The 72,089-nt window shown below is 47.1% G+C and overlaps 1 protein-coding gene and 1 long non-coding RNA gene across 2 annotated transcripts; both read right to left on the bottom strand.

Moving 5' to 3' along the window:
- Window positions 1-19,490: 19,490 nt before the first annotated feature.
- Window positions 19,491-22,429, bottom strand: LOC144806560 (uncharacterized). The gene is made up of 4 exons (XM_078672897.1): window positions 21,994-22,429; window positions 21,823-21,909; window positions 20,814-21,738; window positions 19,491-20,561 (listed from the first exon to the last, which is right to left on the bottom strand). Exons 1-4 carry the CDS (start codon window positions 22,427-22,429, stop codon window positions 19,727-19,729), a joined length of 2,283 nt encoding a protein of 760 aa, XP_078529023.1. The 3' UTR covers window positions 19,491-19,726.
- Window positions 22,430-26,044: 3,615 nt separating this feature from the next.
- On the bottom strand, window positions 26,045-60,208 carry LOC144806559 (uncharacterized). Its single transcript, XR_013605833.1, has 3 exons — window positions 60,153-60,208; window positions 44,469-44,538; window positions 26,045-26,513 (listed from the first exon to the last, which is right to left on the bottom strand). It is a non-coding gene; the product is annotated as an uncharacterized LOC144806559 (long non-coding RNA).
- Window positions 60,209-72,089: the final 11,881 nt, after the last annotated feature.

The raw sequence follows: 72,089 nt of genomic DNA, 5'->3' as shown, positions 1-72,089 counted from the left end.
ATGCTGTCTTTAAGTATTGTGTAAGATTTATGTGTGATGGTTATTATTTGAGCTGATGCAACACTAACACTAAATAGGTACGTGCACCGGTTATCATTCAACTAACATTATTAGCAAACTTAATTTGGAGGGAATTGGGAAAAATGGCCTCATGTTTTATTGTTAAGAAAATCCACTGGTTCAGTAATTCACAGAGTTTGCAAATGCTAAACCCCTTTTGGAAATGTACTAAGCACATATAACAATTCAGAATTTGGAAGGGGTATGTTAATAGTTTCCCTTCTGAATATTTAATACATTGTTAAGGTATGTATTGAGCTTTGAAACCATATGTGCGCTGAAAAACAGTAACAGGAGGGAGTAACCCAAGGGGACATGTGTGAATCTGAAAGTAAAATGGGGTGCATTAAAAAATGCCTTTATTTAAAAGCTATCACAGACAAAGTAGTGTGCTGACTCTACAAGCAACCACTTTTTACCAAATGGATTATTAGTACACAAACCTCAGTATTTCCTATATTGCTGAAATTTAGTCTCTAATATTCTTGTAATGTCGTGTAAATATTTGTTCCAGTTAGTTCCCATTTCAATATTGTCATGAAATGTACCTATTCTTTTTGTCAAACATATTGAAATATCTTTATCACAATTTTTGGGGCATTCTCAAAAGTGTTTTCACTCTCTAACTTGAAGTTTCCTGAGAAAAATACTGACGCCAGTTCCTGGTTTCTCCTAGATCATTTGCTTTCTCACTAAAACAAGCACAATATTGATTTGAGAGCGGTGGTTATTGTAGTCATACGCACTGGGGTTAGTTTAGAAAAGATCAATATAGAACTTCCTTAATCTTTAAAAATAATACTTGGAAAAGTTTATGTTCAATAATTTCAGATAATTTACTGATAAAGATATCAGATAAAGATCTCCTAATTTCTTATAGCTTGTAGTATCAAATATCTGCTAGAATTACGGTAACAGACTTCTCTTCTAGATAAATCCAGGTATGAGAAGTTATTAAATGCGATTATCAACTTTCTGTTATTTTAACACATTTTCTCAGTGCACAGAGTATTTTCCCTACATAGATCACATTTCATGCAATGGTCTGTGCTTGAACGTACAATGAAGGGGTAAAAATGCATTTTTACCACAATCAAGAAACCCTTGGGTCTCTGATGATTACTGTTGCAAATAAAGACATAGCTAAGATGACATATCCCTTTAAAAGGACGTTTGCCCTCACCCACCATAGTTGGCATGCTTACTTATTGGGAATCTCCTTGACCACTGCGCCTCTCACCAGGCCTGGTCACCCCCTTGCTCCTCCTGCCGCCTCCTGCTCCTGCCTGCTCCTGCCTGCCAGCCTTGCCAGCCTTGCCGCCTTTTTTCGCCACAGACGCCCCCCATACCACCCGAGCGGCCCAGCCTCAGCAGAGCCGCCCGCTCGCCAGTTTCCCGCTGCAGCTCGCCACAGGCCCCGCCCACCAACGGCCCATTGGCCGAGCCGCTCCCGCCGCCCAGCTGACCCGCCCTCTCGTCCCCCTTCTTAAGGGGACAGCAAGGAGTGCTCGGGAGTGACCACTGCGCCTCTCACCAGGCCTGGTCACCCCCTTGCTCCTCCTGCCGCCTCCTGCTCCTGCCTGCTCCTGCCTGCCAGCCTTGCCAGCCTTGCCACCTTTTTTCGCCGCAGACGCCCCCCTGACCCTCCCCGAGCAGCGGCCCAGCCTCAGCAGAGCCGCCCGCTCGCCAGTTTCCCGCCGCAGCTCGCCACAGGCCCCGCCCACCACCGGCCCATTGGCCGAGCCGCTCCCGCCGCCCAGCTGACCCGCCCTCTCGTCCCCCTTCTTATGACACCCCCTGACCGACCGCGCAGCGGACGCGCGCAGCGGGGGCACCGAATGAGCGCCGAAGGTGCGCCAAAGGTAAGCCCGTCTGCGCCCGTCCGCGCCTGGACCACGACCAGCGCTAGGACCCCTGGCCCCCGCAGACCCCAGCCCACCCGCCGGATGTACGACGCCGCCACCCTCACCGCACTCAACGCAGGCCGAATCCCAGGATGCTACCGAGCCACCCCGAGACGCACCCATGGACCCTTCTGCTGCAACGTCTGCAAGGTCACCTGCATCCGGACCAGCACTACTCCTGCACCAACCAAGACCAAGACGAGCAACAGCAGCAGCCACCTGAAATGCATCCTGCTCAACACCCGCTCCATCCACAGACACGCCATCGAGCTCTGGAACCTGCTTGACACAACTTCACCGGACATCGCCTTCCTCACGGAAACCTGGATGAACGCATCTTCAGCGCCCGACATCGCTATCGCCATTCCAGATGGCTACAAGATCATTCGAAGGGACCGCATCAACCAGACCGGAGGAGGCATCGCCATCATCCACAGGAACACTATCCGCATCACGACCAACACCGACGACGCCCTCGCACCCGCCGAGCACCTGCACTTCCAGGTCCACATCAACCCCAAGACCACCCTCAGAGGCACCCTCATCTACAGACCCCCGGGACCACGCACACAATTCAGCGAAGACATCGCCGACTTCATCAGCCCGCACGCCCTCCCCACCGCTGACTACATCCTCCTCGGGGACCTCAACTTCCACCTGGAGAACAACAACGACCGCAACACCACCACCCTGCTGGCCAACCTCGCCAACCTGGGACTCAAGCAGCTGGTGACCACCCCCACCCACTACGCCGGACACACACTCGACCCCGTCTTCTCATCCTGCAAGGACATCGCCTTCAGCCACGCCAGTGGACTCCACTGGACATACCACAGCTGCGTCCACTTCAGCTTCAGAAGGACCACGATCTACCACCACCAGCAACAGGTTGCACGCAGAAGCTGGAACAAGATCACAGCCGACCAGCTCGCGACTTCCCTGAGCAAGAACCCACCCACCAGCGCAACGAACCCAAGCCAGGCGGCCACCAACCTCGCGAAGTGGATCAGCAACTGCGCAGACGACCTCGCCCCTCTGAAGACCCCGCCTAGCAGACCCGGTAGCAAGAAAGCCCCATGGTTCAACGACCAACTCAAGAGCTCCAAGAAGAACTGCCGAGCCCTCGAGAGAACATGGCGCAGAGACCCAACACCGGACAACATGACTGCCCTCAAGCGCGCCACCCGAAAACACCACCAACTCATCCACGCCACCAAGTAAACCGCATTCAAGGAACGACTGGACAACAACGCACAGCAAGGAACTCTTCAACATCGTTAAAGAGCTCTCCAGCCCCAACGCCGGAAACAACGACATCACCCCTTCGCAAGACCGCTGCAACTCCCTCGCCTCCTAATTCCACAACAAGATCGCGGACATACACAACAGCTTCAGCACGCAACCGACACACGCCACGACCGAACCACCGCCCCCCACCACCACCCTCCGCGCCTGGACCCCGATCAGCACCGAAGACATCGTCCGCATGATGAACTCCATCCACTCCGGATCTCCTACCGACCCCTGCCCTCACCACGTCTTCAACAAGGCCGACGCTGTCATCGCACCCCACCTGCGGGACATCATCAACACCTCCTTCCACACCGCTACCTTCCCGGAGAGCTGGAAGCACGCCAAACTCAGCGCTCTACTAAAGAAACCATCAGCCGACCCCACCGACCTCAAGAACTACCGCCCCATCTCGCTGCTACCGTTTCCTGCTAAAGTCATTGAGAAGACAGTCAACAAGCAGCTGGCCGCCTTCCTCGAGACGAACGGATACCTCGACCTCTCGCAGTCCGGCTTCCGGGCCAACCACAGCACCGAGACCGCCCTGATCGCAGCCACCGATGACATCCGAGCACTGCTTGACAACGGAGAAACAGCAGCCCTCATCCTCCTAGACCTCTCCGCGGCCTTCGACACGGTCTGCCATCGTACACTAGTGCAGCGACTCAGCAGCGTCGGAATCCAGGAGAAGGCACTGGAGTGGATCATCTCCTTCCTCGCCGGAAGGACACAGAGAGTCCGCCTCCCCCCGTTCAGATCTGAAGCCACCAAAGTCATCTGCGGTGTTCCTCAAGGCTCCTCGCTCAGTCCAACCCTCTTCAACGTCTACATGAGCCCCCTTGCAGACATCGCACGCCAGCACAACCTCAACATCATCTCCTACGCCGACGACACCCAGCTGATTCTCTCCCTCACCAACGACCCCGCCACCGCCAGAGCCAACCTTCACGAAGGGATGAAGGAGGTATCCGAATGGATGAAGAACAGCCGCCTGAAACTGAACTCGGAGAAGACGGAAGTCCTCATCCTGGGATCCTCACCCTCCGCCTGGGACGACTCCTGGTGGCCCCCCGCCCTAGGCAGCGCACCCAAACCAACAGACCACGCACGCAACCTGGGCTTCATCCTGGACTCCTCCCTCTCCATGACCAGATGAGTCAACGCCGTCTCCTCGTCATGCTTCAACATCCTGCGCATGCTACGTAAGATCTTCCGGTGGATCCCCACCGAGACCAGGAAGACGGTCACCCTGGCCCTCGTCACCAGCCGTCTGGACTACGGCAACTCCCTCTATGCCGGAACCACCGCCAAACTCCAGATGAGACTCCAGCGGATCCAGAACGCCTCAGCTCGCCTCATCCTGGACATCCCCCGTCGCAGCCACATCTCTGGACACCTGAGAGACCTGCACTGGCTCCCGGTCAACAAGAGAATCACCTTCCGACTCCTCACCCACGCACACAAAGCCCTACACAACCAAGGCCCAGGATACCTCAACAGCCGCCTCAACTTCTACGCTCCCAAACGCCAGCTTCGATCGACCGGCCACGCCCTCGCCGCCGTCCCCCGCATCCGAAGAGCCACCACAGGGGGACGGTCCTTCTCCTACCTCGCCGCCAAGACATGGAACTCCCTCCCGACCCACCTCCGCCTGACCCAGGACCACCTCGCCCTCAGGAAGCAACTCAAGACCTGGCTGTTCGAGCAGTAGCGGTCCCCCCTCCCCCAGCGCCTTGAGACCCTCTGGGTGAGTAGTGCGCTATATAAATGCTTTGATTGATTGATTGATTAATTGCACCATGAAACAACCCCCTTACTAAGAAGGAGGAGTTCAGGCATATTTTGTTATAGAGAATATATACTAGATATCACAATAATGAGCTCAGGGTAGTGGGGGCAGCAGAGTGAAAGTTCAAAGTTAAAGGGTATGTGGTTTCCATTATTTGTATGCCCCTGGGCCAGGATAAAAAAACAGGACACTGTGGGAGAAATATATATGCAATGTTAGAGTCAATAAGAGGTCAACATGTTTCAGCCTATTAACCCTCCAAAGAGGTGTTTGCGGCATTCTTCAGGACTTAATCAAAAGTTCTGCCGCTCAATGTACTCAATCAATAACAAGCATTGTCATAGCCAATACGTCTCGCCTTTGGGACATTATAAGTGTTTAGCCATGCAGATTCAGTAACAATGTGAAATAATTTCTATTAAAAAAAAGACTATAAACTAACTAAGCTAGACGTGACTTTATAACTGGTTAATCAAACATTTCTGGATGTTTAGTATATAACAACTCCTTTTTTATATAGTGTGTCATATAAAATTGATGTTTCTGGAGGTTTAGTATATATAAACAACTCCTTTTTCCTATGGTGTGTCATATAAAATTGATGCTCTAAATTTTGGTAAGAGTACACAATGTCAAAAAATGCAATACTGCTTTTATATCAATTTACTTTTGAAAGCCTGAAGTGAAAGACAATTCTAAGTGGCATTTGGTTATGAGTAGGCGCTAATGAGTATTTCCGGATGACAATGTAATTAGCTTTTTCTGTACAAGTTGTGTTAAAAGTATGGGTAGGGAAAATGGCTATTTTGGCCAAAGGCTCCCCTTTCTATATGCATGCTAGTTTTAATTTGTAAACAGAATCACATTTTGTTATGTGGTACACTGTAATGTTAGATGAATATGTTTTAGCCTTCTGATAAGCAAGGGATTGAATTGTATGAATTGTATGGTCTTATGAGCACTGTTAATAATAAAAAAAGATTTAGTGGAGTGTTTATTGCCCTCTATGTCACTCTACTTCTAAGCACCTAATACAACTTGTACAGTGGTTACTGTCATCTGCTCACCTACATTATGCTTGATATAAATAGTGCACAATTAGGCGTTTGTGTCTGCCTACAACTTGGACCTGATACAAATAGCAGTACCTTCAAGGTGGATGGTACAATTCAACAAGAGTCTAAGATACTTCAGCACAGATGACTTTGCATCAACATTACGGGGCATCAGTCTTGATGGCAAGCCAACTTAAAACTTATCAGTATTGTATACATTATTATCAGAGACTATACTTGCCTCTTGGATACAACTTTACAATGGAATTTTATTAATTTTTGTACAGTTGTGTGTATACAATAAAACAACCTACCCACCATAATTAATCTATCTATTCATCTTTTTGGGTTATGGAGTAGCATGCTACTTGCCGAAAAGCGCTTCAACACTTCATCAGGGGTAGCAAGCGCTATATAAATGCAAACCCTTCCCTCTTCTATCCCTCCACTATCTTTTTCAACCGAACTAACAGACCAACATGTCCAGTTCTCAAATTAATTTTATATTTCCCTATACCAATTCATCACTAACCATTTTTGGATCCTGGAGTAGCGTGCTACTCGCCGAAAATGCGCTTCAATTTTCGTCAGGGTTAGTAAGCGGTATATAAAATCAAATACATTACAATTGCTATTTACATCGGGCTGCACTGACACGAGGATAGAAGTAGAGTGGGGCTTAGAGTTGATCTGCCCAGAATGAAGCGTACTACAGAAAGTCTGTGAACAATCTATATGTTGTGCGCCTGGCAGAGAAAAACACAGCAAACAATATCTATCGAAGAGTCTATTGGCTGAGTCAAGGCTTGTATTTTTAATACAATTCATGTTCGCAAGCACAAGGATAGGAAAAAAGCTTTCTAAATATACAAAAGAAAATTGGATGATTTTGAAAAATGCTTCGGGCCCACATCCATCTCCCATGTAGCAGGAAGGATACACAGTGAATGCGATATCCTTTGTGCAAATGTGCGCCTCTACAGGAGTTACATTTGAATTATCAAAAACATACCTCCTCCCAAAAAAGAAAATGTTACTAGGCTAACTGGAAAGTAAATGTAAAGGAATAAATGGGCACTGTATCAATACTGAAGGCATTTTGGACACACCGGGGTTAAATGTTTCAGAAGGCAACAATTCGATGAACCCGGCTACCAAAGCACAGGAATGCGGCAGGAGCCTCCAGCTCTGGGTCGGATTCCTGGAATGATACACGTGCCGCAGGGAATAGATGCAATGGGGAACGTAGCGTTCTCGTAAACTACCTTGACATATATGGTGCAAAAATCTAGGCACTTTCATTATTTTGTTTTAAAACGCATAGATATAGAAGACAGACCCCACGCTCCAGACCTCAAAAGAATGGATTATTAGGAATTCTGAAATTTTTTGTGCAAGGAGGGATTTAAAATTAATTATGTCGCCTGCAAAAGGTCAGAGGGCATGGCGTGGATGATTTGGTTCCCATAACTCCTTGCAAGAAGGAGCTCGTGAATTTGAGTCTCCACAGAACTGCCATGGGATCTCTGGCTATTCAGTTCATCTCTACAATACATTTCTCCTTGGTTAATGCTTAGAAACCGGCAGACGAGGTCAATTTTTCAGGGGTTTGTCGCACTTCAATCTGCCACAGCTTCCAGGCACAGGGTGATAAAAATCGGTCAGCAGGTTTTACAGCTTTTTGTTAAACATTGAAAAGGTCCCAAAGCAAGAGATGGAAAGGCAGAAAAGGGGAAGGTGATAAACAGAGACGGCAAGGATAAATAAGCACACGCACAGGCATGTGTTCAGAGTTTAAAGCCCTTACTAAAAGCCTCACAGAGCAACGCATGCGGCCTGGCTCAGGCAAAACCTAAAAATGGTGTACGAACCAATATAAGTATAAAGAAGGGTTTTGATATACAAAACCATCCAGTGATCATATTAATCTTCATACAGTGGTGAATTCACTGGTGGTACCTAAAAGAATACATACATAGGAAATATAAGAATGGTCTGAAAAAATCTAGGTCAGATATTTGAACAACTGTGCTAGCATTACATTTCAAAGCTATTCAGTCCAAGACATACAAACCCGTACAAACGGGACACAACCATATACTGTATAGTCAATGTCTGTTATTCTTAGTATGGGTGGAAAATAAAATAATTTATAGACAACAAGATTCACTACAATAATAATATACTGTAGAAAGGTTAATCCGCTGAAGTCGGGAAATGTGCCTCAACTCACCGTGGCATGCGGCTCAGGGTGACTTTCCGCCAGAATATAGGAAGGTGAGCATTGTAAGAAAATAAGTCTTCTGGAAGGCTGTAACAGTTCTAGGCATTTCAGAACAAGTGTAAAGAAAAAGTGTGCCCATGTAGATTAAAAACTGTCCATATACTCATAGACGGTGTCTGCAATAGTGACCGAGATATTTTCGTGTGGCTGTGAAGTCCCTAATACGTTCTCCAAGCATGTATTCAGATGTCACTAAGGTTTATCGAGACAAGCAGGCAGCGTAATGGTGTTTAACACTAGGGGGAGACACGCCAAGACCGTGGAGGCAGTCGTGTGTCTGCCTTGAAGTTTGTGTATCAATGTTTTTGATGGCTCTTGCCTCATAACAGGCTTGTGTTGCGGCAGCACAGGGTGAACAAAGGCAGAACCTAGTTCAGTAACTTCCAAAAGAAACATGTGGTGTTATGGGGAAAAAAAGACACTTAGAGCTAGTTGGCCTAACACACAAGTACAGCGTGCTTAGATTTCAGAAGCAACTGCCCCATTAAAATATGCAGCGGTAAGGCACATGATAACACTGCCTAGTTTAAACATAGATGCAGCATTCTTCAAGTTGGAAACTGCGGACGTGTTTGATGTGCACGGCAATAACAAAGCTGCGATGCAGTGGAGGAAATTAGCTTAAAATAGTTGACCTCTGCATGGGGGCAGCGTGCTTTGTTTTCAAGACACAACACCTGCCACATGTGCACTGAGAACTTTCCTACGACATGAGAGTGTGCTTTGACACTTTCATATCTTTAACATGAATGTAGCATTCTTTACGTTTTCATAACAAGAAAGAAAAGAAAAGACGACCTTAATGCACAAATGATTCAAGTTAAACAAAAACGTAGGTTCAGGGACTCATTCCTGTATACAAAGAACACGCTGCCTCGGTGCAGAAAAAAATTACAGATATAACAAACATAAGGTCAGAGACCCATAACAGTATACGGGGAGCCAGCAATTCGTTATACCACAGCAGATGGAGGACGGTGGTATAGAGTAATTGCTGTTGCTTGAATAGAGGATGCGGGGCTAGCTAAAGCCAAATTTGGTGTGTGGCTACTCACTCAGGTTGTATAATCACATCACTCTGATGCAGTCACGTGACCATGAATACTTGGGAAAAGTAGTCGCATGCGGCAGCATGAATCTGAATGAACGCGCACTAAATGGTGACAGCTTTCGTGCCTCAGTCACACACAGCCGCTTCTTCACGTGGAATAGAATCACTAAAGATTGGCCTCCATCGAAGTTAAATGCAAACACCACAATGTACTGGCATGTGTTATTAGAGGGTCAGTGCCGTATACCCAAGGGCGAAGACCCATTAGGAAAATCAGCACACCCAAAAACCAGATTGCCCGTAGTAGAAATGAGTGATGGGTGTGTAAACCATGTCCCTTGTACTACACATGTATCCTGTTGCAAGGTGTCAGCCCCATATGTCTAAGGGTATAGAGAGGTCAGTGCACCTGAATCAGAGTGCCCAATCTTATATGGATAAGTGTAGGATGTTTGGACCATGTCCAACGGACAGTCTTTTACAGGTATCTGGTAGAGGTAATCTTCTGAGCTTATTAGAGTACAATAAAAAAAAGAGATATATATGAAAATATAGAAAAGAACAGGCAGTGTCCCTCGCACATATTCTAAGGCACCTGGCTATCAGGAGCCATAGTTCTGTATGGTTAGCCAAACGTATTCTCTTGTATATTAGGTGACCGATGGCACTTCACCACACACCCTGAAAAATCGCGCACGTGGAAAAGGTCAAGTCTAATGGGGCCCCCTCCGTCAGAGAAAGGACAATTACCCTGTTCCTACTGCAACCAATGAAGATTTGGGACTATTCGACATAGACAAGGGAAAATTGTGTTCAGGCCCGTTCTATCCCAATCACTGCTTTTGTTCCCATGGTTTGTCTGCGCCAATTGGGATTTAAGTTATATGTGTGTATCAACGATATTTTGGCGAGGTGAAGATCAATCTATCACTACCTTCGGGAAATCGATTTGCAAGAACTAGCCCCCACATGCATCATTCATAGATTTTGCGATTCTTAATTTGCGAAAATTACCGAATCGCAAATAAAGAATCGCAAAATGCTATGCATCATTTTTTTCACTATTTATTTGCGATTCGGTAAAAATCGCAATTTTTACCGAATCGCAAATATTATGCGAATTCCTAAGTGCATTTTCGCAAATCCCATTGATTCCTATGGGCCAGGAGTCAATGGGAAGGCATTTACAAATTGCGAATTTGAAAATGCAATTCGCAATTTGTTAATGCATTCCAAGGGTGCAGGGGGGGGTCCAAAGGACCCCCCGCACCCCTGAAATGTATTTGAAAGTGCATGTTTCACACACACATGTCCTAAGGACATGTGTGTCTGTAACATGACAGTTTAAAAAATGCAATTTTTTGCTTTTTTACAGATTTTCGCAAATTAACACGAGGGTCAACCTCGTGTTAATTTGCACTTCCTATTTCAAAATTCGCATTTTTTTAGAAATTGATGCATTGCATTTTTAAGAAATGCAAAAAAAAGCGAATTTTGAAACATTGTTTCATGCATCGCAAAAACGTATTTAGGAAGCGCAAACGGCCGAATTTACCGATTCACACCGTTTGCACTTCCTAAATAGGTTGATGCATGTGCCTATAAGAGTGTGGCATGCCAATGACTGCTTCCACAACAACTTCAAGAAAATATTGTACTACCTTATAGTCCCTATTAACGGCTATAAACAGAATTTTCATAAAGTAAACAATTGGTTTATTAAGGAATTCAGACATCTCAGAAATCAGTCTGGGTGGAGAGAGGTACAAGAGGGCCCAGGCTCGGGCTAAGAAAGAATGGGAGGAAGATGGCAGGAACTCAAATTGGCTTGCTCTCTTAAGAACTCCACCAGGTTGTGGGCACTTGTAAAGTGGAGGGGAGAGAGGTCTCTGCTTCACCTCTGCCAAATAACATTTCTCCCCAGATCTAGGTTGATCATTTCTCCAATCTTTATTCAGTAACTCATTTTAATGAGCCGGACACTGTGCTGGGGACTGTGTAAACAGAAAACTCTATAGCTGTACCTGGCCATTTCCTTGACCTGGCTGACATCCTCAGCTCTGGATGCAATAACCAGAGGTAGAGCTTCAGGATTAGACAGCATTCCAGCTTATATCCTTCTGCTAGAAAGAGATAAATTGTCTTGGTATAACCTTTTCTTAACTAATGCCATTATCAGTGGTGCCCCACTGCCTGACTCTTGGAAGGGAGCGGATGTCGTCCCAATATATAAGAAGGGGGATAGCTTCCATCCAGCCAATTACAGCTGATCAGCTTGATCAACTGTGCGAAGAGCATTTCTGCCCAATTGGTCTTGAGCAAGATTGAGGAATGGACTGCAGCTAAAGCCATTGTATCCCCCTTTCAGACAGGCTTTACGAAGAAGATATCCACGAGTCATCAGGTTTCCGTTTCCTTTTACTATATTGAAAGATCGTTGTGGTCGGCAGGAAAACTTGTATGTTGCCATCATCAACCTTAACTCTGCTTTTGACCTGGTTCCACCAAGCAGGCTATGGAAGGTTTTGGGTGATATGGGCCAGCCCAGGAGGCTCTTGGGCCTCTTGAGCAGTCTACACAAGGGTAATTATGCCCTGGCTCGCTGGAGAACCCAGGGCCAGGTGACTGAACGATTAACTATCAATTAAGGTGTTCACAAGGGCTGGGCACAGGCACCCACCCAATTTTTGTTCTATGTTAATGTTGTTCATTATCTGCCCTCTTTCTCAATTGATGCACCATGCCTGGTTGGCACAAAACAAACAAGTTACCTTCGGTAACGATGTATCTGTAAGACATATATTAGTTATAGATTACTTAGCTTAGAATTACCCGCGTCAGACTGGATCCGAATAAATTTTTACTTAGCAGTACCCCTGCGTGTCGGTAGGTGGCATCAGTCGACTCCGCGTCCGTCATTTGCGTCATGGTCGCCGGGATGACGCAGCGGTGTCTACTTAGACTCCGCTCCTGCGCGCTAACGTCAGTTCTGATACAACGTTCCATGCCAGAAGCACAGAGCCATGCAAAACACTGACCCCTGGTGCACAAAACTAGAGCACTGTAAGGGAGTCCCTATCCCTTTAAGTCAGTGTGCAGAATGGGGAGGATGGGTGGGGAGGTAAGGAATCTATAACTAATATATGTCTCTTACAGATACATCGTTGCTGAAGGTAAGTAACTTGTTCATCTGAAAGAGACTATTAGTTATACATTCCTTACCTTAGAATAGATACCCCAGTAATACCAATCCCAGAGGAGGGTCTGCAAAATAAGCTCCCACCAGGAAGTCCTGGAGAACCGAACGCCCAAAAAAGCCATCTCTCTGGACTTGGCTGTCCAGGCAGTAATGCTTAGTTAACGTGTGCAGGGATGCCCACGTGGCTGTGTGACAGATGTCAACCAGCGGAACTCCACGTCCCAAAGCAGTAGTGGCTGCCGTTGGTCTGGTAGAGTGGGTGCACAGTCCTACTGGAGGTTCCTTTTTAGCCAAAGAATAACATATCTTAATGCATAGGAAGACCCATCGAAAGACGGTACCTTTGTGCCCTCCCTGACCTTGATTGGTGCCCACTTAATCCTCAAAGAGTTGATCATCCACCCCGAAGTCTTTAGTGCGGTCAAGGTAGAAAGACAGTACACGTTTTGGGTCCAGACAGTGGAATCTACCCTCCTCTTTAGAAGGGTGCAGAGGTGGGAAGAAGGTGGGCAATGTGATGGTCTGACCTATGTGGAAAGAGGTAATCACTTTGGGCAGAAAAGAGAGCTTAGTTCGGAGGACAACTTTGTCCGGATGGACTGCAAGAAAGGGAGGTCTGGAAGATAAGCCTGAAGCTCACTCACCCTGCGAGCAGAGGTGATGGCAAGCAAAAAAGCAGTCTTCAAAGGAGGCGAAGAGGACAATTATGTAGGGGCTCAAAGGGAGCACACATTAGATAAGTGAGGACAAGATTCAAGTTCCACTGGGGCATTTCGAAAGGAGAAGGAGGAAAGAGATGAGTAATGCACTTCAGAAATCTGTTAACAATAGGATCGATGGCCATGCTCAAGAGCTTGGGGTACCAGACTCTTCGTGCCCAGTCCGGAGTGACAAGAATGACTTGGGACCGGTCGCGTTTGATCTTGTTCAGCAATTTTGGCAGAAGTGGTACAGACGGAAAGGCGTACGGGAGGCCGCAACTCCTCTTGTGACAAAAAGCGTTGCCGAGCGAGAGCCACCTTGGAAACTCCAACACGCAGAACTGCTGACATTGCGTGTTCTCTTCAGTGGCGAATAGATCTAACCAAGGCTCTCCACACTGCTGAAAGAGACCTTGCATCACCTTCGAGTGAAGACGCCATTCGTTATCCATCATGCACCGGTGGCTGGGTTAGTCCCCCCTGGCGTTCAGGGGACCCTCTAGGTGTTGAAGCACCAGAGATATGCCCTGATGTTCCAGCCATGTCCAAAGGCGAAGAGCCTCTTGACATAGGGTCCACGACCCCACCCTGCCCTGTTTGTTGCAGTACTACATGGCGGTGGTGTTGTCCGTGAACACCTGCACCACTCTTCCTTTGACAGAAGGAAGGAATGGGTTCAGTGCAAGACAAATCACCCGGAGCACCAGAAGGTTGATGTGGTGCCTGGACTCCGCCGGAGACCAGAGGCCTCTGATCTCTGCCTTTCCCATATGGCCGCTCTATCCCAGGAGTGACGCATCCGTCACAACTGTGAACTCAGGTTGGGGAAGGGAGAGGGATCTGCCGTTGACCCAATCCTGGTTCGTGGACCACCACTGCAAGTCCCCTCCGAAATCTGAACGCCATCGGAAAGATTCTCCTGGTGCTGTGCCCACTGGAACTTCAGGTCCCACTGCAGAGCACGTATATGCCATCTGGCATGACCCACCAGCAGGATGCAGGAGGCCTTGAGGCCCAGCAGCCTCAGGTTCATTCTCACCGAAAACCGGGATGGAGGCTGAAACATCGGTATCATGCCCAAATATCCTGGACTTGCTGCTAGGTAGGATAGATCAAAACTGTGCTGTGTCCAGAACCGCTCAGATGAAATGGAGCATATGGGAGGAATCAGGTGCGACTTCAGCGCATTAACTGTGAACCCCAGCGAATGCAGGAAGTCCGTCGTAGTATGGAGGTGGGAGACGACAGCCTGGGCGAGCCCGCCTTCAACAGCCAGTCGTCGAGATAGGGGAAGACTGGAACCCCTGATCTACGCAGATGAGCTGTGATCATCGCCAACACCCGAGGGGGGAGAGGGGGACTGGTAAGGCCAAAGGGGAGCGTGGTAAACTGAAAATGTGTGTGGCCTACTGTGAACCGTAGGTAATGCCAGTGGGCAGGCAAGACGGGGATGTGAAAGTAAGTGTCCTGCAAGTCCAACGTTACCATAAAATCTCCCGGGTCGAGGGCAGACAAGACCTGAGCCAAGGTTAACATCTTGAACTTCTCCTTCCGGAGGAAGCGGTTGATGTCCCGGAGGACTAAGATAGGACGCAGGCCTTTGTCCTTCTTGGGTACCAAGAAGTAGTGGGAGTAGCAACCACAACCTACTTCTGGCACAGGGACGTGTTCAATAGCTCCCTTGGCAAAGAGATTTGTAACTTCCTGGCAGAGAGGGCGAAATGATCCTACAACATGGGATGGAGTGTTGGTGACATGGAGGGAGGGGTCTTGAAGGGGAGGGAGTAGCCCTTTCGGACTATTTGCAAAACCCACCTGTCCGACGTGATGTTGAGCCAGTGGGGGACGTGATGGCGGATCCTGCCACCCACTGGCAACTGGTGGCCCTGGAATGTCGGACTAGGAAGGTTTAGAGGCTGCTATGGGGGGCTTTGGTGGACTGGCCCGCCCGCTGGCCCCCAGACCCATGACGCAGGGTCCCACATTCCCAACCATGCAGAGGCTGGGTAGCTTGCACTACCCTGTGGCTCTGGGTGGAGCGCTGTGGGGCACCCCTTCTGTAGCCATGAAAGGCAGACTGCATGGGGTTTGAAGTTGCCGCGAGGCCCAAGGATCTGGCTGTAGCCCTAGAGTTCTCGAAACACCCGAACGCCTTGTCACCAAACAGGCGACGGCCATCAGAGGGCATGTCCAAAAGGTTAGATTGGACATCACCAGAGAAGCCAGACGTTCTTAGCCAGGAGTAGCGCCCCAGGGCTACCGACGTGGAAACCGTTCTACCCAGCGAGTCGGCGGTATCCAGCCTACACCGGCAGGTGAACTGCGTCTCGACCCTCAGCAACAGCGAGGGTGAGCACAGCCCGGGCCTCCTCCATGCACTGCGGCAGCACCTGAGCAACCGTATCCCACACTGTGTGTGTGTGTGTGTGTGTGTGTATAACGGCCCAAGAGACATACAGTGTTCACCGACCGCAGTCCTAAGCTGGCAGAAGACAACATCTTCTTCCCAAGATGGTCCAGCTTCTTGAATTCCCTACCTGGCAGAGCAGTAGGGAATGCACCCATTGAGGATGATGCTTTGACCACCAAGCTCTAAGGGGTAGGGTGTTAGGAGAGGAATAACGGGTTGGCCAGGGCCGGGTGGTGGCGTCAGGTAATCATCCTGTCCACAGAAGCTGCTGGGCTTGGACCAAGTTCCCAGAAGGATGTCAGTGAGGGGCTCATTTAAAGGCAGCAGGGGCTCCGAAGAGGCTGCTGCTGGCTGAAGTACCTCAATCAGAAGGCTAGTCCTGACAGCCACCGTAGGAAGCTCGAGGCCCAAGGCCTCAGCCGCCCTACTCAACACCACAGCGTAGGAGGCTCCCTCCCCATAGCCACGGTAGAGGGAGAAAGCATACCAAGGTCTGGGGAGGTATCCAGACCACTGGCATCACCCAACTCCTCTTGCCAGTCCGGCTCCTCAAGTTGGTCAATAGACCCCTCCCAGTCCTCCGCCACTCAGGGCGGTAGGGAACACCACGGATGAACAGAGGTACAAACGTCCGGCACTGTGTCTAAGTCGGGGTGAGGATGGGGTTGACGCCAGTTAGGGGCACAACCGGCGTGTGGGGCGTCGCCACTGGAATCGGCGCCAGGGAAGGTACTATGAGGCGACGAGCACCAATCCGATCCAGGTCTCGATCCTTCGGGACCCTGCAGCGCCAGGGCCAGAGCCGATGGTATCAAAGGCCTACAGCCCCCAGCCGAGTCTGTGGGGCCGAAGGCACGCCTGCGGAGTCGGGCTGCCCAAAGATGCTGTGCAGTGCTTTGTTAAATTGACAAACCTGGGCATGAGGCCACTCTGAGAAAGGTAGGGAAGCGTGGAGCCGCCGCGGAGAGCGACGACGCTCCTGGTCCCACGTCGTGTTGGCCGACAGACAGAGAGAAGGCAAAGATCGACGATGCATATTTGCCTTCTTTTTGTGCATCAACTTACTTGAGGAGTGCGAAGACTTCGAAGAGGAATGGTGATGACTCAGTGACTAGTCTTGAGACCTTCTCGATGGGGACTTCGTGCTACGCGGAGCGGACTGCCGGGCCTCTAAATGCTTTTGGGACCGTTTCAGCAAAAACTTCAGGTTCATCGCTGGGCAGTCAGAGCACGACTTTGCATCGTGAACGCGCTCCAGGCACCAAAGGCACACGAGATGCGGAGCGGTGACCGACTTCAACTTGTGACAGTTGTCACAGGTCTTGAAGCCAGTCCGACGATGGGACATCCCTCGTGCTACCAGAACTCGAAGACTAAAAAAAAAGAGGTTGACAAAAGTCGAAAAAGGGTTTAGTAAAAAACTGATTCAAAGGCACGCCCTCTCCGGATCTGGGTTGGCTGGCGCGGAAAATGACGGACGTCAACGCGCAAGTGTGGCGTCTATGTAGACACCGGAATGTCATCCCAGCGACTACGACGCTGGACATGGAGTCGACCGACCCCACCTACTGGAGCGCAGGTGTACTGCTAAGAAAACATTTCTCTGAATCCAGTCGGAAGCCTGGGGGAAATTCTAAGGTAAGGAATCTATAACTAATATTCTCTTTCAGATACAAGCATCCTGGGACCGGTTTCGGGGTAAAGCTCCTCATCGGCCGGGCTAGCTTGAATCCAGTAGCAAAGTAAGCAAGGGACCCATGTCTGGGCGTACCCTGCCAACTCAGGGCAAACAAAGCAAACACAAGGAGATGATGGACGAACAGATTAAACTTTTCAGATACTCACCCCCAGTCACAGATCTGGGTTGAATCCATCATCGTTCTTAAGCCCACTTCTCCAGCCCAGTTCAGGCCCAGCCATATAAAAATCAGTCTTGACCCTGTGTCTCATGGCAACAGTCCAGACCGAACTGCCAAGTCAGGTCTCAACTGGACCATAAACAAGCATCCTGGGATTTAACCTAGACTGGCTGAGGAGGGATGTTAATCCGAAACCGGTCCCAGGATGCTGGTTTCCGGTCCATGCGAGACCTGGCTTGGCAGACTGATTTGCATATGGCCTGGTCTGAACTGGGGTGGCGAAGTGAGCTAAAGAACGATGACGGACTCAACCCAGATCTGTGACTGGGGGTGAGTGTCTGAAAAGTTTGAGCGCTCCGTCCATCATCTTGTGTTTGCTGGTAAAACGTATTTCAAAAAGCAACCAAGTCTGCTCTAAAGTACGTGCAACTAAAGAAAAAGCAACAGAAATGAAATCACAAAGGAAACCTTTACATTCTTTCAAATGAGGTTGCATAAACACAGATAAATGAAAAAAGGGCAAGATCAACCACCTGCAAAGAAAGAGAAACCAAAAATGTTTGAAGCAAATTTGTACAAACCAAGTATAAATATAGGTGCATCGAAGTTCATTGCAGTTAGGGAAAAAACCCAGAATGGTGACAAGGGGAAGATGAATTTCAAATACAACGTCTGCCTTATGGTAACCCAACGTGATTAGGAAAACGTCAGAGTAAAAGGGCGTAAGGAAAGTCCGAATTCATACCAAAATCACCCTCAGCAAAAAAGGGAAATAAACACTGAAACCTATGCACTATGCAACACTGGTAGTGCCAAAGAATGGAAAAAATTGAACAGTTTGCAAAATATCCACGAAGGAGGGTGAAAACATATCAACTGAGAGAAAAAAAATGAAACCTCGTCAATTCACATTCTTAGAAAAGGTATTTAAAAACACCAAAAAAAGGAATACAGTGTCAACAGGACTACAGTGGACGCAAAAGAACTTATGATGTAAAAAGGATGACATAGGAATGTATGGACTCGAAATCACAACAGACCCCTCCCCCCCAAAACAACAAAAACTTTTGGCTGAATTCAACCAGTCGATCACGAGCTACCAGTAGCTCCCAGACACCACTGGATTATCTCACAGCTTTTAGTTAGTTTTTAAATAAGAACAAGGTCATATTTTCCTTTTAAAGTTAAGGGAAGGCTGTGTTTCTTTTATATTATTATCATCGGGCTGCAGCTAGCAGAGTCTGATAATGTAAATGTTATTTTTTTTTTTATCACGCGCACGATTACCAAAAAGGCATCTTGGCCCACTAGTCATTTGAAACCTGACTGACCCTTTCTGCTCGCCCTAAAACTACTCCCCCAACACTGCAACCTACCCTCAAAACACTACATGGCTACACTGTCTGCTTCTGCCATAACACTGCCCTCTATCCTGCCACCCCCACCCAAACTGACCCCTACCCTCAAAACACTACATGGCTATCCTGAGATCTCCTTTAGTGAGATCTCTTTTCTGAGTAAAACATTTCTGGCTTTCCCCTCCTGTATATGGCTTTAGTCCGGTGTGAATTCTCTCATGTGAAGTGACATTGTATTCAAGACTAAAACTTATCTGACATTCAGAACACACATAAGGCTTTTTCCCCTCGTGTGAGTTCGCTTATGTCAAGTGAGAAGTAATTTGTAACCAAAACTTTGCATGCATTTCTAGCACTCATAAGGTTTTTCCCCAGAGTGGGATCTCTGATGAAGCATAACACTGTCTTTCAGATTCAAGCTTTTAAGGCATAAGGATTTTCTCCACTGTGGAGTTTCTCATGGTGAGATAGTGTTTTTCTTTGCAGCTTTTCTGGCATTCAGAGAACTCATAAGGTATTTCATCAGTATGGAGTCGCTTTTGGTTAGTGAGGCTGTGCCAATCAAATAGGAATTTCTGGCATTCACCGCATTGGTGATGTTTTTTCCCTGTGTGCGTCTGCTCATGTAGAGTGAGATTGAGTTTAAAATTGATGCTTTTCTGGCATTCGGAGCACTGAATTATTTTGATGGTGTGTTTTCTTATGGCGCTTCTAACTATCTCTACCTCTGAATCTTTTCTGAAATTTTAGAGCACTGATCATTTATTTATACAGTGTGGATTCTCACATGTTCAGTGAGATGAGATTTACGGAAGAAACATTTTTGACAATCGGAGCACTGATAAGGTTTTTCCCCAGTGTGGATTCTTACATGCTGAGCGAGAGTCCTTCTTTCACTGAAACATTTGTGACATTCAGAGCACTGATAAGGTTTTTCCCCAGTGTGGGTTCTTATATGATGAGTGAGACGGCTTTTTTCAATGAAACATTTCTGGCATTCAGAGCACTGATAAGGTTTTTCCCCCGTGTGGGTTCTTATATGATGAATGAGACTGTTTTTTGTACTGAAACATTTGTGGCATTCAGAGCACTGATAAGGTTTTTCCCCAGTGTGGGTTCTTATATGATGAATGAAACTGCTTTTTACACTGAAACATTTCTGGCATTCAGAGCACCGATAAGGTTTTACCCTAGTGTGGAATCTGACATGTGCAGTTAGAAGTGATTTAAGTTTGAAATCTTTTGAGCATTCAGAGCACTGATAAGGTTTTTCCCCAGTGTGGGTTCTTATATGCTGAGTGAGACTGATTTTGTCTCTGAAAAATTTCTGACATTCAGAGCATGGAAAAGGTTTTTCCCCAGTGTGGGTTATTGTATGTTGAGAAAGACTTCTTTTGTCTCGGAAATATTTCTGGCATTCAGAGCACTGATAAGGTTTTTCCCCAGTGTGGGTTTTTATATGCAGCGTGAGACAGCCTTTTTGACTGAAACATTTCTGGCATTCAGAGCACTGATAAGCTTTTTCCCCAGTGTGGGTTCTTGTATGCCGAGTGAGACAGCCTTTTTGACTGAAACATTTCTGGCATTCAGAGCACTGATAACGTTTTCCCCAAGCGTGGATCTTTGTATGCTGTGTGAGACTACTTTTTATACTGAAACATTTCTGGCACTCAGAGCACTGATAAGGTTGTTCCACAGAATGGGTTATTGCATGTCGAGAAAGACTTTGTTTGCTACACAACGTTTTCTGGCGTTCAGAGCATTAATAAGGTTTTTCCCCAGTGTGGAATCTCAAATGTGCAGTTAGAAGTGATTTACGGTGGAAATGTTTTGGGCATTCAGAGCACTGATAAGGATTTTCCCCAGAGTGGATTCTTGAATGTTCAGTGAGTCTGCTTTTGTAACTGAAACATTTCTGGCATTCAGAGCACTGATAAGGTTTATCCCCAGTGTGGGTTATTGTATGTCGAGAAAGACTTCTTTTGTCTCGGAAATATTTCTGGCATTCAGAGCACTGATAAGATTTTTCCCCAGTGTGGGTTTTTATATGCAGCGTGAGACAGCCTTTTTGACTGAAACATTTCTGGCATTCAGAGCACTGATAAGCTTTTTCCCCAGTGTGGGTTCTTGTATGCCGAGTGAGACAGCCTTTTTGACTGAAACATTTCTGGCATTCAGAGCACTGATAACGTTTTACCCAAGCGTGGATCTTTGTATGCTGTGTGAGACTACTTTTTATACTGAAACATTTCTGGCATTCAGAGCACTGATAAGGTTGTTCCACAGAATGGGTTATTGCATGTCGAGAAAGACTTTGTTTGCTACACAACGTTTTCTGGCATTCAGAGCACTGATAAGGTTTTTCCCCAGTGTGGAATCTCAAATGTGCAGTTAGAAGTGATTTACGGTGGAAATGTTTTGGGCATTCAGAGCACTGATAAGGGTTTCCCCCAGAGTGTATTCTTGCATGTTCAGTGAGTCTACTTTTGTAACTGAAACATTTCTGGCATTCAGAGCACTGATAAGGTTTATCCCCAGTGTGGGTTATTGTATGTCGAGAAAGACTTCTTTTGTCTCGGAAATATTTCTGGCATTCAGAGCACTGATAAGGTTTTTCTCCAGTGTGGGTTTTTATATGCAGCGTGAGACAGCCTTTTTCACTGAAACATTTCTGGCATTCAGAGCACTGATAAGGTTTTTCCCCAGTGTGGGTTCTTGTATGCCGAGTGAGACACCCTTTTTGACTGAAACATTTCTGGCATTCAGAGCACTGATAAGCTTTTACCCCAGAGTGGGTTCTTGTATGCCGAGTGAGACAGCCTTTTTGACTGAAACATTTCTGGCATACAGAGCACTGATAACGTTTTCCCCAAGCGTGGATCTTTGTATGCTGTGTGAGACTACTTTTTATACTGAAACATTTCTGGCATTCAGAGCACTGATAAGGTTGTTCCACAGAATGGGTTATTGCATGTCGAGAAAGACTTTGTTTGCTACAAAACCTTTCCTGGCATTCAGAGCACTGATAAGATTTTTCCCCAGTGTGGAATCTCAAATGTGCAGTTAGAAGTGATTTACGGTGGAAATGTTTTGGGCATTCAGAGCACTGATAAGGGTTTTCCCCAGAGTGGATTCTTGCATGTTCAGTGAGTCTGCTTTTGTAACTGAAACATTTCTGGCATTCAGAGCACTGATAAGGTTTATCCCTAATGTGGGTTTTTCTATGTTGAGTGAGACTGTTTTTGTCAATGAAACATTTTTGGCAATCAGTGCACTGATAAGGTTTATCACTAATGTGGGTTTTTCTATGCCGAGTGAGACTGTTTTTGTCACTGAAACATTTCTGGCATTCAGAGCACTGATAAGGTTTTTCTCCAGTGTGGATTCTCATATGCTCAGTGAGATAATATTTACGCCTGAAACTTTTTTGGCATACTTTGCACTGAGAGTGGTTTCCCCCAGTGTGCATTCTGTCAAATTATGTGAGCTAAGATTAATGGCTGGATCTTTTTTGGCACAGATAACTTTTTTCCCCAACTTTGGTTATTTTGCAGCGAATGAGGCGGGTTTGAACACTGAATTTGTTCTCACAGTCCGTGTTTTTAATAAGGTGTATTCCTAGAGTTCGTATCTCTATGTTTAGTTTTCTCTTGCCTATATGCCACTGTGAGAAGTTGGCCTGGTAGGGGATGTTTCCAATTCTGGAACCACCTACTACCTGACCAAACAATCCCCTTATGGTGTCTGGTTGTAAGTCAACCTTATTAGACAAGCTATCCTAGTGGTAGCATGGACTAAGCAGCCTAAAGGCTTAACTTAAGAGGTCGTGTTAAGCGAGCTGTTTTACCACATACAATCCTGTAATACCAAATGAAAGGACACCACACAAGTATATATTATAAAAATATATGTGTTTATTACTAAAAACAATCCCCAGTATTCTTTATGAATAAAGGGGCACAAGCGTTAAATCAAAAGCACTGTTTAAACATACAAAGTTGCACCATTATGGATGAGGGCAGGGGGCCACTCAAACCATATACTAAACAAGTGGTATAAGAGAGGCCACTCGAACAGTGGTTAGGCCTAGGGCCTAGGGAATCGCTGGGAGCAGTCAGGACAAGCAATGCTGAAGTCGGGAATGGCCCTCGGGATTCGGGAGATGTGCGGAAAGCGCACGCATGCACCAATGTTAACCAATGGTGCGTAAAAGTCAAATAGTTAAAGTTTAAGGACACTTCCGCTGAACCTAGAGGAACAAAACTTAACACACAGACCCTAGAGGTGTGCACCAGTGTGGGAACACCGGCGGAGCAAAGTTACCTCACCCACAGGAAGTGGGTGCACAGGGTCGAAGTGGCGTCGGGTTTTGACACGCAGGCTCTTGGTGCTTGAAGCTGAAAGGGCTGCAGGCAGGGTGAAGACGAAGTGTCCGGTGGAGTCCAAGGGTGGACTCAAGTTGTAGAGTACCTGAAAGCAGAGGGGACAGAGTCTGGGTCACTCAGCAGTGACCAGGGTGGAACCAGGACGGAACCAGGCAATGTCGGGCGCAATCAGGTGGTCGTCGAGGCGCTTCTCTTCGCTGTCACGTGGGCTCTGGGGCATCTGCGACGTCCAGGAGCAGGTCACGATCTGTCCCACGCAGGCTCTCACCGTCGGTGCAGTCGGCTTCCGGTTTGGAGCAAACAAGCCTTGGTAAGAGCAATCCACGCGGGATTGGAAGATGGCGTCTCACTCGGACCAGGAAGGTCAGAGTCGGGGCTCCCTTTCAGGGGAGCTGGTGTGGATCTGGAGCAACCAGAATCACGAGTCTTCTTTTGTAGTTCGTCGGCACAGGGACCACAAGCCAGCTGGCAAGTGACCGGGCCAACGCGTTGAGCCAAATCGTGCCAAAGGGCCCCACGCAGCACTCGTCGAGTGTGGAGGGCTGAACTTCGGCTCAGGAGTAGCTTAGGGTGGGGGCTTCTCAAACCCCGGTGTACAGCTTCGAGGGTCACTCGTGGGCTGCACGGTCAGCGTCTCGTGGTCACTTCAAGATGGCGTGCCCCACGCTTCCGGTCGCCTCCACGGGTCTCAGCTTTGCAGGGACTGTGGATCGGGCTGTTAGAAGCTGGGCAGGCTTGATCTCGTCGATCTCAGTCGCTCGAGTTCCGGCGGGAACTGCAACCAAGTAGACGTCGAGGGCTGGATGGTGCCTGCTGCTGCAGGGTGGTCACTCCTTGACCACAAGGGAGATTCTTCGGGCTTCCACGTTGAGATGGAGGGCGAAGGGTCCAGAATATCGTTTCAAATGTTTCTTCCAGGAAAATCTGATGTGCATTGGCACTGCTCCCACTCTTATTCGAATCTGGTGGGCGTGATTACCTGCTAGGTCCCCTCCTATGGGTGGGACCCAGGAAGTGGGTGGATACACCCCCTTCCTTTGATCCAGGCCGCCCTGGCACGAGGGCTGGAGTGCCCCAGAACCGGTTTGGCCGGATTATGCAAGGGGCAGCCTTGTGCGCCCCAGGCAGTGTCTGGTTTCTTTCAAACCTCCCTGCTACAATACACTATCTCCTGTCTGGAGGGCGGTGACACCCTCCTGTGACAGGAAACCCTTTGTCCAGGACCCCCTTGACTGGGTTTCGGTCAGCTCCAGGGGTCCAGACATTTGTCTGTGGCAGAGGCATCCATTTTGGGGATCTTAAGGCCTTTGGAGAAATCAACCGCATTAAAGTGAAGTAACATGTCTTACCCCTCTAGAGGGGTGGAATGCCATCCCCGTCGCCAGAACTGGCGAGGGGATGGTATTCCAAAGCGTATGACACCTTACACGACATGTTTTGATAAAGCCAAACCAGAGTTGCTAAATAACCGCGAGGATTATAAGGCACTTAATAGTATATGGTATGGCATTATCCTGAAACAGCTTAGGGATTTGTTCCCGACGGCTGCAGACAGGCTCAGCTCATGCTAGAGCTCCATCTCACATAAAAACCATGCACCCAGCCTCCAGGATTGGTGAGGCCTGTCTATAGGAGTGGCTCACAGGTTTACATGTGTCCAGATATAGGTTTAGACATAGGTATACTATATCTAAGCAAGGGGTGTGTACACCACCTTACCCCAGCTGAGTGATCAGCCAGTTGTGTCAATTTAAGAACCAGCCAGGGGTGGCAAAAGATATGCTGCAGCCCCTGGTAGGCCTTAGTGGCTCCTGTGCCCTGTGCACCTATAGTGCATTCTACAGGGGCTGACAAGGAGTCCATTTCCAATTGGTATGTACCTAGGGTACATGGAATCCATTTTACAGAGAGAGCAGATGGCCTGGGGCCCTGATTAGCAGGGAACCAGGTCAACTAAGTCAAAAAACCAGCTAAACACAGGCAAAAAATCTGGGGTAACCATAGTCAGGTAGCCACCTTCCTACAGCCACGGTAAGAGTGAACCTGATTTTAGAGTCGGGCTTGTTTACAAAATGTTCAGCATTTAGCTCTAAAAGATATTGTGTATAATCTTCTTAACACTTGAATTGAGCAAAATATGTCTTGAAGCAGCCCTGCAACATCAGTTGAAATTTTTCTAGCAGATAATAGTCTTTAGGTTATAGCCTATCCGGCAGCAACTTATTGTGTGACTGAAGTTTTTCTCAAATCTATTTGTATAGGTTCTTAGCAATGCAGTAATAAGGTGTTAGTCTGATATTTAATGATTAAACTGATAAGTACCTTTTTGCACTGATGTAATGGCAGTAACTGGGCGTTAGAACATGCACAGTACTATTGTGGATCATTAGTCGCAGAACATCAGTTCCTTTTACCCATGCGATGTTAGGTGTGAGGTTAATGTTTATAGTTCTGAAGACGAGGATTTATTTACAGTAGCTATAGCGCAACAGTGCTCCTTTAATCCATTTTTATACTTAACAGTTGTACATCTCACTCCTGCAGAACAGATAATGTTGAGGCGATTTACATATAATTACAGAACAGTACACAAAAAAAGGAAACAATCTGAGATGGTCATTAACACAATAAAGTGGTGAATTTATAAGGTTTTCGCACGAGTGAGCAGTGTGGGTCGTGGTGTCCTATCCAGAGGCAGATAGTCTCAAACTTGCATAACTGGTTAAAAACAGTTGTTGAACAACGGTGATTTCCCAATCTTTTGGTTGTTAACGTGTCAACTTCGGAGTCTTCTTTCAGCGTCTTCTCTTTGATGGTATGCAGAAGAAACCTTTTGTTATAACTTTCTTTTATGCAGTGTGTGCTTCTTCTCTGGAATTACATGATGCTTTAGATGAACGTTATTCTGTGATGCTGAGGCAATTTGTCTACTGGATGCTGAAGTGGTCTTTCTACATTATTTCTGATGCTGTGTGCACAGATATGGCTTTGCTCTGGGTTAATGAAATGCAAAATTAGAGACTTCACTTACAGGTATAGTACTTTCCACACCTAGATTTTTGGAAGAATGCTGGATGTCCTTCAGATTTTCAAAGTAATCCTTCTTATGGCACTGACTTCAGTTGCCTGGTGCTAAATCTTGCTTTCTTTGTCCGTAATTTCAATCATCTATAGTATTAAAATGAAATAGTTAATACATGTAAATTTCCAAAAATATACTTTACAAGCCAAATCAATGCAGAATTTTGAAAACGTTGAGCTGTTGAGAGTACTTGGATGTAGGAGTGAGGATTTGTAGAATTTTCAACATTTTATTAAGCTCACAAAGGATACATGTACTCCTTGGAGTTGTAACACAGAATCTCAAAGGCAGAAATTAAAGTCATATGGACTGGCACCAAACAGATATTAAAAAAAAAAATACTATTAATTAATTTGTAATGTAGATTTCTGGGACGGGAATGACCCCTCCACGGACAACAGGCATTTTCCCCTGCACTGAGTTACCAATCTGGTATCCTGACTTTTGAGTTCTGGTCTCTGCCTCAAGCAAATCTATTGTGTGCTGCGAGGACTATGCCTAGACCTATTCCTCAACTATGGTCCAGAGTATGAATCAAGGGCGATGAAATTAAGCCGTACTTTCATGTGTTCATTTTATTCCACCTGATTATCAGTTGTTAGGTTTTTCTGCACCCGGACTTACTGGGTGCAGAAAATCAGGACACAATTTCTTTCCAGACAGAAAAATTAGACTGAAAAGACGTAAAAGACTCTGGGTGCAGCAGAAGCAGCCAAGACTTATGCTGTTTTTTTTTTACTAACTAGGGGAACACACAATTCTTCCCTCTGTTGGTGTTCACAGTCGTCGGCCTGTGATTCGGCATTGAGTGCAGAGCGTATCGATTAGAGCCGAGGGGCCGAGCCGAGGAGGTGTTGACGAGCAAGCGGAGCGGAGCCTGGGATGACTGCCCGGGTTTGTTTTGTGACCAGTTCCCGCTCCCACAGGTTTCTCCCACTTCACCCGCGTCCTGTTATACGGGCGCTTTAAGTACTACGGATCTGCTGCGAGGGCAGAAACGGCCACTGCCGGCACCGCGGTGCTAAGGCGCTGCTGGTGCGGTGGCCGCTGCAGGGGTCAAAGGAGCATTGGCCTGCAGTGCTTCTGGTGAGCCGGCTGCTGCCGGGCACAGAGGAGCACAGAGGGTACAGAAGAGCCTTGGCCTGTCGCCTGGTTTTACGTATATACCAAGCATTGAGCGGAGCTGAGCTGAGGAGTGGAGGGAAGTGCCTACATCTGCCGTCTGTAGTGTGGCTGGCTCTTGATCCCGCTCTTGCTCCCGAAGGATTGCCAGAATTCTCCCTTGTACTCTTGACAGCGATGAATAGCAAAGAACAAGCAATGAACAGTGAGTGGTGAGTGACAAGTGGCGAGAGGTGTGTGGCGTGTGGCGAGTAGTTAAGGTTGATCGGTCAGTAAGTCTCTGAGCCATTGGAGTCTGTAATAAGTTTGTACTAAAAAATCTGAGAAATTATGCAAAGGGGAAAGTGACAATGGACTGTGACCCTGTTGAAGCACCCCTCGACCCCTGAATTACTCTGCATGCCTAGACTACAGAAAGCCCTACCCGGAACCCGGATATTAATCAATCGATTAATTAATTAATTTATTTAATAAGTTACCAGCAGTACCGGCGGATTCTGTGCTGATGTGAGCTTTGGGGGTATTTTTCCTTGGAGGTGTTTGGAGGTGCTTTTCTCCTATCAAAGCACCGCTTTGGTCTTGTCACTGGCCCGTTTGATTTTCTGAAAGAAGCAAGACTTCTTCACCTTAGAGGGTGTATTATGAGGTCAGTAAAGGAGCGGCCACCTTTCCCTCCTAGCAAAAGGAAAAGAAAAATACAACAAACACTAATATTAGATACGTTTAAAATAAAACAGGCAGGTGACATACACTCCTTGAAATAATCTAAGGTCCATACATTTTGGGAAATTGGGAAAGTCGCCATCAAAGTTTGATTTTATGAAAGATCCAACCGGTGCTATGCTAACTAATCCATGTGATCTTCAATTTCCAACTAAAGCACTGAGTAGAACAAATATTATATCCCCTAAGCAAGGAGTAAGTGAACGAGGCCACCCTGAGTCTGAAGCTGAAGTCGAACGAATGTCAAATTCAACTAAGGACCAAATCAACCATTGGGGTCAAATAACGGACCTTGAGATGTTAACTATTCCACTTACTGGTCGTTCACAACAAGAGGACCCCAAATGCATGAATCTAACAATGGGAGATACTCAGCAATTACTACCAACTCGGCAGCCAATGCCAATAGAAGTGCAAGTAAAAATCAGAAAAGCTAACGGTATAGGGGACCCATCTAATTTGGGCCAAATAAATCAACCAGAGCAAGAAGCTACAAATGAACTAAATGGTGGGGTGAAAATCATAAGGGAAGCCAATACCCCACTGAAATCGGACCTTACTCTGTCTAAGATAAATTCAGTTAAAAAACAGGACCAGCCGAAATGTAATCAAAATAACGGATCTCAAATTAATAAGGACGAATACAACAGCAACCCAGAAACTCTGCAGTGTTTGAGTACTCTGTATCAAAAAGACATTTTGAATAGTAGTCCACAATTCATTAATTCTTGTGACGAGGGACATGATTTTCAAGGACCACAAAAAGAGAAGTATAAGGACCTCTCATTCATAAATGGGTAACACCATAGCCCAGGTACTCAGGTACCAGAAAGTGGGAACGCGGGAGCAATTTGGGATTTATTCTTCAAACCCTCGCAATTAACTCTGGAAGCTTTAACATATAAGTCCAACAAAAAAAGAGATCCAAATAGAATTCTTGAGTGCTACGGCATCCTCTGTTGCCGGAACTGAGCAGAAGATAACAACACAATATAATCTAATAGTAAGGGCACAATCTCAGCCAATAGCTACATATGCAGAGTGTAGTTGTGCCCCACTAATTAACAAACTGGCTACCATTCCGGATATTTTAAAAACAATTGACGATGTAAAAGGGAATTTTCCTAATGTGGGAATTCAACCCATCAAGACCGACTGCCCCTCTAAAGATACAATAAAATGTAAAGACAATACTGTTGTTGTTAAAGATAAAATAGATGATAAAAAAAAATCAAGAAGTGATAAACCTATGCTCGACACAATCAACAATGACAGATGCAGCTCCGGAAGTTTAACTATCAAAAAGTCAGAGGAAAAAACAACGGAAAGCAAGAAATAAAGATTCTAAAAGTACAAATAAATACAAATGCATCAGATATAGTGAGATTGACCACTGGAAACAACCATGACCAAATATCATATTGTGAAGGTGAGGGTAACCAAATGTCTCCAACAAAACCCTTTTACCCTCTATTTAATAAAGACCTATCGGAGGTACAAGCAGTTATGAAAAATAAATGCCTAAACAAGCAAGCTGATAGTATAAAAATGATAGAGTATGGGAAAATTCAGTCCTTAGAAATGCTGCAAGTGGATGAATGTAATAAACAGGCGGAGAATAAGCCATCACAATTGGAAACAAATAGAGCAAAGAGTGAGAGTATCAGAGGGGATGAAACGAATAGAGATTTGTTAAAAACCTGGAAGGATATTAAATTACCACAAGATCTGGGAATCGAAACGAAGCAGTTACATAAACATCGACAATCATGGTCTCAAACTGTTAATAATCATAATGGAAGGTTAATTTAGCATGCTCAAGGTGAAAATAGCCTGCAACAAATTAAATTACATAACCCAGATCAAAAAGAAGGAGTGGTACAGGTCATTTCTATGCCGGAATATAAATCTAGGGGTAATAATGATATCATGACTCGTGGGAACATATTAAAATTGTGTAATGCAGTACCCTCATTAAAGAAAATTAAATGTACCGACATAGAATCAATTGAATTCCACACATCAAGAATAATAATCGCAATCAAGGGGGCATGGCTAGCAGCATGGCCGAGTAGGAAGTGCCTTGCGGAGCTCCTACCGAGCTGAGTCCAAATCCGCCGTAATTCACAGTACCCCAGTGCATAGAACCCGACACCGGGAACGGCAATATCCCGAGAGCTGGAGGGGGTGACTCCTGGATGAAGAAATCACCGGAAAAGGAGGTAATTCTGCCCCGATCTGACCCCCGAGTGGAGATCCCGGCTTGGCCAAGATGGCGGACGTGGAGCCATAGAGGCGGCGGAGGACCTAGGGGTTTGCCTGCATCCACCTGGTGCCCAACGAGGGTCCCCGCATGCTGGAGTCATCTTCCCAGGAGGGACGGAGCGCAAAGTACGGATTCCAGTGCGCACAAAGCACTAAGAGGCCAGCAAAACACACCGGCGACCGCACGCCTACACCAAGATGGCGGCCAAGAGGCGACGGAGCCGAGAATGACTTCGTGGAGATCCGGAGATACACAGAGGGGCTGGTAACCCGCCGGAGCCCGCCGGGTGCAATCCAGAGGACAACAATTGTGGGGGCTTGCTACCAGAGGGACCGGTGATCGGGTCCGAGGCTCCGCGAAGGACACAGAGACGAGGCGGAGATCAGCCGCCTGTACCAACAGGGCGGCCGGGGTGACACGAGGCTGGTGACTGGCCTGGGGGCTCCCTGGGTCCCGCAGAAACTTGGAAGGAGGTTAGCGGGAGACCTCCGACGGGAAAACCCCCCCTGGGGGCTCGGCAAGTGGTCGGAGGCCGGGAGGCGTGGCTGAGTGGAGGGGACACGCCGAGGAGACACCGGGGCATTGCACCATCAGAGCGGCCGGAGCCGTGATTTAGCCCAACAGGCACCCGTTGATCCGGCGGCCCCGGTGACAGCCGCGGAGGCGTGTGAGTGAGAGAGCCCCTCTCCGACCCCCCCCCTGACTCATCTTGCATCTGGGGCCTGGAACGAGGGCGCTGGGGTGAGAGAGGAGTGGCCCAGTGTCTTGAGGATTGTCGGGTATGGCCTGGGGCAGGTGGGGGACAGCCTCCTTCTTGCGGGGAATCCCCCCCACCCCCTCCCCTCCCCCCCTCCCTTCCTCCGGAGTCCGGGTGGAGGAGGGGAGCCATAAAACAAGAACCGGTAGACCATAGAGCGTGGGGACACCGTCGATTGCCTGCGGGGGAAGACCGGATCGACGTTAGACATCCAGGGGATAGTGGGGCTCACGGTGCCACAGCGTTGAGGGGAGAACACATCGGATCTGCGCGCTAGGAGGCGGCGAATCGCGAGCGGCTACGGGAGGGAGCCCCCTAGAAGTGCAGGAACATGGGGCAAAGGGACACGATCCCTAAAGTGACAAAACAAGGACTAATGGACCCCTTTACGGCGCCCAGACACCCGCCGGAGCCACTGCCACCGGCCTCGGGGGCCCGCTCTAATACGGCTTTGCTGATGGAGGCCATCCAGGCTTCAAGGACGGACATACAGGAGTCGCGAGCAGCCCTGGAAGTTAAGATCGGGGAAGTGGGCTCTGAGGTAACACTGCTTCGGTAAGATTTTCGAAAACTGTCCGATAAGGTGACGGCGACTGAAGCTAGGATTGGTGACACTGAAGACGCAATCACCACCCTGAAAAAGGACATGGCAGAACTCCAAGCATCACATCGGCAACTGCTATGGAAGGTGGATGACGCGGAAAATAGAGCGAGACGCAACAACCTCCGCTTCGTGGGCCTTAGAGAAGGAACTGAGGGGTCGAACATGACTTCATTCCTGCACACCTGGCTGACGAAGGCTTTCCCAGCGGCCCAGTTCTCCCCGTGCTTCATTATCGAGCGGGCGCACAGGGCCCTCTTGGCTAAACCCCCTGAGGGTGCGAGACCAAGGCCGGTCATTGCGCGCTTCCTGAACTTCGCAGACCGCGACCTGATCCTGAGGGAGGCCAGGAAACAGGGGGAGATCCGATTTGAGAATGCGATCATAATGATATTTCCGGATTACAGCCAAGAAGTCCAGAAGCAACGTCGCTCATTTGACACAGTGAAGGCGAAACTAAGGACCCTGAACATTAAATACATGCTGCTTTTCCCCGCTAAGCTCAAGGTATTATGTAGGGACAAATCTTTCTTCTTCACTCATCCAGATGATGCATGGCAGTGGCTGGAAGAACGCCCCATCCTAAATAGCAGAGAGACCACGGGGCGAGAAGAGACAGACAGATTAATGCGACAAAACTCTCAATGGGAACGGCCTAAACCGCAGTGGCGGAAGTCACGTAGAGTGAGGAAGCGAACCCCGACGACACCATACCGGGGCCCAGGCACGGGAGACATGCGGAGAGGGAGATCGGCATCACCGGGGAACAGGAACTCAGTGGCTGGGTCCAGGTTCAGCTGCCTGCGGAGCGCCGTCCGTTCAGAAGGCGACGACGAAGAGGACCTGGGGAGCTGGGCCTCTGGAGGGGAGGAGGACGGAGGGGAACAGGACCGCGTACACCCTTTGGCGGAGGCGATCCGACACCTGGAGCAGGATTCGTCGGAGCAGACGGGTGCCCTGGCAATGGACACACAAGACATGCATTCATGAGAGATGATGCACTGGGACATTGGAGATGGCAGCTCGCTGAGGGGAAGCAGGCAAGTTGACACACACTTCTTTATTCCCCAAGTTCTTTATTGTTGTTGTTAGACATTTGAAGGGAGGGATGAGAGGGTCGGCGACAGACCTGCTCCTCCAGATGGTTCTGTCCTACGTTAGGATGCGACTGGATGGGGAGGGAGGTGGGGAGGGGGGGAGTTAGGGGGAAGAGTTTTAAGTTGGGGGAGGGGAACAGTGGGGGGAGAGCTACTGTCATACACTTCGACACGCCGTTCCATGCATCCACCACCGGTACCAACAGTAGATGAGAATCACTCTTCACAATGGCAGGTACATTAGATGCACCGCAACAGGAGGACAGGGAAGTCACTATCTTAACGTGGAACGTGAATGGCCTGGGATCAAAAATTAAACGGGGACTGGTGAATGCTTACCTTAAGAGAACGGCTCCGGATATCATTCTATTACAAGAAACGCACCTAAGAGGGGATAAATGTGTGTTCATAGCGAGAGGTCGACATAAGGTCTTGGCACATGCAGGGTACACATCGGACTCCAGAGGGGTAGCGATCCTAATAAAAAAGTCATCCCCGTTCAGTACCACACGCGCATGGAGTGACCCCCAAGGAACATATGTGGGAGTGCAAGGGACGTGGAGGAGACATAGGTACACTATAATCTCGGTCTATGCACCACCGAAACTCCAAGCCCGTACACTCAAGGCAATCACGTCCATTCTCTTGGATACAGCGGACACCATACAAATAGTGGGGGGCGACTTCAACGATGTAATGTCTGAAGAGCAAGATCGTACGGGGCAAGCACGTAGAGGGGGAACACAGACAGCACTGTCACAGCAGATGACAAACATAGGACTCACTGACTTATGGCGGTGGCGACACCCTACACAGACCGCTTACTCATTCTACTCCGGGGCACATAAGGTCTTTTCGAGACTCGATTATATATTCGTAGCGAGGCAATACCTAACAGCAGATGATGTGGTAGAATACAAAGCGAGGGGAATTTCGGACCACTCGCCCCTATATGCAAAGGTGGGAGGGGTGAGGGGGAGGAGGGGTGCTGAATGGCGTTTGGCGGCTTGGGATCTCCAGATTCCGGAGATTTCACGTGGCATTAGGGCAGACATTAAGGTGTATGTGGCTGAGAATGAAGGGTCAGTCGCCTCAGGGACAACCTTCTGGGAGGCGATGAAGCCGGTTCTACGTGATAGAATACAGAGGAGATTAGGGGAGGAGCGACGGAAACAACAAGCAGAGGTAGCAGACCTGGAAGCCACAATCTTGAGCTTGGAAGAGGAATATCAAGCACACAAGGACGCGGAGACTCTGCGACGACTGCTTGAAACTCAAAGGAAATATAGAGAGGTAGTATCAAACGAGGCGCGGACACAGTCCCTGGCAACCCTCCATCGTCTGTACGATGTGGGGGATAAATCTGGTAAGCTCCTGGCATGGCTAAGTAGAAAGGATAGGGCGGCAAGGTGGGTGGAACAGATCAAGTCGGCGGAAGGGGGACTGGTGTGCAACGATGAAGAGATAGCGGAGGCATTTGCGTCACACTACGAACTCTTCTATGCAGCCAAAGACCTGGGGGATACCGCCACGGCGTTGCAATATATGGAAATGACGGAGGTACCCACACTGTCCTCCGAATCCTGCACGGTTCTGGAAGCGGATATCACGTTAGACGAGATATCAGAAGCTATAACCAAACTGAAAACGGGTAAGACGCCGGGACCAAACGGGTTCCCAGCGGAATTCTTTAAACAAGCAACTGATCTCGTGACGCGACACCTTAAAACCCTCTTCACCGAATCATACCAGGAGGGGATCCTGCCACCAGACCTCACACTGGCCACCATTGTGCCGATTTACAAGGAGGGCAAACCAAAGGATGAATGTGCTTCCTACCGCCCCATCTCTCTTCTTAACATGGAGGTGAAGATTATAGCGACTATCTTAGCTACTCGCCTGAGATCGGTCATCCCAGACCTCGTACATATGGATCAGTCGGGGTTTCTACCGGATAGAGCAAACAAGTTAAACCTCAGGCGCACGCACAATTGGCTGCAAGAAGTCAAGGGAAGGAGTGAACCCCACTGGTTTCTTTCCCTCGACGCAGAAAAAGCGTTCGACGCGGTGCATTGGCCCTTTCTCATGGCGGCGCTACAATGGTTTGGCCTTGGCCCAAAATTCCGGGGGTGGATACAGCTCCTATACACTACACCGAGAGCAAGAGTGAGGGTGAATGGGAGACTATCCCGTGAATTCCGAGTTGAAAGGGGTACACGCCACGGGTGCCCGCTATCCCCCCTTCTATTCACGCTGACCATCAAAATACTGGCTGCGAAGATCAGACAGAACCCAGATATTCATGGCTTCTCGCGAGAGGCATCAGTTGCCGTGCAAGAAAAAATATCACTATGCCGATGACGTACTACTGTAGATCACTAAACCCGACACTACGATTCCGGAGTTGTTTTGGGGATTGGACAGTTTTGGAGCGAGAGCGGGCCACACCATAAATTGGCATAAGTCAGTTATATATGATCCACAGGGGATGGAGACGTGGGGGAACCTGCCTGAGCGACTGGTCACCACCGCGGTAGGATTTCAATACCTGGGCATTTATATTACCCTGGACAGGAAACTCTCATTCAGTAAAAACATAGAGCGGATCACGGGGGACGCGTTAGTGGACATGAATAGGTGGAAGCAATTGCCGCTCACCCTCCTGGGTCGGGCGGCAATGTACAAAATGATTCCCATCCCTAAGTTCCTATACGCGCTCCAAAATGAATACTACCCACTCCCGACCACAATGATACCGAAGATCCACGTGGATCTTCGTACCTTTCTGTGGTTAGGAAAACAACCGCGGATAGCCCTGCAGACGCTCCAATGACACCAATACAGTGGGGGGATCTCGCTACCCAACCTAGAGGCCTACTACTGGGCGGAACACCTGACTCCGATAAATCATTGGATCTAAGCATGGGCGGATTTTGCGGATCCACGATTCACGGATTTGCGTATTCACGGATCGTGGATCCGCAAAATCCGCGTATTTGCGGATTGACGGATTTGCGGATTTGGGGCGGGGCTTCCATGCGAGTGCACATGCCTCTTGTGTGTATAAAAGGTCAGAGACCGATCAGAGCAGCGGATGAAGATACAGAAGCTCCTGGCCACAGGAACAGCACGAGGATTGCGCTCGTGAAAGTCAAGGATGCAAAGGCATCTGTCCAGCATCACAGCTGATTAGCGATGGTATATTTGGGAAGAGGGCACAGCTGCCCAGCCTTGACAACGCTCACGATTGTTTTTTGGGCCGATGAATGAGTCACTGAATTTAAGCTTCAACTAGGGCACATGCTTCAATGATATCTGTAAGTGCCTCCGGTTGAGGTTTAATTTTTGTGCCAGGACCATCGTGCCAGAATGAACCGTGCCCTTCATATTTATTCAAGAAGACGCCACCGTTTTGTGCCATACCTCGTTGCGTAAATGTATAGTGCTTTCACTACACTACAGCTGCCTAAAGTGCCAGAGAGTTGTTTACAGCGACCAGGTGTGTGTTACTATGCAATCGCGCCGAAGGGCGCAGGGGTCCCTTGAGTGAGCTATAAAAGCTCCTGGCCACAGGAACAGCACGAGGATTGCGCTCGTGAAAGTCAAGGATGCAAAGGCCTCTGTCCAGCATCACAGCCAATTTTCGATGGTATATTTGGGAAGAGGGCACAGCTGCCTGGCCTGTTAACTATTTTACGATGGCGCCGGCAAGCTGCCAGCGCCATCCTAAAATAGTTACTAAATTAGCTTCAACAGGAAGCTCGAATAGATAAAATAAAGCAGATGCACGAGCGCCTGCTTGATTTTATCTATTAGTGCTTCCTGTTGAAGCTAATTTAGTAACTATTTTACGATGGCGCTGGCAGCTTGCCGGCGCCATCGTAAATTAGTCACAACAACAGGCCAGGAAGGCTTGAACATTTGGCCTCGGAATCCGCCGCTCGCGGATTGCGAATTTTCGGTAAATTCGCGAGAGTTCGCGGATCGCGGATTTACCGAAAATTCGCAAAATCCGCGAGCGTAGCGGATTTTGCGCTCATGCTTAATTGAATCCACACTCCGGCGGATCACCCGAAATATGCGCTCGAAAGGTACAAAATGTCGCCCAAAAACATACTCTACTATCTATATGGTGGTACGGCGAGGAAGTCACTCCTACCGGCGACGGTAATCACACTGCGAGCCTGGACTAAGGCTACAAAACATATGGGATGGGAGGGGAAACCCACCAGACAGACGCCGTTATGGCACTGCCAATGGTTAAAAGAACTCTGTAAGCTGAGGGGTGGGACGACATAGGCATATCGAGCATAGGGGACGTGATCTCCAGGGGAGAATTGAAGTAATTCCAGGCACTTCAGACTGAATTTGGGCTGCACCACTCACAAATGTTCAAAAACACACAGCTGAGACATGCTTGGAGGGCCCAAAATATTACGCTCACAGAGATACCGGAATATGCACCACTGGAGGGCAGACTCCTTCAGGAACAGATTATGGGCCAGGCGGTCTCCCTCACATACAAAGCTCTGACTAACAACATGCTAGGTGACTTGACAAAACTTAGGGGCATATGGGAGGCAGATGTGGGGGCACTGGAAGATCTGGATTGGGAGATCGTCCTCATGCATCCCCGGGAAGTGGCGATCAAATCAAGGCTACGCCTTATTCAGTTAAATGTGCTCCACAGAACGTATCTCGTTAGAATTCGACTCCTTAAAATGGGGAAAATAAACGACCCGGCATGTCTTCGGTGCCGCCAACAACAAGGGGACTTCTACCACACCATTTTCACTGAACTGGAGGAAGTCCTGGGGGTGGAACTCTCGCAGGAACCTAAGCTGGCCCTACTGGGCATGACGAACGAGGTGGATCTGCCACGCCCACTGGTCATTTTCCTGGTGCTAGCACTGGTAGTAGCTAAAAGGGACATCGCAAAATACTGGGGGGCCACAGAGACACCAGACATTGAGGAATGGAGACGGTGTCTAGACCTTTACATGGCCGCAGAAAGGATGACCTATAAAGCAAGAGGCTGCCCCAAAAAGTTCCGAAGGGTATGGGCCAAATGGAGGCAATATCATGGATTGGAGGGGGGGCAGTGAGGGAGGACATCAGGAAAGAGGAGGGGTGCGAGACCGCTACTAAATGTAGAATGGAACTGAATGGATGATAAAGCCCTGAATGAGATCATTGGGAGGACCGGAATGCAATGCGGGAAGACAAGGAAATGTTGGGTGGTGAAGGGGCGGGGGAGGATGGGCTGCACACTAGTATGCATGAGTATTTATAGAATTGACCACGAAGGCAGCCAGAAGTGTATGATGTGGCTAATTTCATGACTGTAGCAATGGTTTCAGTCAAAATGTTAAGTTGGGGGGGGTGGGGAGGGGTTAAAAGAAAAAGCAGAAGATCGACTGGACTTTGAATGCCTAACCTGGTTCTTGCAGGTATGCCCTCAGCATATGGTCAACACTTGCCGCCCGAACTCCGGGATGTGGGCTGAATGGCCGTGTGACACTGTACTAATCATTACGACACTCCCTAATACTAGTCAGCCGAAGTGCTCCTTGTAGGCTGGTATTTTCTGTGTTTTCTGCAATAAAATTATAAATAAAAAAATAATCGCAAATCAACATCAGTAATTTGGACATCTTCTACTGCCGCCAGCCTTATTATGCAAGAACATAATCTCTTTCGGGATTGGGGAATAAAAATAACAACTGCCCTGCAACTTTCCTATCCTAGCCCTTTTGTCTCAACAATGGCGACCAATTTGATCATTATGATATTGCAGCAACTGGACAATGACACCCAACCAGTAATCAACGTATATAATTACGAAGAACAATGGCGACCAATTTGATAATCATGATATTGCAGCAACTGGACAATGACACCCAACCTGAGATTATTATTACCGGTGATTATAACATGAATATGCTTTGGTCTTACGCTAGAGATGTTGAAATCCAATGGCAAAATTACTTATGGTCAATTCCAAGTTTTTCATCAGCAATGGGTATGAGGGAACAAAAGAATGAAAACATCGCAAGACTCTTGTATAAGAATTAGAAACCATAGGTCTTAGATGGCAAAATGGGCGATTTCCTCAAGATTCGCCACCAGCATGGACTTTTCAAGCAGGGGATCATAGTGCTAGAATAGATTATACCATAGCATAGTTGACTCTATTTCATAAAATGTTGTCTTATCGGAAAGAGGGAATATATATAAATGACCGCGATCAACAAATAATTGAGTTAAACCTAAATGGCCTAAGATTTGAAAACTATACGACACTTCCGGGAGAAATAACAACAGTAAATTATAAGAAACTTTATTGGTCAGATAACACCAAAGATTCTATTACAAACACTACGCAGGCAATTGTGGATTTTTACTTTGAAGGAGATTATTCGAATGCTGTCGAAAAATTATCTCTCTTCACAAAGCAATTAATTACCACAATCTCAATATTATGCTAATAAAGGTTAGTGGAGGAAATAACCAGCATGTTCATTGGTGAAAATTTCATTTGAAAGCCATCAATTAAAACAAGCATTTGCAATGCAATAGGTCTCGTATTGGGAAAGTTTGAGCTATTGGTATTGTAAATGACAAATTTTTTATTTAGGTTTTGTTTTTGAAAATAGCGAAATTAATAGCTTTGTCATTTACCATGCCAATAGTTATAACTTTCGTAAATGTGACACCTATAGCATTTGTAATGCAATATGTGTTGTATTTACGTGACTTACATGTATTGATATTACAAATAACAATGGTTTTACATTTTTTAAAATAATTAATACTTAGAAAAGTTATTGTAATTTATAATGGCAATAGCTTAAACTTTTGTAAATAACATTTGTGAAGATTATGTTCAGTGTATTTTATTGTGACGAAAATCCAAAAACATATGTCAAATATTAACATCTTTTTGTTACATTTGTAATAAAGCTTGAAACATTGAGATAATATATTTGAACCAGTTGTTGTTGAATGGTTACACAGATTGATGCTGTGGTGGAGCTCAGTGATGTTGTGGTGCCACTGAGTGATGAGGTGGGTGAGGGTGGGTGAGGATGTGAGGGTGGGTGAGGGTGAGGGTGTGAGGGTGAGTGGATGTGAGGGTGTGTGATGGTGAGGAGGGGTGACCAGAGACAGACAGAGGCCACTGGAGACAGTCAGAGAGCAGCCTAGACAGGGGAGAGAGACCGGAGAGAGGGAAGAGAGAGCGGAGAGTGAGATGGAAGAGAGAGTGGAGAGTGAGAGGGGAGAGGGGAGAGAGAGTGGAGAGTGAGAGGGGAGAGAGCGGAGAGTGAGAGGGGAGAGAGAGCGGAGAGTGAGAGGGGAGAGAGAGCGGAGAGTGAGAGGGGAGAGAGAGCGGAGAGTGAGAGGGGAGGAGAGAGTGGAGAGTGAGAGGGGAGAGAGAGTGGAGAGTGAGAGAGGAGAGAGAGCAGAGAGAGGGAAGAGAGAGCGTAGAGTGAGAGGGAAGAGAGAGCATAGAGTGAGAGGGAAGAGAGAGTGGAGAGTGAGAGGGGAGACAGAGCGGAGAGTGAGAGGGAAGAGAGAGCAGAGAGTGAGAGGGGAAAGAGGTCTGACACAGAGATGAGAGCGGAGAGTAAGGGGGGAGGTCTGACACACACTGAGATGAGAGTGAGAGAGGTCTGATACTGAGACGAGAGTGCAGGGACGGTGACAGCAGAGTGCGCTCTGACTCAGAGGTGACAGGCGGGTGAGTGCGCCGGAGGTCGAGTCTCCGGCGATGGTCGGGGTCCGAGATGAGACAGAGGCCGGGACTCAGCAGTGCTGCGCTCTACCTGTTGCTCTACCTGTTGGTAAAAATCACATGGGTATTTCCAGTAAAACCTACGTCACTAAGCAGGGGCAGAAGTGTCAAGTGTTCGAGGAGTTCGTGAGCCATACACTCTGGGGGGCATGCAGCCATGTGGGGCAAGCCGGAGCGGATCCCTTTGAAGCACGGCCTCGCGGCCGTGCTAGAAGTGTGTGTTAATTAGGGGGAGGAGAAGTGAGGCCGAGTGCGCTGGGGAAGCAACAGATGGCTTTAATTTAAAGCTCTCGGAGGCAGGCGGCTCGGATAAAAGCGCGGTCACGAGAACTCATGCACTCGTCGAAATCCGCTTTAGTTAAAATTTTTGGTTACACCGTAATAGGTCTCTCTACGAGACCTAAAAAGGACGTAGCAGAATCCTGGGATTGGTCAAAAAGTTCGAAGTTAATTTAATTTACAGAGTAAAACTTAAAAAGATAAATACAGGAGTAAGGAAAATGGTCTGGAAGGACAAAATGCAAGAAAAGCAATAGTTGTGGGCAAAAGCTCTATATGCTTGCAAAAGGAGTAAGTCAAGAGGCTTCTGGATTCTATTAAACAAACTGAGTAGATCTATTAGGAAATCTACTTCATCAACAGTAACTGAATCTGAATGGGTATCGGTCATAGATATGCATTTGAAATGTTTTGTTTTGTTATGCTATGTTTTGTTTTGCTATCCTATGCTTTGTTTTGTTATGCTATGCTATGTTTTGCTATCCTATGCTTTTTTTTGTTATGCTATGCTATACTGGGTTTGTTTATGCTATGCTGGTGAGGGTGTGTGAGGGTATGTGAAGATGTGTGACGGGAGTGTGAGGGTGAGTGAGGGTGAGGGCGTGTGAGGGTGAGTGAGGGTGAGGGGGTGTGAGGGTGAGAGGGTTGTGAGGCTGAGGGGTGTGAGTGAGGGTGAGGGGGTGTGAGGATGAGGGTGAGGGGGTGTGAGGGTGAGGGTGTGAGGGTGAGTGAGGGTGTGTGAGTGTGAGAGGGTGTGAGAGTGTGTGAGAGTGTGTGAGGGTGTATGAGGGTGAGGCTGTGTGAGGGTGAGTGGGTGTGAGGGTGAGGGTGTGAGGGTGAGTGAGGGTGTGTGAGGGTGAGAGGGGCTGTGAGAGAGTGAGGGTGAGGGTGTGTGAGGGTGAGGGTATGTGAGGGTGAGGGTGTGTGAGGGTTAGAGGGTGTGAGGCGAGGGGGGGTGTGAGGGTGAGTGAGGGTGTGGGGGTGTGAGGGTGAGGGGTTGTGAGGGGGTGTAAGGGTGATGGGGTGTGAGGGTCAGAGAGGGTGAGGGGGAGATAGTGATGGGGTGAGGGTGATGGGGGTGAGGGTGTGTGAGGGTGAGGGGGTGAGGGTGGGGGGGTGGGAGGATGAGGGGGTGTGAGGGTGAGGGTGTGTGAGGGTGAGGGTGTGTGAGGGTATGAGGGTGAGAGGGTGTGTGAGGGTGAGAGGGTGTGAGGGGGTGTGAGGGTGAGGGGGTGTAAGGGTGAGGGTGTGAGGGTGAGGGGGTGAGGGTGAGGGTGGTGAGGGTGAGAGGGTATGTGAAGGTAAGAGGGTGTGTGAGGGTGAGAGGGTGTGTGAGGGTGAGAGGGTGTGTGAGGGTGAGGGTGAGGGGATATGAGGGTGAGGGGGTATGAGGGTGAGGGGGGTAAGAGGGTGTATGAGGGTGAGAGGGTATGTGAGGGTGAGAGGGTGAGTTCATCCTCATTCATCCTCAAAAACAATTTAATATACAGGATAGGAAAACAAGACAATCCCCCACAATTAGTGGTTCTCAAGAGATTTCGCTATCAAATATTATTTTTTTCCCAGTCACACATTCTAGCAGGTCACAGTGTGCCTGAAAAAACAACCCAGACTGTGTTGAGATATTTTTTATTGGCCAGGGATATTCGCCAATGTAGATAAATACTGCAGGGAGTGTGAAATGTCAGAAGAAGGACCTCAAAACCCCCCTGCCAATCATCGATAACCCCTTTGAGAGGATAAGTATGGATTTACTGGGTCCTCTCCCAAAATCACAAAAATTATAAATCTATATACTGGTTATTGTCGATTACGCAACTCGATACCCAGAAGCATTTCTCCTACGAACACCAAGCACGAAAAAAAATCAGTGAAAAGTTACTAGAACTGTTTTCGAGGGTAGGATTTCCCACAGAGATTTTGACAGACCAGGGTACCCCCTTTGTTTCTCGTTTAACCACTTGGCTGCTAAAGGGTTTTCCCCTCGTGCGCTACAGATTTATGTTTCCCATTATACATGACGAATTGACCTTGTCATGAGCACAGATTCATTGTGCCTCATGACGAGTTCACCTTGTCATTAGCATGCAAGTGGTTAATGAAACAAGTCTGTAAAACCTTGAAAATTACCCAAATAAGAACATCGGATTATTACCCTCAGATAGAGGGTCTGTGCAAGCGATATAACGCCACCTTCAAGCTAACCATGAAGAAAATGCTAACCACCGAAGGTAAAGAATAGGACATGTTGTTCCCACTCGCCCTCTTTGGTATTAGAAGCCAGGTTTAGAGAAGCTTGGGTTGTTCTCCCTTTGTACTTCTTTATGGGAGACAGCCACAAACCTTGCTAGAAATTACAAGAGAAGACTGGGAACAAAAGAAACAAGAAGACACACAACACCCTCTAGAATACACCCAAAGCCTAAGAAACCGCATACAGAAACGGTGAGATTTTGCTCACGACAACCTAGAAAAAGCTCTATGAAGCTAGCAGATGACTTGCAATAAAGGAAAGAGGTGACAGCAGTTACAAGTCCATGACTAGGTGCTCCTGCTCCTACCTTCCTCTATACACCAAAAAAGGGCAGAATTGAAGGGACCATATGTAGTTGTTGAAAGGATAGGCCTCACTACTTACCGGTTACGCTTTTCCTCAACCAAAACCCAGATATAAAACATAAATCTACTAAAGAAATTGTTGGGACCCCATCCCAAAGACACCCATTACGTTTTGTCTGACTAAAAACCCATTCCTTCAACATTGACTCAATTGCTCATAAACGAACATCTAACAGAGGAACAAAAAGTGTCTCTTCAGACCCTCTTAGAGTCCTTCTCCTCGATCTTTTCCGACCTCCCGGGAAAAACAACAATTGTCGAGCATGCCATTGTTACCCCACCAAATGAAGTAATAAAACAACGCCCCTACAGAATACCATTCGCTAGGCGGGTCGCGGTTCCTGCCGCAATAGAGAGTATGTTACAACTAGGAGTCATAAAACCTTCCAGCAGTAACTGGTCCTCCCCCATTGTCATAGTTCTGAACCGGATGTTCCATCTGTTTTTGTATAGACTTCCGATCAGTCAATGCCATCTCGAAATTTAAAGTCGTCTCCACGCCACGGCCCCGGAGGGACTTTGCTCTTCCAGGTACATGGGCGTCTACGGGGCTTTTGGAAAGGGGCTGAGTCAGAGAGGGACGGGCGAAGAGGCAGAGGGGTGAAAGGGACCCAGGGTAAAGGAAATAAGTGAGACGGAAAAGAAAGACAAAAGCAGAAATCATCGGCTACTCTTTTTCTTTTGGTTACTCCAACCTCTAGCCCCTCCCTTCACATTTATGCATAGCTATTACTTATTCCTCACATCCTCCCTTGACTAAACCATAAAGCAAAAACACTTACCTGAGCCTTTTCCTTCTGTCCAAGGGATGAAGGCGGCCAAGGCTCACCTAAGGGACTAAAGTGGAAGACCCTGTGGGAAAGAAGAATACAAAAGAGACAATCAATCATTGTGATTTCCTGCAATACTAATAAAAAGTGTTTACCAAGAAATTATTCAATGCAGTGTGCTCCTTCTCGACCGACTCTTCTACAATGGGGAGCATCCAAACTCTCCCTCCAGGGAATGGGAGACAGAGACAAACACACACACACACACACACACACCCACACACAGGTAGGCATTGAAGGAAAACGCCTGATACAGTTTTTATATGCTGGCATATGTACATTGTTTTAGAAAGAGGGTGGAACTATTTATTTTGTTCAATGTGCTTATACTGCTAATTACTTTTATCACCTGTTTCCTCACCGGCAGAACCCAGAGAGTCCGTCTCCCCCTTTCCGATCCAAAGCCACCGCGATCACCTGCGGCGTACCCCAAGGATCATCCCTCAGCCCTACCCTTTTCAATATCTACATGGCACCGCTCGCCAACATCATCCGAGCACACTACCTCAACATCATCTCGTACACTAACGATACCCAGTGGATCCTCTCCCTCACCTGGCCACCACCAAATCCAAACTCCAAAAGGGAATGAAGGCTGTTGCAGACTGGATGAAGACTAGCCGGCTGAAACTGAACTCGGACAAGACAGGAGGTCCTAATCCTCAGATCCACCCACTCCGCATGGGACGACTCCTGGTGGCCGGCTATGCTGGGAGCTGCCCTGATACCCACTGTGAGAAGTTGGCCTGATAGGTGATGTTTCCAATTCTGGAACCACCGGTTATCAGACCAAACAATCCCTTATGGTGTCTGATTGTAAGTCAACCTTGTTAGACAAGCTATCCTAGGGGTAGCATGGACTAAGCAGCCTAAAGGCTTAACTTAAGAGGTTGTGTTAAGCGAGCTGTTTTACCACATACAATCCTGTAATATCAAATGAAAGGACACCACACAAGTATATATTATAAAAAATATATGTATTTATTACTAAAAACAATCCCCAGTATTCTTTATGAATAAAGGGGCACAAGCGTTAAATCAAAAGCACAGTTTAAACATACAAAGTTGCACAATTATGGATGAGGGAGGGGGGCCACTCAAACCATATACTAAACAAGTGGTATAAGGGCCTAGGGAATCGCTGGGAGCAGTCGGGACAAGCAATGCTGAAGTCGGGAGAGGCCCACGGGATTCGGGTGCAGTGCGGAAAGCGCACGCATGCACCAATGTTAACCAATGGTGCGTAAAAGTTGTAAAGTTAAAGTTTAAGGACACTTCCGCTGAACCTAGAGGAACAAAACTTAAGACACAGACCCTAGAGATGTGTACCAGTGTGATAACACCGGCGGAGCAAAGTTACCTCACCCACAGGAAGCGGGTGCACAGGGTCGAAGTTGAGTCGGGTTTCGTCACGCAGGCTCTTGATGCTTGAAGCTGAAAGGGCTGCAGGCGGGGTGAAAGAGAAGTGTCCGGTGGAGTCCAAGGGTGGACTCGAGTCGAAAAGTACCTGAAAGCAGAGGGGACAGAGTCTGGGTCACTCAGCAGTGACCAGGGTGGAACCAGGACGGAACCAGGCAATGTCGGGCGCAATCAGGTGGTCGTCGAGGAGCTTCTCTCCACTGTCCCGTGGGCTCTGGGGCATCTACGACGTCCAGGAGCGGGTCACGATCTGTCCCACGCAGGCTCTCGCCGTCGGCGCTGTCGGCTTCAAGATTGGAGCAAACAACACTTGGCAAAAGCAATCCACGTGGAACCGGGAGATTGTTTCTCACTCGAACCAGGAGGGTCAGAGTGGGGGCTCCTTTTCAGGGGAGCTGGTGCAGATCTGGAGCAACCAGATTCGCAGGTCGAATTTCAAGTTTCGTCGGCACAGGGGCCACTAGCCGGCTGGCAAGTGACCGGGCCAACGCATTGAGCCAAAAGAAGCAGAAGGGCCCCACGCAGCACTCGTCGAGTGTGGAGGGCTGAACTTCAGTGCAAGTGTGGCTCAGGGTTGGGGCTTCTCAAACCCCGGTGTACAGCTTCAAGGGTCACTCGTGGGCTGCACGGTCAGCGTCTCGTGGTCTTTCCAAGATGGCGTGCCCCACGCTTCCGGTCGCCTCCCCGGGTCTCAGCTCTGCAGGGACTGTGGATCGGGCTGTTGGAAGGCAGGCAAGCTTGATCTCGTCGATCTCTGTCGCTCGAGTTCCGGCGGGAACTGCAACAAAGCAGACGTCGAAGGCTGGATGGTGCCTGTTTGCACAGGGTGGTCACTCCTTGACCACAAGGGAGATTCTTCAGTCTTCTACGTTGAGTAGGATGTCGAAGGGTCCAGAGTTTCGTTTCTTATGTTTCATCAGGATAATCTGAAGTGCATTGGCACTGCTCCCAGTCTTATACTAATTTTGGGGGCTGGATTACCTGCTAGGTCCCCTCCTATGGGTGGGACCCAGGAAGTGGGTGGATACACCCCCTTCCTTTGATCCAGGCCGCCCTGGCACGAGGGCTGGAGTGCCCCAGAACCGGTTTGGCCGGATTATGCAAGGGGCAGCCTTGTGCGCCCCAAGCAGTGTCTGGTTTCTTTCAAACCTCCCCGCTACAATCCACTATCTCCTGTCTGAGGGGGTGTAGCACCTCCCTGCGACAGGAAACCCTTTGTCCAGGCCCCATTTGGCTGAGTTTCGGTCAGCTTCAGGGGGCAGACTCGTGTCTGTGGCAGAGGCATCCATTTTGTGGATCCAAGGTCCTTTTAGAAATTAACCGCATTTAAGTAAAGTAACATGTCTTACCCCTCTAGAGGGGTGGAATGCTATCCCCGTCGCCAGAACTGGCGAGGGGATAGTATTCCAAATCGTATGACACCTTACACGACATGTTTCGATAAAGCCAAACCAAAGTTTCTATATAACCGCGAGGATTATAATGCACTTAAGAGTATATGGTATGGCATTATCCTGAAACAGCTTAGGGAGTTGTTCCCGACAGCTGCAGACAGGCTCAGCTCATGCTAGAGCTCCATCTCACATTAAACCACGCACTCTGCCTCCAGGATTGATGAGGCCTTCCATAGGAGTGGCTCACAGGTTAATATGTGTCCAGATATAGGTTTAGATATAGGTATACTATATCTAAGTAAGGGGTGATTACACCACCTTACCCCAGCTGAGTGATCAGCCAGTTGTGTCAATTTAAGAACCAGCCAGGGGTGGCAAAAGATATGCTGTAGCCCCTGGTAGGCCTTGGTGGCCCCTATGCCCTGGGCACCTATAGTGCATTATACAGGGGCTGACAAGGAGTCCATTTCCAATTGTGGTATGTGCCTATAGCACATGTATCATTAATTTAGTGAGAGAACAGCAGGCTGGGGGTCTGATCAGCAGGCCCACAGCCTCAGTAGTCGAAAACCAGTGAAGCAAAAAGCAAAAATTTGGGGTGACCATAGGATAGCAGACCCTACTCTCCTACACAACCCCCCCCCCCCCCAAACGCAGGGACATTAAACTAACCTTGACCAGATAAGTCTTCATGTTCTAAGTGGAAGTACCTGGAGAGACCATCTGCATTACCATGGTCAGTCCCTGGGCGGTGCTCCACTGTAAAGTCCATCCCCTGTAGGGAAATGGACCACCTGAGCAGTTTGGGATTTTCACCCTTCATCTGATTGAGCCACAAGAGGGGCTTATGGTCTGTCTGAACTAGGAAGTGAGTTCCAAACAAGTAGGACCTCAACTTCTTCAGGGCCCAAACCACAGCAAAGGCCTCCCTCTCAATGGCTGACCAACGTTTCTCCCTGGGGGTCAGCCTTCTGCTAATAAAAGCAATGGGCTGGTCTTGACCATCTTGATTAAGTTGTGAGAGCACAGCTCCCACCCCCAACTCAGAAGCATCTGTCTGTACAATGAACTGTTTGGAGTAGTCAGGACTCTTCAGGATAGGTGCAGAGCACATGGCCTTCTTCAGGTCATCAAATGCCTTTTGACAGCTAACTGTCCACTGAACCTTTTTTGGCATCTTCTTGGATGTCAAGTCATTTAATGGTTTCACTATAGACCCATAGTTTTTCACAAACTTTCTGTAATACCCGGTCAGGCCCAAGAAGGCTCTGACTTGTGTCTGGGTAACTGGAGGAGCCCAGTCCTGTATGGTCTGGATTTTGCTCTCCAGTGGTTGAACCTGACCCCCACCTACTAGGTGGCCCAGGTACACAACCTTACTCTGCCCTATCTGGCACTTAGTAGCCTTGATAGTTAGGCCTGCCTTTTGCAGAGCCTCCAAAACCTTCTTCAGGTGGATCAGGTGATCCTCCCAGGTGGAGCTAAAGACAGCAATATCATCTAGATATGCTGCACAAAAGTCATCCAACCCAGCAAGGACTTGGTTCACCAACCTTTGGAAAGTGGCAGGTGCATTCTTCAAACCAAAGGGCATTACCACAAACTGATAATGTCCACTAGGGGTAGAGAATGCTGTTTTGGCTTTTGACTCCTCAGCTAGTCTGATTTGCCAGTAGCCAGCTGTCAAATCAAATGTGCTCAGAAACTTGGCAGAAGCCAATCTGTCAATGAGCTCATCTGCTCTTGGAATGGGGTGAGCATCTGTCCTAGTGACAGCATTGAGACCCCTGTAGTCCACGCAAAATCTCATTTCTCTCTTTCCATCTTGGGTATGAGGTTTTGGCACAAGGACTACTGGGCTGGCCCATGGGCTCTCTGATGGCTCAATCACTCCAAGCTCCAACATCTTTTGCACCTCAGCCTTGATGCAATCCCTGACATGGTCAGGTTGCCTGTAGATCTTATTCTTCACAGGCAGACTGTCACCAGTGTCCACCACATGGGTGCACCAGTCAGTCTGGCTGGGTGTGAGTGAAAACAAATGCCTGTGGGCCTGCAAAACCTGTCTGCAGTCCATCTGTTGCTGGCCAGTGAGGCTGCCTGCCAAGGCTACTCCATCAACTGAACCATCATCAGGGTTCTGAGAAAGCAGGTCTGGGAGAGGGTCACTCTCTTCCTCCTGATCCCCATCTGTGGCCATGAGCAAGCTCATGTCCTCCCTGTCCACAAATGCTTTCAAACGATTCACATGGATTACCCTGTGAGGGCTCCTAGGGGTTCCCAAGTCAACCAGATAGGTGACTTCTCCCTTTTTCTCAATGATAGGATAGGGTCCACTCCATTTGTCCTGGAGTGCTGCTGGGGCCACTGGCTCCAGTACCCACACCTTCTGTCCTGGTTGGAACTCTACCAGTACAGCCTTTTGGTCATGCCAAGCTTTTTGTAATTCTTGGCTGGCCTCCAGGTTTTTGGATGCTCTCTCCATGTATTCAGCCATCCCGGAGCGGAGACCAAGTACATAGTCCACAACGTCTAGTTTGGGCTTTTTGAGCGGTAACTCCCATCCTTCCTTCACCAAACACAATGGACCCCTCACAGGGTGGCCAAACAAAAGTTCAAAAGGGCTGTAGCCAACCCCCTTCTGTGGGACCTCTCTGTAAGCAAAGAGCAAGCAGGGTAAAAGAATGTCCCATTTCCGCCTAAGCTTCTCTGGTAATCCTTTTATCATTCCCTTCAGGGTCTTGTTGAATCTCTCCACAAGCCCATTGCACTGTGGGTGATAGGGTGTGGTAAACTTGTAGTTTACTCCACACTCCTTCCACATTGCCTTCAGATAGCTAGACATAAAGTTTGTGCCTCTATCTGATAGTACCTCCTTTGGAAAGCCCACTCTTGAGAAAACTGCAATGAGGGCTTTTGCCACCACAGGTGCTGTGGTGGTCCTCAGGGGAATAGCCTCTGGATACCTGGTGGCATGATCCACTACCACCAGTATAAATCTGTTCCCAGATGCTGTTTGAGGATCCATGGGACCCACAATATCTATTCCAACTCTTTCAAAGGGTACCCCCACCACAGGTAGTGGTATGAGGGGGGCCTTTGTTGTGCCACCTGACTTACCACTGGCTTGACAAGTGACACAGGAGCGACAAAACTCCTTGACATTTTCTGACATATGAGGCCAGTGAAAGTGTGAAACAAGCCCGTCCCACGTCTTGTTCTGGCCTAAGTGTCCTGCAAGGGGAATATCATGGGCCAAGGTAAGGAGGAAACCCCTAATCTTCAGAGGAATAACCAACCTCCTGGCTGTAACAGGCTTGGGGTCTCTAGCCTCTGAGTAAAGGAGTCCATCATCCCAATACATAGTATGGGTACCTTGGGCATCCCCAGCAGCCTCAGCAGCAGCCTGCTGTCTGAGGGGTTCAAGGGAAGGGCAATCTAATTGAGCCTGACTCAGGTCTGCTCTTGAGGGTCCCCCTGTCCCCAGAAACTCATCCTGGTCAGGTTCAAGTTCCTCAGAGACAGTCTCCTCTTGGACTGCAGAATCAGTTTCCTCTGAAACTTGATCCTCAACCTGGGGCAAGGTGGAAGGCTCAGCCTTTCATCTCTTGCTCCTTCTCTTGGGTTGTGGTTGGTCTATTGTTCCAAGATCCACCACTGGTTCAGGAAGGCACTTCTTAGCCTGAGACCTTGTCACTGCAAGGACATGAGCTGAAATCCCTAGCATTTCTGCATGAGTCCTGTACTCCACTTCTGACCAAACTGAGCTTTCAAGATCATTGCCTAACAGACAGTCTACTGGGAGGTCTGCACTCACAACAACTTTCTTTAGGCCATCTACCCCTCCCCAGGAGAAGTTCCCAACTGCCACACTATGGGAAGTAGTGGAGTTGCTTGCATTGGTCACTAGGTAACTTTCACCTAGTACAATCTGTCCAGGGTCCACAAAGTCAGGTGTCACCATTGTGACACTCGCACATGTGTCCCTGTAGGCCTGAGCCAGTTTCTCATTAATTAAGGGAGTCTGCCTATATTTGCCCAGGTTACTGGGACTCACTGTAGTGGACAAAGCTAGGTCCACATCATATAGGAGAACTGCCTGAGTAGGGATTCTGACTAGGCCAGATCCTACTTCAGTACCCAGGGTCAACCCTACTACACCCTTTAGCTGTGTTCCACCACTGCTGACTGTACTAGGGGGTGCAGTTGCTTTAGGAGCTGCAGTGGTGGGGACTGGATTTGTCTTGGTGCATTCACTGCCCCAGTGTGAAACTGATTTGCAGTTATTACACCAAGGCTTCTTTGGGCCATTATTCTTCTTTTTCTTGTTTCCATTTTGGGAACCATCCTCCTTACTATTAGTTTGGGGGCCTGAAGACTTCTGGTCTTTTTCTTTATCTTTCTGATTTCCACCCTTCTGGTCTGTTTTCTTCTGGTCACCACCTTGGTTCTGGGGTTTCTGCTTAATCCTTGTTCTGACCCATTTGTCTGCCTTCTTTCCCAATTCTTGGGGAGAGGTCAGATCAGAGTCAATAAGGTATTGATGCAACAGCTGGTTTGTACAGTTATTAAGGATCTGTTCTCTCATGATAAGATTGTACAATCCTGTATAGTCTGAAACTTTACTTCCCTGCAACCAACCCTCCAGAGCCTTAGTGGCACAATCTACGAAATCAGTCCAGTCTTGAGTCTGTGCTTTTTGGGTGTCTCTGAACAACAACCTGTATTGCTCAGTGGTTAGGCCAAACCCTTCAATAAGAGCACTCTTCAAGACAGAGTAGTTTTTGGCATCCTCAGGTCTAACTGTGAGGAGCCTGTCCCTCCCTTTTTCAGAAAAGGAGTACCATAAAATTGCAGCCCACTGATCCTGAGGAACCTGCTGTACCATGCAGGCTCTCTTAAGAGCAGTCATCCATTTGTGGATGTCATCCCCTTCCTTGTAGGGGGCCACAATTTTTGTCAGGTTTCTATTATCATAGCTCCTGTCTTTTTCTCTAGGAATATTGCTGCCACCAGTGGCATCTAAGCCACACAATTTCTGCTCTCTTGCCAAGGCAAGTCTAGCTTGAGCCAAGGCTACCTCCTCCCTCTCTATTTGGAGTTTGACAGCCCTCATTCTGGCCCTATGCTCTATCTTTTGAGAGGCAGTCATACCTCTCTGAGATTCTCTTGAGGCACTAGAAATGTGAGAGTCCCCTGAGGGAGATCTCACTCTTCTGTTGCCTGGGAGAATGATATGGTGGGATCTGGGGAGGTGCTGGCCCTCTCCATTTCCCAGTAGGTCTAAGTTGGCCTGGTTAAGCCTGGCAACTAGGACCTGGCTACCCCTCTGATCCTGATTCTCTGGGTCCTCTACATCGGAGTCCTCCTCCTCCTCCTCTTCCTCCTCTTCTCCTTCTTCCTCTGGAGGGGTATCAGTTACAGGGGGGTTCACTCCATCTCCTGACTTTAAGGGAACTGCATTCGCCTTCTCTAAGTCATCCTGTTCTAGAATGGCTATCAGGATAGGACTGGTGGGACTTCTGCCCCTTTTTAACCCTCTTGAGATGCACAAGGCAATCAAGTCCTTTCGGGTTAATTTGTCATAGCTGGAAGTTGCCTCTGTAAGGTCAACTGTCACAGGAGCAGACCCTGAGGCTTTTCCTGTGTCAGACATGACTCTAGTGTGGTGTAAGTGATGCACCTACCTACACTAAGTGTTTCCCTACTGTACCTTGCTAGTGAGTTGTAGTCAGGGTGTGCTAATCCCTTTAATCTACAACGACTAAGTTCAGTAGAACTTAAGTATGCTAAGCTTTTGATTTTATATGTACCTAGAGGTACTTGATGTGATCTTTCAATTTGATAAAAGATTGCAATGGTAAAACAACAGCAAGCTCAAATCCGCACCGCTGCTCACCAATGTGAGAAGTTGGCCTGATAGGTGATGTTTCGAATTCTGGAACCACCGGTTATCAGACCAAACAATCACTTATGGTGTCTGGTTGTAAGTCAACCTTGTTAGACAAGCTATCCTAGGGGTAGCATGGACTAAGCAGCCTAAAGGCTTAACTTAAGAGGTCGTGTTAAGCGAGCTGTTTTACCACATACAATCCTGTAATATCAAATGAAAGGACACCACACAAGTATATATTATAAAAAATATATGTATTTATTACTAAAAACAATCCCCAGTATTCTTTATGAATAAAGGGGCACAAGCGTTAAATCAAAAGCACAGTTTAAACATACAAAGTTGCACAATTATGGATGAGGGCGGGGGGCCACTCAAACCATATACTAAACAAGTGGTATAAGAGATACCAATCGAACAGTGGTTAGGCCTAGGGCCTAGGGAATCGCTGGGAGCAGTCGGGACAAGCAATGCTGAAGTCGGGAGAGGCCCACGGGATTCGGGTGCAGTGCGGAAAGCGCACGCATGCACCAATGTTAACCAATGGTGCGTAAAAGTTGTAAAGTTAAAGTTTAAGGACTCTTCCGCTGAACCTAGAGGAACAAAACTTAAGACACAGACCCTAGAGATGTGTACCAGTGTGGGAACACCGGCGGAGCAAAGTTACCTCACCCACAGGAAGCGGGTGCACAGGGTCGAAGTTGAGTCGGGTTTCGTCACGCAGGCTCTTGGTGCTTGAAGCTGAAAGGGCTGCAGGCGGGGTGAAAGAGAAGTGTCCGGTGGAGTCCAAGGGTGGACTCGAGTCGAAAAGTACCTGAAAGCAGAGGGGACAGAGTCTGGGTCACTCAGCAGTGACCAGGGTGGAACCAGGACGGAACCAGGCAATGTCGGGCGCAATCAGGTGGTCATCGAGGAGCTTCTCTCCGCTGTCCCGTGGGCTCTGGGGCATCTACGACGTCCAGGAGCGGGTCACGATCTGTCCCACGCAGGCTCTCGCCGTCGGCGCTGTCGGCTTCAAGATTGGAGCAAACAACACTTGGCAAAAGCAATCCACACGGAACCGGGAGATTGTTTCTCACTCGAACCAGGAGGGTCAGAGTGGGGGCTCCTTTTCAGGGGAGCTGGTGCAGATCTGGAGCAACCAGATTCGCAGGTCGAATTTCAAGTTTCGTCGGCACAGGGGCCACTAGCCAGCTGGCAAGTGACCGGGCCAACGCGTTGAGCCAAAAGAAGCAGAAGGGCCCCACGCAGCACTTGTCGAGTGTGGAGGGCTGAACTTCGGTGCAAGTGTGGCTCAGGGTTGGGGCTTCTCAAACCCCGGTGTACAGCTTCGAGGGTCACTCATGGGCTGCACGGTCAGTGTCTCGTGGTCTGTCAAAGATGGCGTGCCCCACGCTTCCGGTCGCCTCCACGGGTCTCAGCTCTGCAGGGACTGTGGATCGGGCTGTTGGAAGGCAGGCAAGCTTGATCTCGTCGATCTCTGTTGCTTGAGTTCCGGCGGGAACTGCAACAAAGCAGATGTCGAAGGCTGGATGGCGCCTGTTTGCACAGGGTGGTCACTCCTTGACCACAAGGGAGATTCTTCAGTCTTCTACGTTGAGTAGGATGTCGAAGGGTCCAGAGTTTCGTTTCTTATGTTTCATCAGGATAATCTGAAGTGCATTGGCACTGCTCCCAGTCTTATACTAATTTTGGGGGCTGGATTACCTGCTAGGTCCCCTCCTATGGGTGGGACCCAGGAAGTGGGTGGATACACCCCCTTCCTTTGATCCAGGCCACCCTGGCATGAGGGCTGGAGTGCCCCAGAACCGGTTTGGCCGGATTATGCAAGGGGCAGCCTTGTGCGCCCCAAGCAGTGTCTGGTTTCTTTCAAATCTCCCCGCTACAATCCACTATCTCCTGTCTGAGGGGGTGTAGCACCTCCCTGCAACAGGAAACCCTTTGTCCAGGCCCCATTTGGCTGAGTTTCGGTCAGCTTCAGGGGGTCAGACTCGTGTCTGTGGCAGAGGCATCCATTTTGTGGATCCAAGGTCCATTTAGAAATTAACCGCATTTAAGTAAAGTAACATGTCTTACCCCTCTAGAGGGGTGGAATGCTATCCCCATCGCCAGAACTGGCGAGGGGATAGTATTCCAAATCGTATGACACCTTACACGACATGTTTTGATAAAGCCAAACCAAAGTTGCTATATAACCGCGAGGATTATAATGCACTTAAGAGTATATGGTATGGCATTATCCTGAAACAGCTTAGGGAGTTGTTCCCGACAGCTGCAGACAGGCTCAGCTCATGCTAGAGCTCCATCTCACATTAAACCACGCACTCTGCCTCCAGGATTGATGAGGCCTTCCATAGGAGTGGCTCACAGGTTAATATGTGTCCAGATATAGGTTTAGATATAGGTATACTATATCTAAGTAAGGGGTGATTACACCACCTTACCCCAGCTGAGTGATCAGCCAGTTGTGTCAATTTAAGAACCAGCCAGGGGTGGCAAAAGATATGCTGCAGCCCCTGGTAGGCCTTGGTGGCCCCTATGCCCTGGGCACCTATAGTGCATTATACAGGGGCTGACAAGGAGTCCATTTCCAATTGTGGTATGTGCCTATAGCACATGTATCATTAATTTAGTGAGAGAACAGCAGGCTGGGGGTCTGATCAGCAGGCCCACAGCCTCAGTAGTCGAAAACCAGTGAAGCAAAAAGCAAAAATTTGGGGTGACCATAGGATAGCAGACCCTACTCTCCTACACACCACCAACATCACATGCAACCTGGGGTTCATTGTGGACTCCACGCCGTCTATGGCCCAGCAAGTTAATGCTGTTTCCTCTTCCTGCTTCAACACCCTCCACATGCTCTGAAAGATCTACAGATGGATCCCCACCAAAACCAGAAGGACGGTCACCCAAGCAATCGTCAGCAGCTAGCTGGACTATGGCAATGCCCTCTAAGCAGGAACCACGGCCACACTCCAGAAGAGACTGCAATGCCTACAAAACGCCTCTGCACGCCTCATCATGGTACTCCATTGCAACAGCCACATCAACACCCACCTGAGAAACCTGCACTGGCTCCCGGTCAACAAGAGGATCACCTTCAAGCTCCTCACCCACTGTACAGCAGCACTCTGCAGCACCACTGTACAGCACAGCACCACTCTGCAGCACCACTCTACAGTACCCTTTTACAGCACCAATCTAAACCACCACTCTGCAGCACCACTCTGCAGCACCACTCTACAGCACCAATCTAAACCACCACTCTGCAGCACCACTGTATAGCACCACACTGTAGCACCACTCTGCAGCACCACTCTACTGTACCCCTTTACAACACCAATATAAACCACCACTATGCAGCACCCCTCTGCAGCACCACTGTACAGCACCACTGTGCAACACCACTCTACAGCACCACACTACAGCACCACTGTGGTTGTGTGTGGTTGTGTGTGTATTTGTGGTTGTGTGTGTGGTTGTGTGTGGTTGTGTGTGGGTATGGTTGGGTGTGTGCGGTTGAGTGTGGTTGTGTGTGGATGTGGTTGTATGTGGTTGTGTGTGTGTATTTGTGGTTGTGTGTGGGTGTGGTTTTGGTTGTGTGTGTGGTTGTGTGTGGGTATGGTTGTGGGTGGTTGTGTGTGTGTGGTTGTGAGTGTGGTTGGGTGTGGCTGTGGTTGCGTGTGTGTGTAGTTGTTTGTGTGTATGGTTGTGATTGTGTAAGGTTGTGGCTGTGGTTGTGTGTGGATATGGTTGTGTGTGTGTGTGTGTGGTTGTTTGTGTGGTTGCCTAAGGGCAAACTGCCCCTTCGGAGAATGACTGGAATAACTAGCTGGGGGTGGCAGTTAGAAACGCTGGGATTGGACTGGTCTGTATGCACCTTTTTCCTTGTATAAAATTCAGAAACAGATCTTTTGGGGGAACACCAGGCTCTTGGAAGAGACTACTTCTTTATTAGTTAAGATCTGGCAAGAGGACTTTTGTATCCCTTTCGCTCAAGAAAACACCCCCCCTAGCTCCCCAGCACTCTTTCCATCCCTGCCTCTTTGCTAAATTTTTTCCTAATGCGTACACAAAATATGGCATTTGACTTTCTGCTAATCACAGTTGTTTATATTTCTACCCTAAATAAGCCCCAGCAGGAATCTGCACTTTTGTTTGCAAAGAAGTTTCAATGTGTCACCTAGGGAAAAACTGAAAATGTATTTAACATGGACCCTATTTTACAAGGAAGACTGATCATCAGATTTTTTTTGTTCTTAGGGTGTATCCATTTCTGGTACTAACATTACTTTTCTTAAATCTCTAACGTCCAACTTAACTGACCTTTTACCCAGTGCTCTCTTGCCAGAAGTTTTTAGGGGATTCCCAACGGTTCCCTCTGCCACTTCCTCTGCTTCCTCCACGTCCTCTCATCGAACTCATGTATTCCTTCTCTTTTCCAGAGGATTTCTTCGTGGCCATACCCGGGGGATTGGATGGGGAAAGCAACCAGGTCTCACACTGCCAGGAGTGCCCCGGAAGTCAATTTGTGCCTGTTCCATCTGCATTGAGGCCTGCCCTGTCCCTGCAGAGCCTTAAAGCTGCCTCCACCAAAGCCCCCCTCACCGCTTCATTACTTGCTCTGCAGCTGACCGACTCCGATGGAGCCTCAAACAATGAACGAAGCTTCACCATGAAAAAGTCAGCACCTGCAACACTCCTCAGGCTTTGGAGCATCCCCATGACTCTCAATTCTATAGACCCAGCCTTGAGAAATAGGTGCTTGTGCTTAGCACCTGAAAGCACCGGCACAAATTAAGCACTGGCACGGATAAAAAGACACTCATCCGCTGCATTCATGGAGACATCAGAACCTATCCAATAGCCGAAATCCCCATCAAGTTACCCAATGACAGTATTCTACTGGTCAGGGTAGGAGTATTGGACAACCTACCCGAACAACTCAGTTTGGACACAGACTATCCAGAATTCATCTTGTTGCTCAAAAGCACACTGAGGGAGACTCCTACACCCCCTTGTACGCTGCTCACACAAGCCCCTTGGCTTTTGGAACGGTCATTTCAGTATGCTCAATTCTAAGACCCCACCCGCCAGAATGCCTGGCAACAAGCGCAGAACCCAGTGATACCGTCCTCATTCCCCTCATTCATCCTCAAAAACAATTTAATATATAGGATAGGAAAACAAGACGATCCCCACAGTTAGTGGTTCTCAAGAGATTTCGCAATCAGATATTATTTTTTGCCCAGTCACACATTCTAGCAGGTCACAGTGTGCCTGAAAAAACAACCCAGACTGTGTTGAGATATTTTTTATTGGCCAGGGATATTCGCCAATGTAGACAAATACTGCAGGGAGTGTGAAATATGTCAGAAGAAGGACCCCAAAACCCCCTGCCATTCCCTTACAACCTCTACCAATCATCGATAACCCCTTTGAGAGGATAAGTATGGATTTATTGGGTCCTCTCCCAAAATCGAAAAAATTGTATATCTATATACTGGTTTTTGTCGATTATGCAACTCGATACCCAGAAGCATTTCCCCTACGAACACCAAGCACGAAAAAAACATCAGTGAAAAGTTACTAAAACTGTTTTCGAGGGTAGGATTGCCCACAGAGATTTTGACAGACCAGGGTACCCCCTATGTTTCTCGCTTAATGAAACAAGTCTGTAAAACCTTGAAAATTACCCAAATAAGAACCTCGGCTTATTACCCTCAGACAGAGGGTCTGTGCAAGCGATATAACGCCACCTTCAAGCTAACCATGAAGAAAATTCTAACCCCCAAAGGGTAAGAATGGGACATGTTGTTGCCACTCGCCCTCTTTGTTATTTGAAGCCAGGTTCGGAGAAGCTTGGGTTGTTCTCCCTTTGTACTTCTTTACGGGAGACAGCCACAAACCTTGCTAGAAATGACAAGAGAAGCGTGGGAACAAGAGAAACAAGAAGAGACACAACACCTTCTAGAATACACCCAAAGCCTAAGAAACCGCATACAGAAACGGTGAGATTTTGCTCACGACAACCTAGAAAAAGCTCAAAGAAGCTAGCAGATGTCTTGCAATAAAGGAAAGAGGTGACAGCAGTTACAAGTCCATGATTAGGTGTTCCTACTCCTACCTTCCTCTATATGAAGTTGTTGAAAGGATAGGCCTCACTACTTACCGGTTACGCCTTTCCTCAACCAAAACCCAGATATACCACATAAATCTACTAAAGAAATGGTTGGGACCCATCCCCAAAGACACCCATTACGTTTTGCCTGACTAAAAACCCATTCCTTCAACATTAAATCAATTGCTCATAAACGAACATCTAACAGAGGAACAAAAAGTGTCTCTTCAGACCCTCTTAGAGTCCTTCTCCTCCATCTTTTCCGACCTCCCGGGAAAAACAACAATAGTCAAGCATGCCATTGTTACCCCACCAAATGAAGTAATAAAACAACGCCCCTACAGAATACCATGCGCTAGGCGGGACGCGGTTCCTGCCGCAATAGAGAGCATGTTACAACTAGGAGTCATAAAACCTTCCAGCAGTAACTGGTCCTCCCTCATTGTCATAGTTCTGAAACCGGATGGTTCCATCTATTTTTGTATAGACTTCCGATCAGTCAATGCCATCAAGAAATTTGACTCGTCACCACGCCACGGCCCCGGAGGGACTTTGCTCTTGCATCAGCGTCTATGGGGCTTTTGGAAAGGGGCTGAGTCAGAGAGGGACGGGCGGAGAGACAGAGGGGTGAAAGGGACGCATGATAAAGGAAATAAGTGAGACGGAAAAGAAAGACGAAAGCAGAAATCATCGGCTACTCTTTTTCTTTTGGTTACTAAAACCTCTAGCCCCTCCCTTCACATTTATGCATAGGTATTATTTATTCCTCACATCCTCCCTTGACTAAACCATCAAGCAAAAACACTTACCTGAGCCTTTTCCTTCTGTCCAAGGGATGGCGGCCGGACTGAAGTGGAAGACCCTGTGGGAAAGAAGAATACAAAAGAGACAATCAATCATTGTGATTTCCTGCAATACTAATAAAAAGTGCATACCAAGAAATTATTCAATGCAGTGAGCTCCTTCTTGACTGACTCTTCTACAATGGGGAGCTACAAACTCTCCCTCCAGGGAATGGGAGACAGAGACAAACACACACACACACACACACACAGGACAGCATCGTAGGAAAACGCCTGATACAGTTTTTATATGCTGACATATGTACATTGTTTTAGAAAGATGGTAGAACTATTTATTTTGTTCAATGTGCTTATACTGCTAATTACTTTTATCACCTCTTTCCTCACCGGCAGAACCCAGAGAGTCCGCCTACCCCTTTCCGATCCAAAGCCACCACGATCACCTGCGGCATACCTCAAGGATCATCCCTCAGCCCTACCCTTTTCAATATCTACATGGCACCGCTCGCCAACATCATCCGAGCACACCACCTCAACATCATCTCGTATACCGACGATACCCAGCGCATCCTCTCCCTCACCAAGGACCTGGCCACCACCAAATCCAAACTCCAAAAGGGAATGAAGGCTGTTGCAGACTGGATGAAGACTAGCCGACTGAAACTGAACTCGGACAAGACAGGAGGTCCTCATCCTCAGATCCACCCCCTCCGCATGGGACGACTCCTGGTGGCCGGCTATGCTGGGAGCTGCCCTGATACCCAACAACATCACATGCAACCTGGGGTTCATTGTGACTCCACGCTCTCTATGGCCCAGCAAGTTAATGCTATTTCCTCTTCCTGTTTCAACACCCTCCACCTGCTCTGAAAGATCTACAGATGGTTCCCCACCAAAACCAGAAGGACGGTCACCCAAGCAATCGTCAGCAGCAAGCTAGACTATGGCAACGCCCTCTACGCAGGAACCACGGCCACACTCCAGAAGAGACTCCAATGCCTAAAAAACGCCTCGGCACGCCTCATCCTCGGACTCCCTCGCAACAGCCACATCACCATCCACCTGAGAAACCTGCATTTGCTCCCGGTCAACAAGAGGATCACCTTCAAGCTCCTCACCCACTGTACAGCAGCACTCTGCAGCACCACTGTACAGCACCATTCTGCAGCACCACTCTGCAGCACCACTCTACAGTACCCCTTTACAGCACCAATCTAAACCACCACTCTGCAGCACCACTCTGCAGCACCACTCTACAGCACCAATCTAAACCACCACTCTGCAGGACCACTGTACAGCACCACACTGCAGCACCACCCTGCAGCACCACTCTACAGTACCCCTTTACAACACCAATATAAACCACCACTCTGCAGCACCCCTCTGCAGCACCACTGTACAGCACCACTGTGCAGTACCACTCTACAGCACCACTCTACAGCACCACTCTACAGCAACACTGTGGTTGGGTGTGGTTGGGTGTGGTTGTGTGTGTGGTTGTGTGTGTGTGGTTGTGTTTGTATTGGTGGTTGTGTGTGTGGTTGTGTGTGGTTGTGTGTGGTTGTGTGTGGGTATGGTTGGGTGTGGGTGGTTGTGTGTAGATGTGGTTGTTTGTGGTTGTGTGTGTGTATTTGTGGTTGCGTGTGGTTGAGTGTGTGGTTGGGTGTGGGTGTGGTTGGGTGTGTTTGTGTGTGTGTGGTTGTGGGTGTGGTTGTGTGTGGCTGTGGTTGTGTGTGTGTGTGGTTGTGTGTGTGCATGGTTGTGATTGTTTAAGGTTGTTGGTGTTGTAGTGTAGTTCCTGTAGTCCCAATAGGCTCTGCGCTTTGGAATAATATATTCAGTAGTGTAGACGTAGGACTGAGGTTATCTAGAACTTTACTGACTATATTACACTTAAGTTTTTTGCCAGCTAGCTCAGAGTTCACTAGAAACTTTCTCGAATAAGCGAGGAGGAGTTTAACATCCCTGGATAGACAAGAAGGGATTTAGTTTCTGACAACCATAAAACATGACAACTTTGCTCTCCCTGAATAAGAGTATATCTCTAGAGTCGTGTGAAAACAAAAGACAGCTATTTCACTCAGTCAAAGGTGCGTACTTAGTTTCACCAGATTGCAGAGAAAAAGAGAGACGGCGTTTTCAATAAAAGGTGTTATTTATTGAGCAGTTTCTTTCCTCATACAAGAGAAATTAATTGCTACAATTGCAATTCTTATAGTTAAGTAAAGTGCATACAGTAAAAGCAGGATTATGAAATAATACCGTAAAAGCATTGATATGGTTTCTTAGCCATATGATACTTTAAAATGGATAAAATAGATACATACATATATACATTGACTAATCGTACTCAACTGGTGCTTCTAACTACGCCTACCCCGGTGTACCTGACCTAAGCCTAATACATGGGAGGGAGTAAGTAAGTAGCGGTTTAAGTTAAGTTTGTTTTGCCAAGAATCTGACTCAAGAATTCTCTGTAAGGGTTTAGTCAGTTCAGTACCTGGGTATTAGAAGGCAGGAGGGCTGGTATCTCTCTCTCAGAACTCGGTATCCCAGTCACCCGCAAGGGTAGGCTGGAAACGCCAGAGGCTGGATTTCTCGGCAAGAGAAAAGACAGCATCTTTCTCAGCGCGTCAAAAGAGAGGGGCAGCCTCCGTGGGCTCTCGCATCAGCTGGGCTCTTCGGAAGTAGATAGCTGCTCTGCTCCAGGATTAACACCGTGTGTTTGCTTAAGGCAGCATCGGTATATTTATACCTGAAAGGTGCCGGGGTTGACGTAAGGATGGACATAAGACGTCAATAAAGATGTCACTAAGAACTGGTCGTTCTTACAGTGCTTTACAGGAGCTCTCGGACTAAATCAAAACAATAGCAGCGGGGATTTCCCAGGTTGCTGGAGGCTTGGATTTGTTTAAGAACTCGGTGTGCTTTCTAGGGGGCTGGAGGAATAGGCTTTCTTAATGTGACAGCATGCGCTATGACCGAATTATGGAAAAGGGTTTCTATGCCGTTGCAGGGATATTATTGATTTATAACCGGACAAGGGCAAAGAATAGAATATTGATTCAGGTACCTAGATAAAACACGCTACACCCACTCCACGAATTCATGTCCATAATCGTGGAGAAGTGTGGCTCAATGGTTAGAGCAGGCAGACCTTGATGCAGAGCTCTGGCCAGGGACCAGGGTTTGATTCCCACCTCGGCGGGTCTCCGGCTCATTAATTCCCCTGACTGGATATTCTCGCCTCAGTGCCTGTTCAGACCATGGGTCCCACGCTGCAACTCTGGGCAATAGCTTGGTTAGTCTCCACAACGGCCCCAAAAGCGCTGGGATGCCTGGCTGCACCTGGGGGGTGCCCAGGAGTGGACATTTCCCAGGAAAGCCAGGAAGGGTTCCTAAGCGGTATACGGACAGCGCCGGGACACCTCCGGTGGAGATAGCTGTGCGCTTTAGAAATTCCAACATTTACATTACTAAACTAAGCAATGGTAAACATATCTAACGTTGCATGTGTATACCGATCCACCCCAAAATACATTATTTTGCATCTGAAATGGTATATGTGAAATACACGAAAACGAGTATAGGTACTGTATGCTTTCAAGCAGTGTAATCATTTAAAAAAATGCACATATATATCAGCATGAATGATTTGTGAAAATTACACATGAAATGGCTCTTAATACAGAAAAGAAAAGTGCGAGACCATTCCATCACATATAAATACAGTTATTTGTAAATATGCTAGAGGCTGAGGTAATATATTGTCTCTAGAGTTCCTAAAAATAGAAGCTCTGTTCTCTAAGAATAGTTCTACTTTAAGCAGAGGATGAGTGCCTAAAAAAGTAAATATTTTGGAATCGGGGAAAAATAGTTTTGTTTTTCAAGGGAAGAAGTCAAAACAGTTCCAAATATTTTCAGAAGCTTTTTGTTTTTCAAAGCTGAAGGCCAATTCAGAGTTCAGGGAACGCTGAGTGCTCATTTGCTTAAGAGTTTATTCTTTCTGTTCGGGGGAGAACATCATTTCAGACAGACTTTCAAAAAAGCAGTTTACCGCTTCAGGTGAAAGTTCGACCAAGTTGGAAAATGCCGCAACTGTGCAATCATGAGCATGATTGCTATCATCGATGACAGGATCAGCAGTGCTCACAGAGGGTCCTACCTGGTTGATGCTGCTCTCATCTTGCACTTCACTACCCTTCAATCGCAGTGGTGAAGTCTCAACGAATGCCGTCATCAGGATTGGTAACTGCTGGAGACAACACAATGCATGAGCCTTTACTGGATTCAGCAAAGTATCTGTATCCAATGATACTTCTGATTGTAGTGTAAGACAGATGTCTAACACGCATTCTTCTCCACACAGCATACATCTTAACACAGGTAAGATACAGTTTTTCCAGATGGGTCTGAATGAAAGAAACCAGGTCATATTCAGATCTCTTAGCCGGGCTAATCCAAGGACTTTAGTTATGCGGTCCCGATAGCGTATAGCTAGGATCGTTTCTTCCATTGTTGCTGGAGTCTTGTCTGTGACGTGGCTTGCCATAACGAAGCAGCAGTATCAAAAATAAAATGCCTGCTACGAGTCCCAACAGGAGTGGAAGGCTGCCAAAGAGTGAATGGACAAAATTAGGAAAGATGCCCAGGAATGCTCTGAAAGGTGTCAACAGTCCCGAAAAAATTTACTTAAATACACTCGCGATACCATTCGTATCAGAAATGTTTAAGATTTCATTTAGCATTTCTGCGAAGTGTAGGGGGCAATTTGTTGATAAAAGGTTATGAATCTCTGCCGTTGTCCTTGCAACTTGGAGATCAAATGTTTCTTTTGATGACGTCAAGTGCACTGGCGTCTGTAGAAGAACAGACTTCATTCTGCTTAAAGTATCAATTCGAATAGAAGAGATTTTCAGACTGGGCCAAATTTTTCACTCCCTGTCTGGAGTGTCGTTGGGATACAATACTTGCTCACAGCAAGTGACCCTGGACGTTACGCTTACCAGATAAGCTTTTCCTGGCACCAAGCCACAACATCTGTGGTCCACTATTAGAATGTAGCTCCCGTTTGAAAGCCGTCCAAAGAATGGCTCTATTCGAGTTGTAGGTGTGTCAAGCTGGTGACATGAAAGGTTATTTGAAGTCCCCTCACAGGCCCCATGCAAATTTATTCCCTCACACAGAAGTATACCACTTAGTGATTTTTCACAATCATCACCACTAAGAAATACATTCTGCCCTTTTTCACTATAACATGTGTGTGTGTAAGGTAATTTCCATGATGACTTGATGTAACCTTTACCCAACCTTTCATACTGGCCTGCCTGTATATACTGTTGGCAGTATAGAAATTGGAAAGTTGTTATCGGAATAGTTATTATCCCGTGTATTATCCATTCAATGACAGGTCGTTCTGACATTGTCAATGGTAATCTCTCAAGTTTTTCAATGCTCAGAATTGTATATTCTGCTCCCTTTTGTGCCAAGCTGATTTGTATATCAATAAGGTTAAAGATAAAGAACAGTGACGTTGTGTTGATTAAACACCAAGGCACGTAGCCTGAACGCAGATTTTGTAACGTCCAGCCAAGCTGTACAATAGAAAGCAATTGGGACTGACCATGTTGTAACATTAGCATATCCTGTTCTATTATATCGATTGCAGATGATACAATACTGTCCAGTGAATATATTCTGGAAGACAGAGTCATTAACCCATTGTCCACAACAGAAAGTGATTTTTCCAAATTAATACGGTCAATTTCCCGTATTTTCTCTGCTGTTTTAATTTGAGTTAGTTTCCAAGCTTCGTTATAAGCTGCATATATAGAGGCCGCTATGAAACGTTTTTGACGCGGTTTGCGTGGTCCCATAATGAAATCACGCAAGTCAGCACCTTCTTTAAGCAAAGTTAAGTGTTGCTTAATTTCTGCCAGTGTGGATGTATGTAGCCATTCAAGGCATAGTTTACCTACGCTGTATGTTGTTACAATCCCTGGATGTTGTCGCTAGGAGTATCGAGGGTCTGGCCTGGTCAATTTGAACCCCTGTATTTTGTTCAGGAATCTATCGTGACAGTTATTTGTGTCTGTGGGCCAGATCAACCATTTATTCCAATCAGGATGTGTTCTGTTTTGGTTAAAAATATGGGATACGTCTATCTCAACATCTGTAGTGCTATTACTATCAGGTGATGGCTTTGGAATAGACGGCTTGTTTAAGTCTTTAATTTTGGCTAGGCCAAGACAGGTTGTTTGTTGAATTGTGTCATTCAAAAATATAATTTGTTCTGGGATCATGCAGGCTCTGAATAATGATTCTATACCTCGGACTTGCCAGTCTTTAGTACCCCAGATTGTTTTTGTTTCAATGTTATTATTCCAAAAATCAAAACCAAATGTATTCATTTTTTCATAAAACGATTCTGAATAGATTAATTTTGTATTTTTTAGCATAGTTTTCATTCCTGTCTTATTTAACAGTTTGAAATAAAATGTTTCTGCTTCACTTGTGTTAAACCCTGAGAAGTATGGAAATTTCTCATAGAATGTTTTTGAACTACCTTTTGGTGGAGTTGCACAATGTTCCCATTGATAATACTTTAAAACATTTCTAGGCTGAGCAGATTTATGCAAATAATGGTTACCATAGTGGTTGTAGCAGTACATCTGATCATAATTTGATGAACCCTGTAAATATTCATGTTCTGTAAATTTTGCTGACATAACTAAGTCTGACATCATATCATTAATACTTTCAAAGTCCCAATCATCAGAGAATGTACTCGGTTTTACAAAGTCACTTAATGAAACCTTAAATTGATGAGGATACTTCAAGAGTTCGACCGGGCCATATATATCGTAATCTGTTTTGTCCCATGCTACCCCACCGGGTAATGGATTGGCTGTGAAGTTTACTGAAGAAAGTTCTCTTTTCTCGATGTGTGAAGACTTGTGTGGCTTTAGGACCAGGTTGATGTTCTGGCTTGCTGTGTCCATTGTAACATATTTTCCCTCAATGAAGTGTTCCAAGCATAGTACCATGATGAGCCAAAGCAGGAGGAAAAGTACACCTAGCACCACCCAAAATTCAATCCATGGGGAAATCAGATAGGTCTCCTTTAGTTGATGAAAGAGTTTTTTAGTTTTGTCTTTAAAAGTTGTTGTTGATGTTGGCTGTTCCTCAGGTTCGCTCGGATCCTCGGAAAAGTCATCGAAGTTGATGAAGTAGCCTGACGCAGTTCTGTCAATTAATGGAATTGCTTCTGGATTTTTCCTTGTTTTATTGGCATAGTCTGTCGCTACGTCGTTGTAAACAGGTGTTTCTTGACGAATTGTTGTAATTTGAGTTTCAAGAGGCATAAGTTCCATGGCTTTGTTGCATAGTCCTTGTTGATTCACTGTAGGTTTATCAAATGTGATTAGTCTCTCAGTTTGAACCTCTTGATTTGTAGCAAACTTTGGTGTTCTGCTACTTCTTGGGAGTCCACTTGGCCTACTACTTATTATTGGCCACATGATTGTGGTTTAACCAGGTCGATGGATACAACTCGGTTCTCCTTTTTACCAGCAAGACAGGTACTGCTTTTCTGTAAGAAGGCCCAAATTCCTTCTTCACCGCGATTTTCTCTCTGACCAGATCCCCAATCTTTGGAATCCAGACAGGCCTTGCTGGGACAGGTGGTTTCTCTTCAGTGGCTGTTGGCTGTTGTTTCAACTTTATGTTGCTCAGGTCTTTTCTTGTTTCATTTAAGTCCTGTAAAATAGCCAAACGATCTTTGATATCAAAGCATTTTCTTTCTACCACTGAAGTTTGACTATCGAGGTCCTGGATATGCATTATAGTCCCGAACAATAGTTCGTACGGACTGAAACCTTTTAGAGAATTTCTTGGCAGATTACTAAGACTACGTTGGACACTTATTAAATGTTTGACCCACCCAACCCCCGAACCTAATACCTTAGACGTTATAGATTGCTTTATGTCTCGGTTTTTTCTTTCCACCATCCCATTTCCCTCAGGAAGGAAGTGATAAGATTCCCGCAATGCAATGCCCATGCTGGTCATGGCCTCCTTATAAGCTCGAGAGCTAAAAGCAGGACCCTGATCAGAGTGTAGCATGCCAATTGCGTCTATGCCACTGTAGACTCGCAAATCTTTTTATAACAGTTCAGACGTCAGCCGAGAGCTGGGGTCTACATTTTAAGTGAAACTAGTCTGAAATGATATTATTAATGGAACGCATTTTTTATGGGAATTTATGTGATCTCTAAAAGAAGGGCATTGGTAGTGCTCCGGGAATTTCGCCACTGTGGTCTCTGTTGTAGTTTTTACAGTAAAATGCTAATTTGTTGTTTTGCAGGCTCATTCCCGGCCACCAGTATATTGATTGTAATTCTTTCAGAGACTCCTTAATCTTAAGGTGTCTTAGACCCTCACCCATATGTGCGTCTGCCACTAATAAGTTTCTCCTGTTCGTGTTTGGAATCACTCTATCCCCCACTCCAGGGATTTGAGCAAAAGGAACGAGTTTCCATCGATTACGTATGTATAATTGAGTGGATAGTTGACAGGTAGTGCTGAACAGTCGCCTTTTGATGACGTTTTTACCGCCAGCATCGTTTCCCCGTCTACATATTTTCCTGAACGCTTTTTTGTAGCTAGGGAAGCCGACTTAGTTGCTTCCGCTGTGGCTGTCTCAGCCAATGAATTCCCTGGAACATGAACGCCATCACGTTCATGACTCAATGAATGTATCACGTGAGTCTTTGGTAGTTCTTTCTTTAAAAGAACTACTTGTTACCAAAGCGATTTTTGCTTTATTGTGGCACCTGTGTCATCTTTGTAACCATTTTCAACCCATTTCTGCAAGTCGTTATTGTATGATTTGACGCAGTAATATGAATCGCACACTATTAGTGTCGGGAATTCGCGATCCGCATTATCTAGCGCCATTTTTAACGCTATTATTTCAGTTTGCTTATCTGAATTATTTTCTACAGAGTGTGATTTTGTTACCAGCGGTCTCAATTTACCTCAGCGCCACACGTATTTAACAATCTCGCATGTTGCGTTATAGGCTTGTTTTCCCCAAACTGAGGGTTGTGCATGTCCGTCTGTATATATTACACAGGCGTACTGTTGTATGGGCCGAATGTCGATTGGCAGAGGATATTCTCTTTCATATTCTAGATTTTTTAATTTTTTCATTTCTGGGTCAAAATAGTATTTCACTTTGTCTGTAGCAAGAGAATTTTCCCATTGTATCCATTTTGGATTTAATGCCACAGTAGGTAAATTACATGGGCTTGTTAATGCCTCGAAGGCTGATTCTGCTGTTCTAGCAGTAATCTGTCTGCCGTTAGCTAGGTCTTTTTCTTTTGCTATAGCTGTTTGAACCGCATGAACAATGTTTTCCTTAATGCTGAATGTTTTTTCAGCTTCTGTGTACAAATGTGATTTGTTTGCTATTGGTACTGTTTCTCCCTCATTAGAGGTTAGGTATGTGAATCCGCATCTTCCTGGGATGACTCGGATTACAAGGTTGCGAGTGTTGTCGCGTGTTTGCAATTTTGTTTTAGCTAACATGTCTGTTTGCAATGATCTCAAAATTTCTGTGTGTTTTTGAGTCCAATTGATTGTTTTAAAATCTGGTTTTATTAGTTCATAGAGAGGTTTAACCCTTTCTGCATAATTTAGAATGTAAGTTCTTCCGAAATTCAGGAAACCTAGAATTGATTGTAAGTTCTTCAGCGTTCTTGGTGCTTGGATTACAGCACATTTCTCTAAGAAATTGTCTGCCAGGCTTTTGCCTTCACTTGATAATTGATATCCTAAAAACAGGACAGTTAGATTGGCAATTCGTGACTTTTTAAAGTTGAATTTGTAACCCTCTGCTGCGAACCCAAGTATTATGGTGTTCACTCTTTTCAAGTGAGTATCCAAGTCATCATCTGTTAGATAGATGTCATCGACATAAGATAATGCCTCATCATCATACATTTGTAGTAACTCTGTTACTCTTGCTGAGAATAATCCTGGGCTGTTCTTGAACCCATGTGGGAGTCGACAGAATTTTCCTGCGAGCCCATTATTGAGAGAGCGGTCAAATACCTGCTTTCAGGTGCTATATTTTGACAAAAGAATCCATTAGAGATGTCTAATGTTGTTTTGTATTTTTTGCGCACGATGTTATTCATTAGTGCTGCACTATGTGAGTTTTGTACTGCAAAAGTTTTGCAACATGAGTTAAGGTGTCTGTAGTCCAAAACTAGACGATATGAATCGTCTGGCTTTGAGACAGGAAACAAAGGGTTATTCATTTGTGAGGTGCATGTTTCAATCACCCCCTGGTATTCAAGTTGATCTAAGATCTCCCTGACCTGTCTTTTAGCTTCTTGCTTAATTGGGTACTGCCTGGTTAATAGATTTGGGGTACTCTTGCAAAAAACATTAGACCAAACATCGAAAAACCCTCTGCTACAATCACCTAGAGTTGATCCAAAAACTACCCAAATTGCTCCTGGGTCGGACTCACTTGCAAATACTCCCCGAAATATCACGAGGAGACCAGCGCAAGGGGGGGGGGGGGGGATTTGAGAGACCCAGATCCAGATATTAATAACGGGGACTTTGCAGGGCCGAGCTTTAGAGGTATTAAAGAAGATGATAACTCAGAGAGGGGGCCCGTTGAATTAATTGTGGAAGCCTCCCCATTAATATTGGTCCTAGCAAATGTCCCTCGACTGGAACCAGGGCAAGTAGAGAACATTCCTTCTTTGATAAACAAATCACTCCATTGGCTATCAAAGAACATGGCTTTCAAACCGGGTGGCAGGGATCAGCTGGCACAGGAAGTAGTTAAAGCTAGAAGAGTCGCATGGATTGGGGGTGGCAGTAAAAAACTTAAGGGGGATTGTGTGGTGCTACACTTCTCTGACCCAGAAGTTTTGCCAAATAATCTAGCTAATATATACCCCCCTCAGCGTAGATCCACTGATATAGTGCCACTAACGTTGGATTTCTTTTATATAAAAAAAGGTAACATGCTAAACCCAACAATGCTGAAAACAAAGTGGAACCCTGTACTTAGAAAAGCCAAAATTCTAGAAAATAGGAATAATTGGGGTATCTCGACCGATAATAGGTTCTCGGCCCTTTCGGGTCTAAGCCAATGTGATTGACTGGAAGAATCGTGGAGCATAGGAAAATTTAAGGTTGTAGAGGTTACCCACAGATCCAATAACACTCTAACGAAACCAGAAATAGATTGTTGTGAGGGCAAGATTCCTGACCTTAGAGATTATACTTCTAGCTTAGTAGTGAATAGCCCTCCAGCTATTCATACCATTACCAACAACGAGGAAATTATTCTTCTATCCCCCTTGCTCCCCTTTAACCAGAGCATATTTTTACATGAGGGGAATACTGTGTGGAAAGGTAGTACTAAGTTCATTTCATGGAACATAGCGGGTATCCACCACAAACTAGAGACTCCGGAATGGTGCGAGTTCATTGACCATCATGATGTCATCATGCTACAGGAAACATGGTCAGTGGCACCAGTCTTTCGGCAGGGTTTTCTAAATTTTTATGTACCTGCGAAAAAGAATACTAAGGGACGGCCGTCTGGGGGTCTTATTATATGGATACGCCAATCATTGCAATGCACCATCAAGCAGAGTCGTATTGTTAATAGTGACCTACTTCTTATAGTGCTCACCTGGGCTGATGGTTATAATCTGGCAATATATAACATCTATGCCAGGGGAACCCAAGGGGGCACAGCTTCTGAGGTGATAGGAGCATTAGATAATGACTTAGAGACTCTACCAACGCAGCATACTATCCTGGTGGGGGGAGACCTGAATACAACATTTGAACCCCTGGGATGCGAGGATAATGACCTGGCACAAGAGGAGGATACTAAATGGGGAATCC

This window comes from Lissotriton helveticus (assembly GCF_964261635.1).
Source record: "Lissotriton helveticus chromosome 1_1 unlocalized genomic scaffold, aLisHel1.1 SUPER_1_unloc_86, whole genome shotgun sequence".
Classification (NCBI taxonomy): domain Eukaryota; kingdom Metazoa; phylum Chordata; class Amphibia; order Caudata; family Salamandridae; genus Lissotriton; species Lissotriton helveticus.
Note: the sequence above shows the minus strand (reverse complement) of the source record. Positions and strands in the feature narration are given on the sequence as shown.

What these genes read in the sequence shown, in the direction of transcription:
- LOC144806560 (XM_078672897.1), bottom strand. Translation starts at nt 22,429, where the DNA reads ATGCACACTGGGGGAAACCACTCTCAGTGCAAAGTATGCCAAAAAAGT. An exon ending in GAGATTCCACACTGGGGAAA is followed by an intron (nt 21,910 to 21,993) that starts AATCTTATCAGT and finishes ATTCTGTGGAAC; the next exon opens with AACCTTATCAGTGCTCTGAA. An exon ending in ATCCACTCTGGGGAAAATCC is followed by an intron (nt 20,562 to 20,813) that starts TTATCAGTGCTC and finishes TTGGGGAAAACG; the next exon opens with TTATCAGTGCTCTGAATGCC.